This window comes from Pyxicephalus adspersus, chromosome 6 (assembly GCF_032062135.1).
Source record: "Pyxicephalus adspersus chromosome 6, UCB_Pads_2.0, whole genome shotgun sequence".
Classification (NCBI taxonomy): domain Eukaryota; kingdom Metazoa; phylum Chordata; class Amphibia; order Anura; family Pyxicephalidae; genus Pyxicephalus; species Pyxicephalus adspersus.
Window position 1 is genome coordinate 54,777,004 of NC_092863.1, and position 72,089 is coordinate 54,849,092.

General features: G+C 37.0%; 3 protein-coding genes and 1 pseudogene across 4 annotated transcripts in view; 3 read left to right on the forward strand and 1 right to left on the reverse strand.

Annotated features, from left to right (window-relative positions):
* NAA25 (N-alpha-acetyltransferase 25, NatB auxiliary subunit) overlaps window positions 1-1,366 on the forward strand; it is a 29,644-nt gene extending 28,278 nt beyond the window's left edge. The window contains exon 23 of the mRNA XM_072413935.1: window positions 1-1,366. This exon is cut by the window's left edge and continues 39 nt beyond it. Within this exon, the coding sequence (XP_072270036.1) occupies window positions 1-84 (84 nt within the window). The 3' untranslated portion in view covers window positions 85-1,366.
* An 8,827-nt stretch (window positions 1,367-10,193) lies between these two features.
* On the reverse strand, window positions 10,194-17,098 carry ERP29 (endoplasmic reticulum protein 29). The gene is made up of 3 exons (XM_072415855.1): window positions 16,922-17,098; window positions 15,027-15,165; window positions 10,194-11,120 (listed from the first exon to the last, which is right to left on the reverse strand). Exons 1-3 carry the CDS (start codon window positions 17,042-17,044, stop codon window positions 10,618-10,620), a joined length of 765 nt encoding a protein of 254 aa, XP_072271956.1. The 5' UTR covers window positions 17,045-17,098; the 3' UTR covers window positions 10,194-10,617.
* TMEM116 (transmembrane protein 116) lies at window positions 17,071-56,888 on the forward strand. Of its 2 annotated transcripts, none has more exons than XM_072415853.1 (9): window positions 17,071-17,220; window positions 41,789-41,835; window positions 46,067-46,130; window positions 46,291-46,419; window positions 51,601-51,693; window positions 53,452-53,501; window positions 53,724-53,801; window positions 54,814-54,946; window positions 55,987-56,888. In XM_072415853.1, the coding sequence occupies exons 1-9, from the start codon at window positions 17,071-17,073 to the stop codon at window positions 56,140-56,142; spliced, it is 900 nt and encodes a 299-aa protein (XP_072271954.1). In that variant the 3' UTR covers window positions 56,143-56,888. The 2 variants fall into 2 exon arrangements, with proteins under 2 accessions (XP_072271954.1, XP_072271955.1); XM_072415854.1 differs by lacking the exon at window positions 17,071-17,220 and adding an exon at window positions 31,889-32,823.
* On the forward strand, window positions 36,951-39,257 carry LOC140332377 (large ribosomal subunit protein uL11 pseudogene; annotated as a pseudogene).
* Window positions 56,889-72,089: the final 15,201 nt, after the last annotated feature.

A 72,089-nucleotide genomic window follows, 5' to 3' on the forward strand; every position in this document is an offset into this window, starting at 1 on the left:
CAGAACAGCTACCTGCACTCTTTGCAAGAGGTTGGGGATCTCTTGAGAAAAAAACTCGAAACCATTAAAAAACTCAAGCTCTAGAATGTAAATAGAAACTGTATGACTATAGATACATTGATGGGCACCTGGCAGACATCTTAATCCAGAACTTCCCAAGAGGATGCATGAATGACTTAAAAACTGGTTTCCTTTTTTTTCTCCTTTTGTTTTTTAAAGGTGTTGAGAATGGAATTTATACAGCTGATTTAAATTATTGTACATAAACTAAAAGCAGGAGCCGTCACCTGCAATAGACCACTTTTTATACATGTCCATGAACTTGCAGCAATGAAGTTTTCATGCCTTTTTTGACCTTCATGAATCCCTGAAAACTCTGTACCTGCAGCAATAGAAATTGGCTTAAAACCAGCAGCTCTTCTTTCTTTTCTTGCTGTTTAGGTAAATTTTATTTGTTTTTCTATTGGCTCATTATGAAATCTATTTTTTAAGCCAGTTCTTTCTTTAATCCTCTGCTGTATTAGCTTTGCAGTTTGTTCTTTGTGATCTCCCCCCTTTCCCTCCTAGCAGCTGTTTTAATTTATAAGAACTGAAATATATGTTTGAACATAACACATAATTGGATGGTTTTAAAGCCGATGTTCGAATCATGATGTGGAGAATACAATCTATTTTATGACGGCTGACTTTGAACAGAGACTTGTAGTGCTGTTGCTGTACTATCAAATCGCTGGCAAAGAAAGACCTTTTCTAGCCCCCCATAGTTAACATCTAGCCACTGTAACTTGCACTGCATTATTAGACAAACACGGCTGTGTATACACTGTTATAAAGAACAAATGGCTAGTGCTGCTTGGTTATTCTACCAGTCTAAGCATAAGGCAGTTTTGACCATTTTTAAGTCACCAGATGCTGTTACTTTGCTTTCTACTGCATAAAAAATATTCTGAAGTAACTGGTTCCACTGTGCTAAAATGACAAATTTACACCATTTTGTATGCTTATTTATGCAGCCTTGTCACCCAATACTGGTGTATATTTATATAAATATAGATGTATGTATATTTGTATAGTATATAATAATGTACATACATATATGCATACAATCAGATACACATGTAATTAAATGGCTAACGTCGGCCATACATGCAGAAGAACAAGCCAGCATGGAAGGAAAACTGTTCAACTTGGCTTGCCAGGTGAATGTGAGATTTTCACAAATCTTCTATTTGCTCTGACATTTTCAAAAGCTAAATGTAAAATGAGACCCTGACAGTCAGGGCATTGTCATATATTACAGACATGTTTTGTTAGTGATGCTAGGTGGTTGATGAGAGTATTTTTAAAATAAATCCCTATGTAATAAGCAATGCGTATGTTTGCTTTTTTTGTGGGGTGTAAAAATGAATGCATACATTAAATGCAAGTTAAGTTGGAAGCCTGGTTTGTATAGCTGTGTGAAAATGCACTTTTACAAATATGTAATATGGATAAAGTTGATGATTGTGGATCACAAAACTGACTACATAAAAGCTGGTAAAACAATACGGTTAAATGTATTTCATGTGCGTAATTTAGCAGTTTGCTTTAAGGTTCACTTTAAATGTGAAAAATCTGTCTAAGGTTTATTTCAGACCAAAAAATTATTTTGTTGGGATGGGGGGTCAGTATTAGCAGAGCAGAAATCTTCCTTTTATTGCTCCCCAGAGCTCCTGATAACAATTAAAACCTGACACAGATTCATCCCTTTACCAGCTTTATTTATAACAAAGTGAAACATTTTGACTGTATTTTAACACACTTATCTAGCTACCTGGATGTCTTAAAAGCACGACTTGTCACTAGCCAAAAGCTAAAATCACATCTGTACATTGAAAGGTATGCAACTAACGGACATTATTACCATTTCTGGCTTTAATGTAGAATTTTCATCTGCTACAGCAAACAGTGTAAAAAAAAAAACCCTGCCCTATCACCTGCCTTTGTCCTAAGTAATGTGAGATGTGTTAAAAAACAAAACAAAAAACTTTGCTTACTGGCAGGCATGGGTAGGTCACATTCCTTTTACAGAGAGAGCATTCTGTTGCTTGCTTTTTTGATGGCATCTTCCTAAATTCTCTACTCTTCAGGTAGAAGATTATCTATTGCTTTCTATACATCAAAGCGAGTTTTTATTCTCACCTAAATTAGTTGCTATTTTAAGTTTTACCACAGGCACTACAATCTCCTATTTTAATTGAAGTTATTGGTTAAGATTTTACCTTAATAAAGGTATTCTGTGATAAGAAAAGCGCACTGATGTTTTAGCTTAATTATATTTTCCTGCTGCTTGTCTAGTGATGGTGCAAGAACTGTTATGGTGTAATATTTAAGTGATTCGTTGGTTATGGCAAAACTGTAATTACCAAAATGAGCTATAACGTTTCTTACATTTTTGAAGATTGCTGAAACTCATTTAAGTAGCTGCAGATCTCTATAATCCTGGTGAATATGTCACCATAACCTTTCAGTTTATGGTAAAAATTACAACACTAGCAACATGTTTTGTGGCAGACAGTCTTACTTTTTTTTAGGCAAAGTGCATCAAAACTGAACTAAAAACCTATAATACGCTGTGCATTGTATTTTCCTGTCACTGCTACCAGATTTACACCAAGACCAAACAATGATGGCCAACCCTTAGAGACATAAACCGCCTTGCCTATTTTAGTGTCATCCAAGAAGATGAAGGTTCTTTGACACTTCTGAGTCACAACTTAACTTAGATTCTTCTTCTTCAGTCACAAATGGCTGGTAAATTTAAGCTAGAGCTCGATATTCTGGAAGTTTCTTTATTCAGTCATTAAGTGCAATGTTTCCAAATTCATAAATTAAAATTACGATAAATGTCAGTACGGAAGCTTGCCTAGTGTCAAGTCTAGCATTAGATTCTTGTTGTCCCCGAAACTGTTTTTTGGCTTTGTCTGATCCCTCTTCCTTGTTCAATGCACTGTTTAATGCAATCCTGAAGCTCTGTGTGCAGCAAGTTTGGCAAGCATGTGCAAAAAGTTGAGAGTCCTTCCACCATTGCCAAAGAGAGTCTTTATTTTGCACACATTTTGTTTCACAGCTCCTGTTGCATTCTGGCTGTGAGGGCCGTGCAGGCACTTTACCTGTCTACCTCATGCAGTCATATACTCCCTGAACTCTACTGAGGTGCACATAAGGTCTTGAGTGATACGTGACTATTCAACCACAACATTCTTACATAACAATAAAGACTTTGTCTTTATGACCATTACAAAATGCCTAGTTTTCCTGAATTGTCAGGCCATGCATCAGAAATAGGTAAATATTTAGGCATAATGCAGCCTACCTTCCTATTTTATTTTTGAAGGGTTGTAATGCACATATCCCTGCATTTTATTTCAGTAAATAATTAAACTAAGGCATAGGCAAGTTTATTTAAAAAAAATATTGTTTTGGAAAGTTATTTTTCAATTCCCAGTTTTTAAACAATGTAGCAATCACCACCTTCAATTTTACCTGTCTCTAGGAAAAACACTTGAACCTATTTTGAGCTTGTTGGTATGGTTCTGAGCAGTCCTATGTCTTCAGGGTAATTGACCTGTAGTATGTACTATCAGACTAAGTTAAATAAATCTATTTCAGCACCTTGTAAACAATATACATATTTGCCTCTTTGGTCAATACCTAGACTGAATACATGGATGCACGACTTGTCACTAGCCAAAAGCTAAAATCACATCTGTACATTGAAAGGTATGCAACTAACGGACATTATTACCATTTCTGGCTTTAATGTAGAATTTTCATCTGCTACAGCAAACAGTGTAAAAAAAAAAACCCTGCCCTATCACCTGCCTTTGTCCTAAGTAATGTTAGATGTGTTAAAAAACAAAACAAAAAACTTTGCTTACTGGCAGGCATGGGTAGGTCACATTCCTTTTACAGAGAGAGCATTCTGTTGCTTGCTTTTTTGATGGCATCTTCCTAAATTCTCTACTCTTCAGGTAGAAGATTATCTATTGCTTTCTATACATCAAAGCGAGTTTTTATTCTCACCTAAATTAGTTGCTATTTTAAGTTTTACCACAGGCACTACAATCTCCTATTTTAATTGAAGTTATTGGTTAAGATTTTACCTTAATAAAGGTATTCTGTGATAAGAAAAGCGCACTGATGTTTTAGCTTAATTATATTTTCCTGCTGCTTGTCTAGTGATGGTGCAAGAACTGTTATGGTGTAATATTTAAGTGATTCGTTGGTTATGGCAAAACTGTAATTACCAAAATGAGCTATAACGTTTCTTACATTTTTGAAGATTGCTGAAACTCATTTAAGTAGCTGCAGATCTCTATAATCCTGGTGAATATGTCACCATAACCTTTCAGTTTATGGTAAAAATTACAACACTAGCAACATGTTTTGTGGCAGACAGTCTTACTTTTTTTTAGGCAAAGTGCATCAAAACTGAACTAAAAACCTATAATACGCTGTGCATTGTATTTTCCTGTCACTGCTACCAGATTTACACCAAGACCAAACAATGATGGCCAACCCTTAGAGACATAAACCGCCTTGCCTATTTTAGTGTCATCCAAGAAGATGAAGGTTCTTTGACACTTCTGAGTCACAACTTAACTTAGATTCTTCTTCTTCAGTCACAAATGGCTGGTAAATTTAAGCTAGAGCTCGATATTCTGGAAGTTTCTTTATTCAGTCATTAAGTGCAATGTTTCCAAATTCATAAATTAAAATTACGATAAATGTCAGTACGGAAGCTTGCCTAGTGTCAAGTCTAGCATTAGATTCTTGTTGTCCCCGAAACTGTTTTTTGGCTTTGTCTGATCCCTCTTCCTTGTTCAATGCACTGTTTAATGCAATCCTGAAGCTCTGTGTGCAGCAAGTTTGGCAAGCATGTGCAAAAAGTTGAGAGTCCTTCCACCATTGCCAAAGAGAGTCTTTATTTTGCACACATTTTGTTTCACAGCTCCTGTTGCATTCTGGCTGTGAGGGCCGTGCAGGCACTTTACCTGTCTACCTCATGCAGTCATATACTCCCTGAACTCTACTGAGGTGCACATAAGGTCTTGAGTGATACGTGACTATTCAACCACAACATTCTTACATAACAATAAAGACTTTGTCTTTATGACCATTACAAAATGCCTAGTTTTCCTGAATTGTCAGGCCATGCATCAGAAATAGGTAAATATTTAGGCATAATGCAGCCTACCTTCCTATTTTATTTTTGAAGGGTTGTAATGCACATATCCCTGCATTTTATTTCAGTAAATAATTAAACTAAGGCATAGGCAAGTTTATTTAAAAAAAATATTGTTTTGGAAAGTTATTTTTCAATTCCCAGTTTTTATACAATGTAGCAATCACCACCTTCAATTTTACCTGTCTCTAGGAAAAACACTTGAACCTATTTTGAGCTTGTTGGTATGGTTCTGAGCAGTCCTATGTCTTCAGGGTAATTGACCTGTAGTATGTACTATCAGACTAAGTTAAATAAATCTATTTCAGCACCTTGTAAACAATATACATATTTGCCTCTTTGGTCAATACCTAGACTGAATACATGGATGCTATGTTTGCAAAACTGTTTTCTCTGGTTAAATATTATCTAGTTTCAAAGCATAAAAGGGGTTCCTTTTTGAAAGTCACAAAAATATTAACTTAATGAAGGCGACAAATGTACAATATAAGTATTTGTTTTACAATATCTACCGGACAGGATGTGATTAATGGCAGGTTTAGGAAATGAACTACACATCTACCCTATGGTGTTTTACCCCTTGTAGTGAATCTGAATGTTAAATACTTAACAAATGCTAGGAAATCATGCCCATGATCAGGATTCATTGCAGCTATTCGATGTTTAACATAGTGGTGTAATATCAGGGCAAGAGAATGGTATGGAAAAGCTGGCCAGCAGCAGAACCACTTTTAGGCCGTGGAAAGATTCTTTTCATCTCTCCTGTAGCCTATGTTCCTGAAATGATATAATGGACCCTGTTAACATAGCATCTACATTATATAATATGCCAAGTAAATCTGTTTTGTGACTGTGGTATTTGCTTTCTAGTAATTCCTATTTTAAAATATTCAACCAAGTGTAAAATGTATCTGGTGTGAATTTAAATCACCAATTGTATTGGTCACATATAACAAAAATGGGATTGCCCACATATTTGTGAGAATAAAATTCAGAGGCACATTGGCCTTTGATGTGATCATCTCCAAAATCAATTTTCTGGTTGCTAGGGATCATCTAGGATTAGGTTGGTCAGTGCTGAGAAGACATTCAGCACCAACTAGTCAGATTATAGGATCAAAGACCTGAAAGCTCAATGGACATCTGGATGACAAGTGTGTTATAGAAGGGCAAAAGCCAGATTCCACGGTTATTGGAAACATCCCGCATATTAACCAATAACTGAAACGTCTCAATCAAAATGACCAGCAGAACAAATCTAGAGTTTTATCTGCTATCCATATAGGCAAATAATGTGATTTCAGTGTAAATATTACTGCTGTGAAATTCATGCAAACTGTTAGGATGGTCAGTAGCTGCTTTGCTATGTTTTTTTTTCTGAAATGTTGCCAATCAAGAAAAGCAATATTTATGTCTGTGACCCAACAAAATAATTCACATTCTTGTAGTTTGCTTCTTTCAGATGTCTGATAGAGGAAATTACCTTCTAACACATCACATCTGAAAGAAATTCAATGTCTGTTATTGTAGTGGAATCTTTTATTCGGATATTTGGCCTGAGGTTATCATCTCAGAAATATTACCTAAATTGCATACCTTCTGTTCAATGTTCAGATCTGTATTCTTCAAGTGCGTTTAGGGTAACCGATAAGAATCCTGGTCCCATTTTAACTCATACCATAAATAGTTTCACACAAGTTAATAAAATTGAGTATATATATATATATATATGTATATATATATCTCCACATACACACACTGAAAAGTTTGCACTTGACACGTCATTACTTTTCCAAAAGTTTTTAAAGAAATCAATTTAAAATTTTCTGGTCCTTGAAATATTGCAATAAAACCATTACCATTTTTGAAAGTAGCTTTGCAATGAATTAGAAAAGAAAAAGATCACATGCTTCTCCCTATGGATGGGATTCACTGATCACTAAAATCTGGTCCTGAACCAAATCAACAGTTTTATTCAGTCTCATAATCTGTACACTAAAATTTGGTACACCCCTACTTCCCAAGTATGATAAGCATCATACACTCATAGATGTTCTATGACGTTTTCTTCTGCAGGAACCTCTTGTTCAAAGTTCAACACTTAAATTCCTCATTTGTTGACATGGTTTTGTTACTGATCAAAGAGAAATGAGTAAAACATGCATTCCTTCAAACTGGCACTTTACAATATTAAATAACATTGTGAGAAGTGCGTTAAGTTGAGAACGTTTAAGCACCTTTTCCTATATACAATGAGCACCCAGAATATTACACCCACTGACAAGTAAGCTGAATATCTCAGTACAATGTCACCTGTCAAAGGCTGGGATATTTTGGTGATTATTCACTTGGGCCCTTGTTACAGAGAGCAGCTGAATACCTGCCAGAGGCCCATACTACCCTATCCTTATGGGATATCCAGGGGGAATTGATGGCTGCAGAATGCACTATAGGTAGTAGGCAGTCCTAAGGAGACACTGAAACATCATGAGGTATTGTGCCATGTCCATGCCTGAAAATATCTGAGCAGTTTGGCAGAAGCTTCACAATTTTAAACAGGCATTTATATTTACAACACTAAAAGTAGTTGTAATGGCCTCTGACTACCTTTCCTGCCTATACGATGCCAGTATATCAGGCATATTGTCTGGCCAAAAAGAAAACAAATTCCCAAGCCTGTTGGGGCAGTGGTATGATATGGGGTGGCTTCAGTTGGTCAGGTCTGGTTCAGCAATGTGCCCAAAAAAATGAGGTCATCTGACTATCTGGATGACCAGGTTTTTCTTCCAATGTCTTTTTCCTCCCATAATATTCCGTTATATTCCAAGATGACAATGCCAGGGTTTATTGGGGTCAAGTTGTGAAAGAGTGGTTCAGGGAGCAGGATACATTTCACACAAGGATTGGCCACCACCTTAGTCCATTTATAGTCCAGACCTTAGTCCCATTTAGAATCTTTGGGATGTGCCGGAGCAGTCTTTTCATAGCAGTCCGGCTCTTCCATCAATACAAGATTTTGGCAAAAAATGAATGTCACTCTGAATAGAAATAAATGTTGTGACATTGCCTAAGATTATCAAAAATATACCATGGCAAAAGCATGCTGCAATCAAAGCTAAAGGCAGCCTAATGAATATTACATGTCCAGACAGGCTATTTATACATTTATTTATTTATGCAGAATCAAGAGTTCTCTTTGCTGCCTTTATTAGATCTGTACATCAGAAACAACAGCAATCTTACGTCAATCAGGACATGACATACATCCCACTGAACAAGAAGGATTTCCAAAGCTCAGCAGGAGACCACATGTTTTAGTTTATATTGCAATTTGGTCTTTACAAACATTTCTCAATAAACAATCACAGGTCATTCTGAAACTGCCAGGATTACCACATTAACAATACAAGTAACAACAGTGCCATGGGGTGTTTGAACAGTTTCGGGGATAAAGAACACATAGCATGTTTTCTAGCATTATACTTTTCTGTCACTGTCATGACCTGTGAGTAAACCCCATTTGTCCATTCAAATTAAGTGACCCATAGATAGACCATCAGACCTAAGTATTAGATAGTTTATGCTATTCTAATTGGATTAGCTAGTGTTTGTGGCCTAGGGGTCTGCACAAAGATGTTGCTAGTCATAGGGAAAATACAAAAAAGCCTCACTCCAACCAATACCATACTCATATAGGACACATATGAAAGACAATAGTTTTTTTTTTTACCCTTTTCAGCAGTTCCCTCCACTTGGAATACATTGATGTATTTGGAAAGAGTAATGGTGTTATTTTACTATTGCCACTGCTGTGTTGTATTTTACCAGATTTATTGCAGCACGATGGAACTTGGAAACTGTCATTTTATAGCTAGACATAGATGGAGTTCTGTAGACTGTCTCAGATGTCTCGTTTGGGTGATCCTTTGGCTAAGATATTGCATGTCATATGGAGAAAACTTACGAAATGAAACAATTATTGAATTGCAATACTAGATTTGCCATTTGTCACATTTGGGTTATATGATTGATGTCACCAATAACTAAAGCTGTTTTATTAAAAGACCAATGTCTCTAGATATTGAACCCATTAGTACATTGGACTCAAGTGTACAATTTAAGCACAAGTTACTGTGAGGGTTATAGACCCTAGAGAGGTTTTTACACTGGACACAAGGATACCTAAGGAACCTAACTAGGAAGTTGTCTCATTAATATCAAATATATTTTATATTTTCTCTTCCCCCCATCTTTTTCCTCTTTTGTTCTATTCCTTCTCCCTCCTTTTCTGCCCTCCCTCTCTTTAAATTTTTAATGACGTGGGAGGAAATTATTATATATGTAGAAATTTTTTTACCAGTATTATTGTATCTTAGTGGTTTGCATCGTTAACAATGAACCAGTCTTAACATTCAGACCTGATAGATAACATTCATTCAGTCATATACTAATAATGTCAGCAGATATGCTTTATACTGGGTATGGTCAGGTCATAGTATGAGCCATTATGTACAACTAGCTGGAATTGTAACTTAGGATTGTGTCATATAAGCAGTGTGCACTCCAATGCTTTGGACACTACTTGGGACAATACATGGAAGTAAAAGTGTGACTGTTGTACCTTCCCATGAAACTGGATTGAAGTGAACCAGTGTTAAGGGATCTGTAAGTACTGCAACCATCAGTTTGCAGTCACAGTATATTTGGGGTTCTAAAACACAACATGTATTTCTCTGAAGTTGTATTAATAGGAGCTGCTCTCTTTTAATAAACACACATGTTCCCTCTCACGTGAATGCAGCAAGTAGTTTGGTTCAGTTATATTGTCAGCAACTGAACAGATGTCCAATGGGAAAAAATCCAGCAAGCCAGTAAGCTTTATACCATGTCAACAAAGAAAATGATAGAAACTCTGGTTTTAGGAACAAGGAGAGTATTTTTCTACAAAAGACAAGGATGCAACATATGTATTTAAATATCCATTATTATTGGATTATAATAATACTATAAATTAAATATCAGACAATTGCCAAAGGCTCAAAGTTTTCAAATATATAGATCAGAAGTGCACAACCTGTGTCATTTCAGCCTAGAAATCAGAATATGCAAGGCATAGTATAAGAAATACAGTTTTCTGTGTTATAGAACAACCTCATGCTTGAGATTCCAAACCAATGGCACATTAATAAACATCAGATGAAGAAGCAAAGGTTGAGCACAACTGCTATAGTTTCACATTGAACATTTTAAAAACTGGGTGGTAAATTACACAAATACTGAGCATTAACCGTTTTCATAACAATAGTAGTAGTCAAAGTAATATTTGTACCATTGCCGAATCACATTGAAGGAATACTGTTTGAATGGAAGTGTGTGGCATTAGTCTATGATTAAAGCTCCTCCTTGTTTTGACTTTTAGTTTGGAAGCTACTTATAATGTTAAGTCTTTTCTGGAGATCCTCCTTCTTAGATTCGCTCATTTTGTTCTTTTCAATCAGTTTTGTAATACGTTCAAACTCGCTGCTGGCAAAGTCTTCTCCCTGATCAATGATTTTACTCATTATCTTAAGATATTGCTCTGCAGACTTTTTTTCCACCTCTCCAACATCTGTCAGCATGGTCTGACCTTTCTTTAGTACTTCACCTCTCTCTTTAATACTAGATGACTTGATGAATTCTCCTGCCAGTTTATCATATTCCTCCAGGCATCCTGGCATTCCCAAGTATACCCCATGAGTCTTTAACCAATGCTGAATGGCACTAGCTTTAACCACTCCAGTGTAGGGTATCGGATTGTCAATGTCACCATCCACAAACAGATAGAAATAAGGATAGTTTTCTTTATCCAGCTTGTATTTCTCACCCAACTCCATGTTCATCTTATCTCCATAATCTGTAAAATAATACAAACACAAAACTGAAGCAAAAGAACTAAATGATTTTTATATAAATGTTTAACACATATATTGCCAAGTAAAGAGCAGAAAAAATGTAACTCACGTTTTGTTAACCTCGTTTAATGACAATTGTGGACATCCAATTTATTAAAATATTCAAATTTATAGGTAGATTGACTGATAAAAAATTTGATATATGGATACCTTAACACTAAGGCAGCCTTAACATTTAACTCCTAAAGCAGTGTTTCTTGACATGTGGGGTTATCAGGGAACGCCTGCTATAATTACTTTATCCTATATTTACTATGCCTCCTATGTTGCTGCCCATTGGGGAGAATGTCAACCTGACAAATGGCCAAAAACATCATTGGTGTCAGTTATAGTGACCTCGGAGTCACATATTGTTCATTGTTCTATGAACCCCTAGCAAGCTCTGGAGGAACCCTAGAATTCCACAGAACCCTGGCTGAGAAACACTGGTGTAAGGTGTTGTAATTCTTAGTCCCAAACTTGTGCTGTAAAACATACCTTGAGCCTAATGCCAAATGTTACCATAACCTACCATCTAGCGCCTAAACACTTTACCCTAATAACACCTAAACATAACCTAATGTGAAATCCCGAATCCTAACATTACCCTAACTTACCCAAAAATGCAGCCCTAAAACTAAATGTACCCCTTGTTCTATAGTTATATTTAGTTCTGTTCCAGGAACTGCTTCAGTAAATGATCAGAGCTTTGAACTGAATTATTTTTCACCTTGCTGATAACAACCATAACTAATCCATCTGGGAAAGATATGTACAGACCAATGATGTTAGCTTCAGAAATGTTTACAGGCACAGTAATAGTTGCAAGAAACTGTCCAGGTTTTCATTTCTGCATTGCTGACCTGTTCTCCAGACTAATACTCTTGGAATACTGATGTTCTTCTACGTACATACTGCTGATGATGTTGGCTGTTACTGTTATTATTTTATGAATTAATTAAAAGTTTTATGTATTACTTAGGAACCGTTTCAATATTGGATTAACCTACCATGAAGGAAGCTGGTATTCTGTTCACAACAACCTGCAGGCAAATTATAACATCTTAGCCCTGACTAGATAAGTACAAGATTCCATATTATGATTGTGTTTAGTATTCTAGCCATAAAATCTACTCATCACACCATAAAAACTTTTGACTCAGCGGACCCACTATCCAATGCCAAATGTAACATGTTCTCTATGTAATCAGCCAGTGTAATGCTTTTATAAATCAAAGGTACAACTTCTCCCCAACCTTAACTTTGCCATTTATGTTTCTGTTATTTATTACTTGCTTGGTAAAACTCTATGTACATTAACAGAAAGCCAAAGCATGCATAGAAACAGATTTGTCCTTGTCTTTTCTGATATGCAGAATTGCTCCAGGTAAGAGAGATGAAATGTTAAAGCTTAACTGCCAGTTAAGTAATCTATACAGTGATCCCCCCATCCCCAGTCTGCAAAAGTAACATATTCATTTTATCTGGGATTAGAGAAAAAAAAGCAGCTATACTTACCTTTTCTGTGCCTTCACCAGGCTTCCTTGGTCTCCATGAGTGGCCCAACCATGGCACTTCCATTCTTTGTTTAACCAGTTGCAGAAATGATAACAATATACTGCACATAGCACAGCAGCAGTATCATATTGTACATGAGGGGGTGTTGATTACATCCTGGATTGTAGGTAAGCACTGGTAAGATAGGTACAACTACACTTAGCGTTTACCGTTAGAGAAGCACCAGGAGTCTTGGTTACTTGGTCCCTATGGAGAACTATTGTTGTTTTTACCACTTAGTCACTAACCCAGAACAAACAAGGAAATGTCAGCTGTTCTGACACGGTTATACACACACTTATTTCAAGACATTAGCAGCCCTGCAGAACACATCTTTAAAAACTTTTAAAAATTTTTAAAAAAGTAATTAAAGCTCAAATATTTGCGCGTAGCACTTTATTATGATAATAGGTGCATTTTATTTAATAATATGGCATTATTTTACTGCACAGGGTAATAGCCAGTTGAATTTTAGTCTTATGAGAAATGTAAACCAATCATATTAAAGGAAATGTTTTTATCTCTGGGACGGGTATGTTTGAAAACATTTTTTGGATACAGTGGATGCTGGCTAGGCAATAAGAACACCTTCCGACAGGAAACACCTGCAAGGCTTTGACTGTTTTTGAGAGAAGTGCTATGGATGTGTACACACTTATTCTGTGATCAATAGCATTACTATAAGACAGCTTCAACCGTTATATTTATAGGAAGCCTCGGTCTCAGCTACTTATAGGCCAGAGCATCTGTCAATCAATCACCATAGGTCACTGACTGCAGCAGATTGGATAGAAGTGCAGGGAGACCGAAGTCTTTTGGTCAATTCTATTAAAAAAACAGTAGGAAAAAAGAAACTAGCAAGATCAACAGGCAACCAATATAAAAACCTTGTACTGCTATATTTACAGGTGTAAATGATAACTACTTATACAACTAGTGATTCTGGTTTATGTGCAATTTAATTATTTAAACAATAGAACGGAAGTGAAACATGACCTTTGTAAAAGTACAAAGGTAAATCCACCGTCACATGTTAAATAGCTGGTTTTATTTTGTACACAGATCACAGGATTTTTTCCTTCTAAAGCCTGTGCCTGGTCACATTATGTTAGAAACATAACATAATGTGACCAGTGTCTGCTGTTTCCAATTTCAGGATAAGCAGACAAACCAATCTGTCCATTAGAATAATGTTTTTTCTTTTTGTTATTTTTTAAACATGTCTTTATTCTGATTTTTTTAGGTATTAAGGGGAAACTTCCCCCTATAAACTAAAAAATATGAAACCACTGAGAGTAATGTTTACATAAAACATATGTTAAATACTTCTTGTATTCCTCCTATGTCTACTTACCTTTTTCTTCTCTCCCATGCCACCATCTTCAGTACTGGCAGAGCTTCTTCCTCCTTTTCTGATGGTGAACAGAGCACCAAGTATCATTCCCATCCCTGACACCTATTAGACTATGGGAATGCTCCCCATTGTGTACCTGAATAATTCTTCTAAACAATGAGCCCTGTTGTTAAAGTACAAGTCAGGAAATATTCTTATTGGTTAATGGTTGTCAGGGGCAGGAGTGGTGTGTAACAGTAAGTGGTGATAACAAGAAAAAGTTTATTTTTGCTTTAAAGAAAATAAGGTCTTTGTCTTTAAATAAGGATTATAAAAACTCTCTTTATCTAAACTCTCCCCTACTAAAAGGCGGCTGCAATTTCTGACCAACAACCATGTCTGCAGAAAAACATTTCCTGTTTATACTGGTGACCAGTTACATGTCTCCACTTCATAAATATTAAGGTCACATCCTCATAACCTGAATGGCTGCAGGTTCATACATAGAAAACACCACGCTATCATTTAAAGTTTAACGTAGCCATCACTCAATGCTTCACCTGTTCAATAATCAATATTTTACCTGTTCATCAACCAAGGTTTTACCTATCAATAAAAGTTTCATATATCCATCAATGAGTGTCTTGCGTGTTTATCATAACCTTAAAACATTATCAATTAATGTTTAATTTGATTATCAATCAAGGTTTCAACTATCCATAAATCAAAGTTTTACCTATTCATCAATAAATGTTTCCCCAATCAATCAATGTTTTACCTATCAGTGAATGTTTCACCTTTCCATCAATCAATGTTTTGCATGTTTATCATAACCCTATAACAATATCAATTATGTTTAATTTGTTAAGCATTTTAATGACAAATGACAGATCTAGTAGGACTTAACTTTCATCGTCTTCATAGTGGATGCCTAATGCGTGCCTAGTGTTTCACAGCCATAGACATTGCATATATTTACCTGAAATCCCAACATCGGCCACTAAAAGTTCTTTACTGGAAGATGAACTTTCAGCCATTTGTTTGAACTCATCATGTTTTTCTCCATAAGGGTACTGAGTGTCAAATTTTACCAGCACAAATTTACTTCTTGGTATAACCTATGGAGCAAAGCAAATAAAGAATGCATTATACTAAAATAAAAAAAATGATAGGTTATGAAATCATTATCACTGATATCTCTCTAGTGAATGGGTATAGCACAGGCACAGGGTATTTACCCTTCTGATATAATGTCTGAACACCACAAAGAGACCCTGTTGCCAAACTTTGCGCCATCACCAAGCCCTTTCATAGGATTATTTTACATGGTAAAAAAGCCCCTATATTTCCATGGTACTCCTTAGTACAGTGTAGACATTCAAAACCTTTGAAACTGCTGCATGGAGTGGTCACTTTTAACAAATTCAACAGTACGTGCTAAGTCAATAAAGAAAAATGCTGCAATTAAACATTTATATTACTGAGGGCTCCAAAGATCCCCTTTTCCTGAACCTAAGTCTCTCTGTGACTTTCTAGTTATTTCTCACCTATTCATCTTTTACTTACCTCTGACACTTCTGCTCCTCTCTTTCTGCTGCTTCTTTTAAGTAAGACTTATCCTGACTTCCCTGTCAGTGGAAACCTCGCTATATTATTTTCTGACCTTTTTGGATCTCAACAATATGAAAAAAGGGATTTTAAGACGTTTATTTTTGGGCACTATTTAACTTTAGACAGATCAGCTTCCTATAATGAAGAGCCATACAGTACACAATAATGGGAATACTCACTGTAACTTTCTATGTTGGTCTATTGGCCCCTTCTATTTTTTTAAAAAAAGATTAAAAAAAAGAAACATTTTTCTGGTATTTATACCTATTAAAGAGAACTAAATATTAAAATAAAAAAAATTACAAGCAGGCAGGTCCTTTATTGTAGAAGGTACGGGTGATGTTCCTTCTGGAATAACCTTACTTGTCTGATTGCAATGTTTTATTTTCACTCACCCATCCTCACTCCGGCATCGGTGCTGCCACCCATCTTGGATCCTGTTCCAGGAGTTGTGTCTTTGGCCATCTTGATTGCCCAGGCAGTGATAATGTAACCCCTGCGCCTGCAGGCAGAAAAGTCATTCAGCAGCCCATGCGGGCATATCCTGGCATTAGGTATGGACATCACCTCTCCCTTCTCTCACCTGCTTGTAATTTTGTTCTTTAGTTCTGCTTTAGGTTGGAGACCGGTTCTCTTTAAACGTATATTTTTTTCTATATGATCCAAGCATTGTGATGTGTTATTGTATTTCTACATATAATTTGTATAAACATAAAATCATTGCATAGCTGTAGATCTGTGTTATTGTCTAAATTTGTCTACTATGAGATACAAAGTCACATTTATTTCTAGGCTTATAATAAACCTGAACTCTGATTGGCTGGAGCTCCCCCTATAGACAATTCTACATTCCCACTCATTCAGCCAGTCTTAGGACACGGCCAGGCACGTGGGCTCACATCATTGGCCAGACAGAGGGGTTGGGCTGCCCAGAGCGTCTCCTATTGGCTGCTGCTTAGCTATGGGAACGCCGCACATTGACAGCTCCTATAGTCAATGAACAATAATAATCGGTGTCATCAGACTGATCATCGATCTGTCAGCAATAATCACTTCCAGAACACTGGAACAAACCTGAAATATGAGCGATCTAATGGGCGCGCAGATTTCCTTTGAATATAAAATGGTCAGATCAGACAATCATATCGTTCCTTTTAAATACACTTATCGTTGATTATGATTATGAGGTGCAGCTGGTGTAATATCTGTGTGTGTGCTATAGGCCGATCAGCATGCACAGTGATCCCGGAGGAGACGTCTTACCTTATAGAAGGTGATGTGGTCCAGTGACACGGAGCCCTTGGTGTGCAGGCCGGTGCAATGTCGGAGGATGGCGGCAGCCAGCAGCACAATCACCGCACACACAGCTGGCACACCTCCCGCCATCCTTTCTGGAGACCGATCAAAGCCCGATGAGCGGAGGAGGGGGTCACGTGACGTGCCTGACACCCCACTTCCGGTGTGCCTTGTCACAGGTCAGATCCAGAAGAATCCATGGAGCATCTGCTGCACACTGTGCACACACACAGGCTGGATGGAGGAGCAGATACAGCTGTGCCTGGGTGACTATATAACCCCCTATAAAATGCATTATTGGTATGATTTCCTCCCTCTCTGTCTTTATGAACCATTTCCCCCCAGAAGAAGCCTGGAAATATTTCCTTGCAGCCATGGTTGGTGGGGATCTCATGGTTTATGTACACTGCGCACAGGTTGTGGTTTATCTCTCTATATAAATGCTGCTATATGTATCCTCTTCCTGCCCAGTTGTACCAATCACTGCCGCCAGCTCTCACATGTGCACATGCTGGGTTCTCTTTAATCCCCCTGGCAAGATTCCTAGTGTGGCTCAGGGTAAATTTTAAGTATCAAAAAGCTGTAACGCTGAGCCACACTGGGGGTAGCAGTGTAAAGATCCTGCCTGCTCCCCACAATCCAGCGGCATCCCTCAGCGATCCCCGGCCAGCTTCTGTGTGCCCTGACATCGCATTCCCGGTGTGATCGATGGGATGCGTGAAGCATCGGTACGCTGGGAAGGCGGGGCCTGGCAGGAAATTTAAAAGAAGATTACATTAAATCTCTTAGTTCACAGTAATAAAGTGATAAAAAATAAATTCAAATAATTAATAATACTTATTTAAAAATAATATTGCACCCTTGTTTGGACAGATTTCAGTTTTTTTTTTATTTGATTAAATTTCATTTTAATGTTATTATTTTATTTTTTTTTATATTTATTATTTATAATTATTTGTTATATTATAATTTATGATTTGTGTTTCAAACTTTATCATACCCGGAAGTTATTCCTAACAATTACAGGCCTGCAATAATAAACAACAAATTTCCATGCAATGTACAATGTACCGCTTTCGACTTTAAAAATACTGACATAATCAGACCGCCAGGGAGGTAAACCAACCGGCTCTGTGATTAGCTGTTGAGGAGCCGCACAAAAATTAAGCAAGCGGCAGGTGTGAGCCATCCCTTACCATGGTGGTCACAATACCATCTGTACACTCAGCTAAAATGATCACTCATATCATGCCAATGACTCTATGAAGACACATTGACCCCAGAAATATGCAGACGCCATCAACCCTGTGCTCAGGGCTTTCTCCCTCCAACCTGCAGTCACTTCTCTAAGGAAGTCACATAGAGAATCCACTTCAGCCACCTCAAATTCCTGGAAGTTACAATAGTAGTTATCGGTAGTGGTTTCACCTTGTTTATTTAGAGTTTGCTAAACCCCTAATAATATAAAATGAAAAAAAAAAGCGAGAAATTGAGGGATTTTTCTTGGGCAAATGTGTAGTATGTGCTATTGTGCTAGAATTTGCACAATAATCTAGACAGAGTTCATCCAGACAGTTTTATATATATACAAAAAGACATTGACAAAGTCCACTGAAACGAAAAAATGGATTACAAATTGTGTTTTTCGGGCAGAGACATCAAAAGATTGTTCTGATGCCCCAGCACTATACACAATTTACCTGGCATACAAGGTATTATTATCATTATTATTATTATTATTATTAATAATAAACAGGATTTGCATAGTGCCAATATGTTACACAGCGCTGTACATTAAATAGGGGTTGCAAATGACAGATACAGATAATATAGATACAGACAACAGACAGGAGGAGAGGACCCTGTCCCAAAGAGTTTACAATCTAAGAGGTGTGGAAGCAGCACACACTAGTAAAGGGGATATAGTATGGTGGGGAGTAGTGAGGATTTAGGCGACAGAAGAAGACACAAGTTTGAAAAGATGGGTTTGGAGTACTCTTAAATGAGCAAAAAGTAGAAGCAAACTGAATAGGACGAGGAAGACCATTCCAGAGAATTGGAAGTTATGAAATGTGGAAATGTTAATTTCTAACCTCAACCATTTCTACTTAATGAGGCAGCATTTGGCTGCTTGGGCAGTAATATTTTTTCCCCCATAGGCAATCATTTTATTAACAAGTCTCTATAAACAGAATCACATTCATGTGAAAATAAACTCACAAAGTATTAAGAATTTAGAAAATTTAAATTTTCCCGAACAATAGACTGAAAGTGCATACAGACTCATATCTGTATATCTGCAGTGACAGATCTAAGGCATTGCTGTCTATGATTGCAAGGTTTGGAATGAGATTTAGTGGTGGGCACCACTGGTCTGCCCACTATTGTTCTTGCTGGAGTCTCTGACATCCTCCCTCTTCCAAGTGCAGAACAAGACATTGTAAATCAGAAAAAGGAGAGAGAGGTCAGCTGCAGAGACCACAGGCAATGTCAGAGGCTAAACCTTCAACCTCTGTCAGCCTTTTTTTGAGGATAGGGTATTAGTCCCTCTTATGGTATATTGGTACTTTGAGTGCTCACTTAGCTCTTTCTTGCAAAGGTATTTGCACATCTGGTTTTGTTTTTGGACCTCAAGTTGGCACTTTTTCCACATTTATTCCTGACCATTCATCCTCATATAACCCCTGATGTTGCATACAAAATGTTAATACCTTGTGCCTCTTTAATGGTTAGGTCATTTTTACATAATTGGTAAACTAAAGCAAAATTCTTTAGGTGCCCAGTTCTTAAGAACAGTTTATACCCATTTCTGAAGCCGTATTCTTATCCTGGGGTGTTAAAGGGGTCGGACATATCATGGTGCTGTGTGTGCCTCGGCATCAGGGCCCCCTCCGCTCTCAGTTGACAGTTCGCGGCAACGACTGTACACTAAGGGCAATTGCTGCGAGCTGTCCTCTGAGGTCAGGCCAGGTCAGAGTCTTGAACCCGTAAATTGGGTGGGGTGGTGGGCAAAAGAGAGAAAAAAGATAGAGAGGAAGAAAGAGAAGAATGACAATAAAAGAGAGAAGGAAAGATAAAGGCAGAGATTGGTGAAGGGGATTTGTGTGTGGGGCACTAGTCAATATTACACAAGGGCCGGCTGTTGTCTTTGTCTGCTACTGGGAGTCGAGGCTTAATAAAGTTTATTAGCAGCAACAAAGCAGTCATATCCCCTGCAATGGTGTGATTAGAAGCTGAGAGTAAGCATATGGATGAAATATATTTGCAGGTTCAGGGAAGCATTATAAAAAAATCCACCTCTCACTTTTAAATATGTTAAATCATTTATAATCCCAATCCAACAACTAAATCCACCTTTATTTTTTGTTTTAATGAAAGGCTTCTGCACATCAATAACTGCACAGCTAACATATTGGATAGGTCTGTAACCTCTACAATTTTGTTTCTGAACTAGGATGGCTTGTTGAACCACACAGCTTACATCAACAACTGACTGGATTGGTGAAAATGGAGTAAAATATGTTAGGGTTGGCACAAGGAAGTTGTCTCCAACGGACACTAAAAACATAATGTTGAGTGACACCTCCCCCTAATGTAACTCATGTGAGTACATTGTCTCAGATGTTTTTTTTTCAGTCCCTATACCTGGAATAAATTGCCTAAATCACTCTTTGCAACATGTTTCCACTTTAACCAAAGACTGTAATACTGCCAAAATCTGCAGAAATCTCAACTAACCCAACCGCAGAAGGTTTCAGCGTCTTAATTGCCAGTCTAGGGTATGACACAAGTGAATTACCCATAGACATCAGGTTTAGCCAGTCCAGAATCTAACCAAACCACAATGAATGAATCAAGTAAATGTGCTGTTCACAGTTTAACACATTGCTAACTGAGAAATACTACAGTTTCCAGAAAACAATTAGGATCTTAGGCATGATTTCTTAGTAAATTGGATGCATCTCAGCGTCTCTGGAATGTCAGTTATGTTTCAGGATACCTAACATTGTGTTTTAACAATATTGTGTCCAGAATGTACATCAATCTGCATCATCCCATGACAATAGCACCTATCAAGGTTTGGGAAATATGTCAGGAAGTGGACAGTCAGTTCCTAATGGTGATGTTTTGGAAGCTAGAAAAATTGGCAACCTTGTAGATCTGTTTGACTTTTATAGGAGCAAAAGGGGTCAAAAAATCACAATAATGAAAGGTGTTTACCATGTGCAGAGGTTAGTCCCTGCCAAAAAATGGACCTAAGAACAACAGAATCATGAGCAACCAAGCCGCACTGATACATGCGTCACAGATTTCTGCTGGCAATAGGAGAATGTTAGAACACTCAGCATATCATAGTTTCCAGCATATAGGACTGTAGCCACAGACTATGACTAAGGAAGCAAGAAGCTATTTTTTTTTTTTTTTGGGGGGGGGGTAATATAGGATAGTGATAGATTAGACCAATGTTTCCCAACCAGGGTTCTGTGAAACACTAGGGGTTCCTTAAAAAATGATTTTAATTATTGTTTCAATAAATAGGGGTTCATTTTATTATTACCACGTTTTAAAATTTTTGGGTAAAGTACTAAGAATAAAAAGACCTGTCAAATTATATGAGTGGATAGGGGCCTAGAAAATAAATATTGCATTGTTCCAAATTTTAATATGTTTTCCTAATGTGTTATAAATTCTAGCAGTGAGAGGCTCCATTACTTGTATCCACTTCACAAGATTAGTTAATAGGGGTGGTGGGGGGAGCTGTCTTCTTCTGTTTTATGGCTATTAAACAGTGAGCTAATGTGGTGAGTAAGAAGCAACTCAGTTTTAAAGTACACATTTCATTCATTTTTTTCTTTAACACAACAATACCGGTCTAGTCTATTGTTTTTACAGACTTGACATGAGAACAATGGCCAGTAAATGAGCCATCAAAAACTATTAGTTATAATGAATGGCATAAGCCAAAAACATGCCTTCACCCTAACAGAGTGTGACAGCTCCAATGAGTCGATGAAAGTGGGTCAAGTGTTGGCCTGCTGTCATTCATAGGACACAACATCATCTATTGTCCTCTCTCCTTCCTGGCCATCTGGAAAGATTAACCACATAATGCTGACTAATGATCAGAAACTGCCAATGAACAGGATGTGTTGAACAAGACAGCTGATCTGTGAAAATTATATTATCATTCGTATTAGCACAATACATTTCAGAGTTCTTCCAGTATTTTCCCCTCGCATCACTTGGCATTCAGAATGTCAGCTGAAACACATGAGAGCCACACCAGAAGTTGATGCTATATGAGATCCCTATGCCAGGCATTGTGATGGTAGGTCTAATCTGTTGGTTGTATGCCATCCAACAGCGGGTCATGCTCTTATCAAAGTCTGATTAGTGAAGTATATCTACTCTACATCTACCAGTGATATATATTTTATTTGTACCAGCATGGGAAACCAGTGCCTTCCAGCCCAGTCCTCCCTGTGTCCAAAATATTGAAAAAAATTAAAATCTCAAAGAAAAATACATTTTTGCTATTAGAATGATAATGAAAACCTTGCTCTGTTTGCCTAGCTAATTCTGACCAAAGCACACTGGTTTAAGCACTTCAAATACCCAGTTCAATCCTGTTAGGTTATTTGTGAACATCAGCTGTCATTTCTGGATATGCACGCATCAGATCAGTCTCAGCTCAGGTGTAGGGTAATGCACTTTGACATCTATTCCTTGGCTAGCTTTATGCAGGTTATAACTGTAAAGTTTTATGGAGTATCTATTACGATGAGAAGAAAAGTGCAATTTGGGTGGAGTTAAAGTATCGGTTTTAACTTGATTGGATCGGTATCTAACTAGACTGTAAAAGAACAGCAACAGACTGATGATTTCATTATTCTGTTCACTCTCTTATTATTCTTATTATTATTATTAATATTAATAATAATAATAATAATAATAATAATAAACAGGATTTATATATCGCCAACATATTACGCAGCACTGTACATTAAATAGGGGTTGCAAATGGCGGACAGATACAGACAGTGACACAGGAGGAGGAGAGGACCCTGCCCCAAAGAGCTTATCAACACATTTGATTTGGCCACCAATCCTGCCCCTTCATCTCCTCCGGAGGAAAAAGTGGGTGAAAGTTTTATTCCTTAGCAGTCTAAAGGGACATACATACTGTTATATTTTTGGTGCATGTTATTTTTATGTAACATAATCATGACCATTGTTGTCTATGTGCTATGCTGAATGTTACATACTCAGTACAATATACCCATTCTCTTTACTACAGTGTCCACTACATGTCACCTTGACTACTTTATCGCATTTCCGGGGGGGTTCTACGTTTGGTAAGAGTGCTTTAAGTTGGTAATACTCATGTGACAGGTCCTCTTTTTATAACTTTTTTTTTATTTAAATGTAATAAAAATATACATACCAAAGGAGAAAGGACTGACACAAAGTTCAAAGTAAAGGGGCAAAAAATACAGTAGTCCACATAGAAGGGATGTGGGGAACACAAACAAAAAAAACAAGCATAGCAGGTAACATCACATGACAGGTCCTCTTGGTTATTGTTATACAGATTAGAGAATAGCCAACAGATGGAAATTTCTAACCCTACAACCGAATTTCCTTCTTGTGGTGACAGTGACTAGTGTTGCATATCAATACAAGCATGAGATTTTTTTTTCGGTTCTTTCAGGTAATGGATTCTCCAGATCAGGACTTTCCAAGCTCAAAAATTGCTGATAAACAAGTTGTCACTATATACTTGTCAAATAACATTTTGTCCACATTATGTAACTTCTTTGCAAGAGATTTTTCCTGGTTTGACTTAAAGAAAAGAATGACAAGTAGGAAGTAAATATACAGAATTCTGCTTTCCCTAAACATTGGTTTTCTAGGTCTTCTTTTATTCATAGTTTTTACCCTTTGTTCCTGCCAGTGTTTGCAGTAATCCTTATACCCTACAGAGAGCCCAGAATTGGTAAAGCAGCAGTGCTGAATTGTGAACCATATTGTTGGCAGCCATTTTTTCTAAGTATAGTAGATGATCAGCTCTCTTGCTTTAGTATTTTTGACAAACATGTAGGTTAGAAAGTCACAGTAATGTCACAACACCAGGTTTGCATTATTGTTTCAGGTCAGTGAATGTCAGTAATAAAAAATTATTGAAATATTTAGCGTACATATGTCAATTTGTATTAGCACATGCATTTTTGGTGTGAACGTAGCCTTAGGGAGCAGTAGACGGCACAGTCAACAAGCCATGTATAAGCTGTGTAAGACAAGTGGCCCTTCAGGCCACCAGTACAACACTGAGGGTTTTTTTAGCTTCTCAGGGGTCAAATATAACACCGAGGGTGATTGCAGTGTAGGGAAGAGTGAAAAGTTCATCTAACATTTGCCATGCACTAGGGTTATCTTATTCCAGGAAGTACCCACTTTTTTACCCTTCTGCTAAAAACCTTTTTCATGGCTGTGGACATCACTGAGATGCAGAGATGAGGTGGTGTGAAATCTGTTTGTGGTGGCTGACTTATATTGGTAACAAGCTCTATATTTCTACTAACAAGAGCACTTAAATTTGAGTTACTAAACCATTGTTTCTCAACCAGGTTCCTCCAGAGGTTGATAGAGGTTTCTAGTGCAAAAAGCAAATCTGTGCCTCTCAGGTCAGTTTAAGTGGCACCAATGATCTTTTTGGCTATCTGTAAGGATGACATTCTTCCCACATTTAAGAGGGTTTCTTCCCAATGACCACTATGCTTATATACTGTAAGCTGTGATATAGTATTTATAGCGGGGGAAAAGTTATTGCAAGGGCTCCCCTATGTTACCAACAAGGTCAAAAAAGATTGCACTAAGCTATAGTAAACGATATTTACTATAATATTCAGAGCCAATGAGAGCTGGAATTGCTATACTGAAAGGTACAAACATTTCAAACTATGGTTGTTTGCTAAGTAATATTTTATTTTAAAGGCTTTTTACTTTGGGTAGGAAAGCTAAACCCATACAAATAATGTTTAGAAAAAAAATCGCACTCAGCATTCTTTAGCGTGACAGCTTTCATAATCTCCTAGTGAAAGGTCCACTTTAGGAACTGATTTTTTTTCTGCAAACAGCTGACTGTCCCAGGTTCCATGTTTCTGCTACCCTTAGTCTTCACTGGGGTGCACAGAGGCCTTCTCTGATTTTTTTATATGATGAAAGAGAAAAACAAAAGGATAAACCAATAGCATGTTATGCGTAAAGACTAAAACTGTGTGCATTAGAAAGTCAAAGAATATATTATTAAGTAAGCAATGCGTCATCCAGTGGGATTGGATGTGCCCATTGTATTGTGTAATGCATTACACATCGGTCAGTACAAAGAAAGTGTACAGGTTACTAGTTAACCAGCACTGTGGTTGTTATGGTGGGCTGTGTTTTCTCACTATAACTTTGGCTTTTGGAAAAAAAAAATATGGAAAATTTGGCTAAGGCTGACTCACAGTGGTTTTAATTCAGTTTTCTGTAAAAGATGATTAATCAAAGATTTCATGTGTACTAATTCGAAATCTATTTATGCATTCAGTAAATTTATAAAGAAGTTACTAGATGCCAATGTCAACTTTCAACTTTTTAAAAAAGTTAAACAATACTCACACGCAAGGAGTTATCAGCAGTATGCTATGTTTAGGAAGTTCCTTGTTAACATCCCAGCACAGGTAATTTAAAAGAACTTAATAATTTACAGTATACAGCAGGACTGTATACATCTAAATATGCTTACTTAAAAGTTATCCTTCATTTGGGCAATAAAAGGGACTGCCATTACTGACTTTCTTAAAAAATGAAGGTTCCCTGCATATTTTGCTGACCCACACTGATCTGCATCAAATAGGCAGATCAGTAAAGTCTGAAGTTTTCACTTACATGCCAAGTATCAGTATGACAGCCAATACCCTTTGCAGTAGGGGAATGCACTGTTGTCTTTCACATTACAGATATCTCTAAAGCATATAAACCCTGATGAGGGACTTTCCACAGTGTTTTTGCAGTTCTAAATGTGTGCAGCCATACATTCATAAAATCCAATCATTAACACAAGAGGTAAAATAGTACAAAGGGTTTTTATATTGTTCACACTAGAATACTTGGCCAAACTCAAAACATGTCGGGTGCTTCCAGGATCACTGGGGATTTCTATTGTTTTTTTCACTCCCTTTGCCCTCCATTAAATATTTTATTAATGTATACATAGCTCAGGTAACTAAAAAACAGTGATGTGCAAAGCAATGAGAATGCTGGTTGTTATGGGATATTGTGTGTTTTGTGAATTGCTCATATTTATGGTTCAGTCCACCATAAACTGGTATGTTTCCAGGTATTCTCCATCATGTAACAGCTGTGTTTTCCTTTCATGTAGCAAGTGGGGTTTAACGATTCTTCTATGTTACCGCTCTGTGACCTATTTTATTTTCAAAGATTTTATTGCTTTTTCAGTTTATGGGGTATAACAGAAAAAAGAAAAGGGGAGAGGGGATTTACATTTCACATACATATTTTGATCTCCTTCAGAACAATTACAACAGTGTAGATCATTTACAATGGTTAAGAACAAAGCAATTCCAAACAAATGGGGAAACAGGGAGTGGGGAGATCATTTGGTGACCGTAATGTATAACAGAAGTCAAACCGTTAAACTTCTGCTTCTAAAACCATTAAAACGTACGTTATTGTATTGGGTATTAACTGTGTTTTGCAAATATGTGACCATGTAGGGTTGCTCATGGCTAGGCCCTACTACAGGTATTTCCAGGGTTACATACGAGATAGGGACTGTAGGTTTGTTCTTAAGTTGAATTTGTATGTAAGTCAGAAGATCACCCACAACCTCAGCTGTGTTTAGAGTACAAATTTCTTCTGCAAGTCCTGCAAACCACCCCCTCCCCCATCAAGCCTCCATCCTGCACACTAGTGAGCAGGGAAGCCTTGTTTGTATCTAGAAGTCGTCTGTATGTTGGGGACTATCTGTATAGGGCACCACCAATAGCTGCAAATAAAAAGTACAGAGCTAACACCATGATAGTCCAGACAGCCTCCTATACCTGCTCTCACACAACAGAAAAAGTGAACCATATAGTGAACAAGTCTATTCCCAGTGACATTTTGGGGTGGTTCTTGAATTCTTGCTGCTATGGGTTACACATACCTCAAATTATGGTAAATAGGGCTGCTTCATAATTTAGCAAAATTAAGCATTTGCCAGAAAGCATTAGTATTTATTTCTTTATAATCTATATACCATATTTCCTCTTTACATTTGCAGACTCTGCCTCCTGTTCAGTAGTGCTGTCAAGCAGAGATGGATAAGGCAGCATGAGGTTCTTTGCAAGATAGTATTTTGGGCTCTCATCTCTTGATGACATTGATAGGGATTGCAATAGGCAAACATAAAGGTTTCCTATTTGCATTTTCTTCCAAGTATGACCCCATAGGACACCAATATGAAGTCTGTGTTCTCTTGTGAAGAGACAGGGAGTACACACTTCTAAACCAGTGTTTCTCAACCCTAGGGTACCTGCCGAGATTGCCAGGGGTTCCTTGAACAATGAGCAATTTGTAGCTCTAAGGTCAGTTTAGGTGACACCAATAATTCTCACTGGCTAGATATGTAGGATGCATTATTCCCACTGCCCGCCACACTGTATGTAAGCTGTGAAGACCTAACCTGGGAATGCCTTGAAGATATTTCAAGGCATTCCCAGGTTGTTAAAACGATGAGAAACACAGCTCTAAACAATGGTGCTATTTCTCTGATTTAACACAGTTGTATGCAGATTGTAGCTAGGTCCCCAGGAGATCCCTTAAACTCTAGACTTCTTCCTGGGGTTGCCCTATGAATAATCCAGTTTTATGCCCAAAGCTATTCCTTGCTGATCCCATTATCACATTGCATGTCTGCCAGACATAGACTGATTGCCAAAAATCGATTGTTTGTAGAATGTAATGATGTAAAATCTTCCACAATATACCTGGTTGCCAGAGAACAAGCCCTGAATTACCTTTTAGCAATGCCAAGACATGGCAAAGAGACACAGAACAAATTTAAACCTAGTTATTAGTTAATAAACACTGTTGATTCATAAAAATGTATCTGTAATAGGTCAATTTTAAAGATAACCCTTTTTAGTGGAATTTACTGCAATTTGTTAACTTTTACTTACTTTAGCATAAAAATAATAATTTGATAAAATAACAATAAATTCATCCCATTGACAAATAAACCTGTCCAATGCAATGAAACACTTTATTAAGAGAAATGATCATTTCAAAAATTGGAACCATGAAGCCATGTGAAGTAAAAGGAACACACTTGTTTGTGCCTCCCTCTGATTATAGCAGTTGCTTGTTCTTGGCATATCACAGTTTGAGGAAGTTCTGTGCAGAATACAGGTGACTGTAAACGTGTTATATTTACAGTAAGTGGTTACAGGTATGTGATAACTGCAGAAGCAGTTCTTTTATGAGAGCCAATGACTCATTTATTTCATCAGTCAGTTTTTAGAGTTGTAAGCCTGATCTCTGGGAAATGTACATTTATTTGCATACATATCTCAATAAGAAGTTCCTTGAAGACAAGCAATCATAAAAAAGCCTATTATTCTATCTTGGTTATCATAACAGGATCAGTTATGAAAAGTTTTATGCATAATTGATCCACCTGATGTCTGAAAGCTGTTGCCCTGCCTGAAATAACTTACCTGGGTTGACCTACTAAAGCATTTAAAACTTTTCTCCTACGGTAGCTAAGTGAATGCTTGTTCTTGTGCAGGGGAATATGCAACCGCAGCATACTGTCTGACACATGATTTGATTATTAGAGTGAGCATTTATTTTGATTGATTAGGATAGTAAATAAATCCCCTTATCTGCAATTACAAATATCAAACAGTATGGAACAACATGGTCCTGTAGTTTTTTAAACCTATTAACTGAAGGTGTTTTTTGTATGTTATGTACATTTAGAAACATGGAGGCAGTGCGTGCAGTCTGACAGGAATGCCAAACTTGATGTGTAAACTAAAGCTATGTACACACGTCCAATGGTTCTGGCCTGATAATCGGTTCATGGCCGTTATAGGGCAAGAATCTGGCGTGTGTACAGCACCAGTCATCCATCGCGTGAACGACCGTCCTGGCAGATCCATGGACGACTAACGATCCAAATGCAAAGGAAGGGGGTGAGCGTGCAGCAGGGTGCAGCTCTGTCGCTCTCCGCCTCCCCTCTCCATAGAGCAGAACGGTGCTGTATGTACAGCATCGTTCATGCATTGTGCAGTGCTAGTCGTTGGAAAGGATCGTGAAAGATCCTTTCCAACGACTATTATTGTGTGTGTGTATGCGGCTTTAGCCATAATGTCCATAATGCCATAATATCTAAACTATAATATTTACAATATTTAGATTCTTGTGCCACCTATTTGTATTTCATACTTCATTTATACCACTTCCATGAAGCTTTGCATGATGGCCAATCCCATGTAGATCTGGCATAGGCATTGTGCAACCTACAGCTTGCTGGTAATTTCAGCAAAGGCCTATGGTATTATTAAAATCTTCAAGAGGGAGACACTTGTTCTGTTCTAAACACTGAGTTGCTTTAGACCCATTTACGTTTCCCATTAAAGCATATGAACAGTAAGCCCTTTCAGGTTTTTTTTCAATACATTTTTATTAAAGTTTCACAAAGAAAAGTGTACATAACAAACTTTCACATTCAACGTTACAACAACACAACAAACCAACATTTACCAGGATGAGACTTATGGGGTAGTGCAGAAAATACATTGCTTGAAAATACAAAAGTCCAATGTCCAACCATGACAAAAACGATGACTGCTTAGGGCCACCCTCACAGAGTGGTCCCTTTAAGCGTTCAAAAACCAAAGTTCATAGATTCTTCTTTAATTAAGGCTATAGTCTTTGGAAAATAAACACTAGCAATGGGGGAAGTGAGGGGTCCCCCCAGGTTGAAGCAGCCGCCTGCCCCCCCTGCTGATGGGACAACCACCTGAAGACACCCTGAAATAACAATGTAGTGCAACCTATTACAACTAACTATACCAAGAGGAGAAGGGAAAAAGTAGGAAAAAGAAGAAAAAGAGAAAGAGAAGGGAGGACCCAAAAGGGTTGGGGGGTTAGGAGAGTGTACAGACTGGGGAACTGGTCATTACATAATTGAAAACTATTGTGCCAATGAACTCGGTGTGACACAGAACAAGAACATGCCCTTTCAGGTTTTTATTGCTGTCAGTGTCCCCACTTGTTAAATGATTCTCCCTTATTTTTCCTAAAGACAATAATGAGCAAAGTGACGCGAAATTCAACATTTTATATTTGTCTCCAGGTCATGCATGAGAGGAAACCTTCCAATGGGGACAATTCTGTCTATGCAGAGTACCCCTCATTTTGTAGAGATTTCTTTGCATTTTCTGCTACAGTTGTGGCATAGCAATTGAAGGGAAAATCAGCAAACATAAATAAAAATTGTGTATTCACTCTATTCAGAACTAAATCTTTATAAAAAAAAAGCATATTGATTTTGCGTGCACATAAAACAGTTAATATATTCAGTGTCACAGCATTGCCAACATTGCACATACTTACACAGGCTAAATGGCAATGCAAATAAAGGAAACCTGTTAAAGCAGAATTAATGCTTAGTTAGTCTGGTATATCATACCATTTAAACCTGTCTCCCAACTCTATATTGCCCCTATAGTCACCCTACCTGCTTCTGTCTGTAAGTAATGTCATCTGTGTAAAAATGAAGAACCTTTGAGGTTTATTGGTTTAGTGATTAGAAGTTAATCCCTTGCTCTCTGTACATGCTACGTACACACTTGCAATGGTTCTCGTCCGATAATCGGCTCAGGGACGATATCGGACAAGAATCTGGCGTGTGTACAGCGCCTGTTGTCCATCGTCCGGATGACCGTCCTGGCGGATCCACGGATGATTGACGATGAAGGATTGTAATAGAAACAAAGAGGGAGAGCGCAGAACAGGGTGTTCTTCTGTTGTTTCCCCCTCTCCTCTCTATAGAGCAGAACGGTGCTGTATGTATAGCATCACTCATGCATCGTGCAGTCCTTAAGGTGCGTACACACTTCCAATTTTTATCGTTCAAAACGAACGATCGATTGGGCAAAAAATCGTTCGTAAAAAAGTAACCAACGACGCCGACGAACGAGGAAAGTCGTTGGAAACGAACGACCGGACCGGCGGATTGGACGACGATCGTTGAACATCGTTCGTGTGTACGGTCGTTCGTTGATCGTCCATGGTCTGAGCATGCGTAATGAACGAACGTTAGTTCACTTTCCTGTCGTGCACATAGTTCCTCTATCGCTCAAACGATCGTATCTATTGTGTGTACAATATCTACGAACGATCGTGTCGTTATCTCTATGTGCAGGATCGGTGCTATACGATCGTTCGTCGTTCGTTTTCCAACGATAATAATTGGAAGTGTGTACGTAGCTTTAGTCATTGGAAAGGATCGTGAAAGATCCTTTCCAACGATAATTATTGCACGCTTGTACCCAGCTTGAAACATTCAGGTCTCAGCATGGATTGGTTTTATGGTCCATGAAAAAGTGAAGCCAAGTTAGTTTTATTATTTCACATGAATTTTTTATTCTAACAAGAATCTGTTCCAATAAGCAATATTTGTGTTGCAAATCTAAAAAGCCATCATTTTAATATTAGTTCTGCTTAAAGCATTACATCCACAAGGGTCCAAAATAAAGTTTACATCACTTTTCTGAGTTATGTCTCCCCTCAATCTTTTTTTTTTTTTTTTTCCACTTTTCCTTTTTTTATTTTGCTAGCCTTGTAACAAGAATTGATTTTACATTCATTGATATACAGAATGTTTGAATCACAAGAGACAAGGATTCTGTATGGTTTTGTACTAGAGGTAGTCCATGTGGTGGTGATGGGGCACTATAAGTGTTACTGAAGCCACCAAATTATTTGCCAGGAGCAGTGTGCCAGAACACAGAGTAAATAAAGGGAATAGAATGACTCGTGATGATCCTTGCTGTGGGCACATAGGGTGTGATGTGTTACACTGCAGACAAAGAGTAGAAAAAATATATAGTTCAGATTGCACATCTGATCACAAGTTTCATTACGTCTGCACTTCTCCTGGATACACAAACCTGCCAGAGTTTCTTCCTTCAACCACTCCCATCACAACAAAAGCTGCTGCTTCTTAATGCATGAACTCATACAACTAACAGTCATCCTCACTGCTAAGACTGACACAGCTGCAGTCCTTATCACTGCAGGGACTGATTCCACTGACTGTATTTGTCCCTGGATGGAGTGCACTTCTCCCTGCATAGACTGATACAACATTTCCTACTGCAAGGACTTATACCACTTACTGTACTTGTCCCTGGATGGACTGATTCCACTGATAGTATATGTCCCTGGATGGACTGATAGCAGTGCCTGCACGTCTCCCTGCATAGACTGATACAACTAACTGTTCTTTCTGCAAGGGCTGATACCACTTACTGTACTTGTCCCTGGATGGACTGATACCACTACTGCTCCCTGTACTATCCCTGATATCACTGACAGTGTTTCTCCCTGCACAAACTGCTTCCAAAGACTGTATGCAAATAGCTATGTGCTCCATCAGGATGGATAATACTTCCAGCTAGAGTTCATAGAGGACAGCTGGGACCAGCAGGACTTACTCAGCACTGAACATACAATTTGCACCAATGGATTATACTATGGTAGAAGAATACCCTCTATTGATAAATGATACACTAGAAGAACAAATTCATGGGGTGAGTACATCCAGAGATATATTTCTTCCATTACAGAATAGTGACTCCTACATTACATTCTTCAATGTTATTCAAAATTGTTTATTTCACCACTACTTATAAAATAATGTGGTACAAACTATATGTGTATATATATTTTATTCTTTTATTTTATGTATTGATTTGTTGTTTGTATATATTTTGTTTTCCTCTATAATATGGAAATAGGGTGAAGCTGTGTTTACTTTTGCAAGCAAAAAACAAAAACTGTTTTGTTTTGCACACGATGGGCACTAAGGGCTAATTCACACTGGCAGTGCAGTTGCAGTGCGTTCACTGCTTCTTCACGCCCTGCTGCCTGTGGTAGCCCCATAGAGGCAGTTTAGGGGCTGCAGTGAGGTTAATCTGCCCCAGTAATATCAGTCTAAATTTTAAAACTTTTCAGATCGGTTATATAGGTGATTTGATTCTGCATAGATGTCAAAGTGTGGTTAATTTGGGGTAGAGGGTTGTTATCCTAATAAATGTAGTAAATGTAAATGTTCTCTGAGCTTAATAAAAATATAAAGCTTCAATTACTTCAATAAACGATCATATCCTAGCAAAAATCCTGTATGTGAATTTCCTGCACTGAGCCCCTGTGTGAACATAAATCAGTTAAATTGAACATTGTTTTGTTTAGTGAATGGCTTTGATTCCTAAAGATAATTTGTCCCAGTGACTTCATAGTCACCCCACTTTCTGGTCATATTGATCACATCTGTTGTTAACAATCATCTAATGAGAATGATTTTCTGTCTTGTTGGAGAATCAGTTTATTAGACCTATGCAAGTTTAATAGAAAGTTTGTGAACATTTGTAGAATCTTCTTGCTATTTGGTGAAATGTCATTTTTTCTATTTCCGACATTACTGGTGCTCTTTTATCAATAATTGTATCAAAAGCATACAAGTGCTTCCATGAGGCTACTATACATTGGAAGCAGCTGAATATTAAATTATGAAGACAACTTTGTAATTGATGCCGTGTCATAAAAGCTCCAAGCAGCACAAACCTAAAACTAAAGGAGCCAGTAACCAGCAATTTTCATTACTGCTGTTTTTACATATATGTATAATATAATATAATTATATAAGTATATATACTTACATTATAGTGCTGGCAGCTATCAATATTTTGTAGCTATGAAGAGTAGAAATACTGCAGTCTTATACTGTTTTTACTAAAAGATGTTAACCTTTGGGATCCCAGAACTAGCAGGGTGCCTGGAATTCAACTGTTTCAGGGACAACTATTGAGGTTGAATGGTTGGTTGCCTTAGTTAGCATTAAAACTGAACTCAAGCCAAACATGTAAATACACAAGAAAAATACATAAGATATAGATGTTGTTTTACCTGCCAAACATTTTGTATTTTTGTCTTTTCACACTTGTGTCACACAGTACAGCCATACTGCTTGTATTACAGCACAATTTATTACCTGCTAGTGCCACTTTTCCCTGTCCTAATCTAAACTCTGCTGTACAGTGACAGCAAGATATGAATAGCAAGTCACATACACTGTTTACATAATAAATATATATATATATATATATATATATATATATATCTATTAATAATTTTTATAATTTTATAACAATATTAAGTTATCAATAGGAAAACAATGAAATATATTTGGCTGCTTGATGAATGGTGTTCTTTCTGTAATGCGTCATCAACACTTTTGCTGGTTCATGGTTGGTATTGACACTGGCACTATTCCTGCCCCTAATACAAGTGATTTCAGCCTCAGTACTAAGTAGTGTGCTCAGAGATACATAGTTCTTTAGGAGTGCACATTTGTATATTGATTTATAGGAGCGCAAATATAAACATAGAAGGTCTATAGACGTGCACATAGGCACATAAGTCTATAAAAGTGTATATTAGAGACTTAGGTCCATAGAAATGCACATAGATCTATAGGAGCGGAACTAGACACATATAGAAGGTCCATTGGAATGCATGTAGACACATATGGCCTGATTTACTAAAGCTCACCAAGACCGAAGAAGATAGACTATCATGGGGGAATCTGTAGGATCTAGCAAACCTGGAATAGATTTTGTCCATGATTGAAGAGCAAATTATTTTTAAGAAATTAATTCCAGGTTTGCTGGATCCCCTAGATTTTTCCATGATAGTCTATCGAAGTCTTGGAGAGTCTTAAGAAATCATATCCATAGTTCTAAAGAAGTGCACACAGACAGACCCAATGGCGTCTACATAGACAAACAGATCTAAAGGAATGCACAAATACATAGATCTATAGGAGTGCACATATTTTTATAGAAGTGATCAAAGACACAAAAGTCTATAAGAGTGCACATAGACACTTAGTTCTATAGCAGTGCACATGGAAACATAGGTCTATAAAAGTGCACATAGGCACATAGATCTATATATTTGGACGTAGACACAAAGGTATATAAGAGAGCTCATCGACACATATATCTGTATAGGTGCACACAGAAACGTAGATCTATAGGAGTGTACATCTACACAGGTCTATTGGAGTGCACAAAAACACAAAGATCTATAAGAGTTCACATAGACACAGAGATCTATAGGAGTTCACATAGACACAGAGATCTATAGGAGTTCACATATACACAGAGATCTATAGGTGTTCACATATACACAGAGATCTATAGGTGTTCACATAGACAGGGAGCTCCATAGGTGTGCACATAAAAGGGATCAGGGACTTCAGGCTTATTTTCAGAGTTGGTCAGAGACTGTAGATATGCATTCAGAAATGGCAGGAGTGCATCAGATAATGATACATGATACATAAGGAAATGATCAGGAACTGGACATATATGAAGAGATGGTCAGGGGCAGTGAACATGTTACAGCAGTGGTCGTGGACTGGTAACAGGCAGAAGGAATAGCCAAAGGTCGATTCATTAAAACTAGAGAAAAGAAAATGAGCCCACAATTGGCTTGGATTGCAATAAAATCAATCAGGTTTTACTTTAATTTTTTTTGAAAATTAACAAAAGAATTCTAATTGGTTGAATCATCATTTTATTTTTTACATTTTCATGAATCAGCCCAAAAATATTTATTCTGGCAGGCCTTTTCTTATTCTTCTATATTTACTGTGTAAATCATTTTCCATTGCATTTGGTTGCCAGAAGAATGTATGCTATTTCATTATATATTATGTAACAGTGACACTGTTTGCATTGCTCAAATTTCATATTATATTATTTTGTCTGATGTTTTTATCAGTTTTTTATTTTGTAAAGATGAAAACACTTGCATATCTGGTCAGCGAGACCCCATAATACAATACTTCATGTAATAACTAGGATATAAAAAGAATATAAAAAGTTTAAAATTAGTTGTTGTCAAAACAACTTGTTTTGCTCATGTTTCTATTTTCCTGATATCTAAAGCCTATGAAATATTAAAGACCAGCAAGGGAAAGATAAGCACACAGGGCGTGCCTTACTCTGCACTGCCTAAGGAAGTAACTGAAATGTCACCCTTCACTTCTCTTACACACAGTACAAACACCTGTGCTCCAGTTTAATGGTTGTTTAATAAAACTTTCATTATTTCTTTCCTGCAAAAAAATGTTCACCTAGCTTAAATGAATACACTTTAAATTTAACTATGCACTTGTGTACAAGGGAAAACAATTACATACATTTTTGCTTGTATGTGAAAAAAAGAGTTTGCTGCTCATGGTACTCCTGAACCCTATTTTGGGTATTATAAATATGTTTATACAACAAACTCATACTATATGTTAAATTGTGCTCTGCAGAGCACTGATAAGGTGGGTTTAGGTGCCATTAAGAATGAATGGCACTACAGCTTATGTAATGCGCATGACCATGCATTGTGGTAATGGTGGTAATGCATACATATGCTTATTTAAGCACACACGCTATCACAATCTTCTTGTGGAAATTAGCCCAAAAATGTCTTCACAATAACATTTTTAGGAAAGGATGTTAGTTCAGCTGCATTACATGCCACTTTATAGTTGGTGGAACTTACAAATTGGCACAATAGAGACTTGAAACTTTCAAGTATTTACATGTTCATAACAAGCAATCAATGAGTCTTCAGTGCTTCTGCTGTGAATTTAAGAATGAATTGCTACACAGAACCTACAACTGCAAAGGTCAGTTAGGGCTTGTCAACTTCTGTGCTTCTGCTGTAAACCATGATTCTGAATTATACCACATTGCTGCAGCTTCAGGCCACCCTGACCCTGTTATAGATACTTTGCCTGTGCGTCTTCACCACTCCTTCATCTGCTCTTAAATCTGTGAAGTCAGATATTTGAGCTAGGGTGATTTTACTTTTTTTACTAGATTATACCACAATGTTTGGCCTTCAAGAACTGTCACACACAAGGCACAAGTTCCTCAAATACCTGGCAGTACTGGTTTATATCACAGGAAACAAACAGGGTTAGGAGTGTTATGGGGAGTACTGGTCAGGTGAAAATGGGGTAAGGGAGGAGGCCCTTTGCAAAAACACTGTCAATTTGTCCTATATAGAAAAGGTGACTGTATCTCCTTAAGCTGATGGGGGAGTTGGCAAATAATTTGGCATAGAAGCATTCCTGAAAAGAACAGTATAAGGCAATTTTCGTGCCACATCATAGATATCAGCATACACTCAGCATAGTGGCTCAGCAGTTAGCACTCTAACAGTTGGCCTTTGCAGCACTAGATCACAAGTTCAGACTTGGCCAGGGCACTATCTGCATAGGGTTTGCAGGTTCTCCCTGTGTATGTGTTGGTTTGCTCTGGGTATTCCGTTTTTTCTAAGATTGAAAAAAGAGTGCAGGGGAGCTAGTGTTTATTTTTGGTTTATAATATTTAATTTTAAGACTTAATAAAAAAATACCAAAAATTCTAAAGGTTTTACAAACTTTGCAAGTGACCTCAAAACAAATTTTTAAACACAGATATTACACGAAAGGGTGCTTTTTACCTGACAAAGGAATGGCATTTCAATACACCCAGTCTTAAGAATTGCACAGATCTTTCACATAACACAGCCATTTTAACCGGAACATATTCTCTGCTGTAGGTAAAAACACTAAGGCCTTGTTGGCTTGGATGGGTAAAAACCATGTTTCCCCACGACTGGCTCTGGTCCTCATTGCTGGCTAGTACATTCTGTAGTAATATAAGAGACAGAGAGAAACCACAGGGACTGGTGGTGGTGGTTGTGGGGAGCTAGTTGTTTACACAGCCAGGTATGGTAATACTTTCACAGGACAGTGATCAGTAAAGGGGCAGTTTAACAGGCTATTGGAGGAATAAGTATATGCAGTCTTTTTTGGCTTTTTTATATATATTACATTACTGGTCACTTTAACCATGCCATATATCCCGAATCTGGGTTCATCTGACACCAGTCCAAGGGAAGTGGAAAACCCTTAGTCCGGCACAGACAAGCCTCCTAAGTTTGACCCCAACAAAGGTAAATTCATCTACCTGTGATACACCAGTGGTGAGGTAGGAGCCACCTCAGCTCTGCCCCCAAAATCAGATCTCTGGTTTTTTATCTCCCAAAAAACTTTGGTAATAACATTGCCAAGGCAACCGGTGACTGGAAGGGCTTGAGGGTCAAACTGATCATCCAGAACAGACAGGTCCAGATTGAGGTTGTGCCATCTGCTTCTGCTCTGTTCATGAAAGGCCTGAAAGAGCCCCCCCATGTGACAGGAAAAAGTAGAAGTACTTTTAGTACAGTGTAAGAATCCTGTTTGATGAATTTGTTTGAATTGCCCACCAGATGACCAATGAACTGTCAGAAACCATAAAGGTGATTCTGGGTACTGCTCAGTCCCTAGACTGGAATATCGATGGCAGACCCCCACATGATATCACTTACGATAATAACAGAGATGCCGTTGAATGCTCAGCAAGTTTAACCTCTCAAGAGCATAAATATTTTTAAAAAATTTGTTCTAAAGTACCGTATAGCTCAATTTTTTGGAATGTTAGACACAGATATTACTGGGTGTACTGGTAGTTTGTGAAGCTTGCAGTCAGTTTGTAAAAAGTCAGGATTCTCTTTAGGATTTGTAGTACACATACTTGAACAGAAACTGAGTTAATTAAAGGCTTCAACAAAGTTGCCAAAACTTTACAACTTTACAAGGGGTTGCTGAGAAGTTCCTGGTTTTGCCCAGAAAGAAAAGAGCCAGAGTTATGAAACAACACATTTATTCAACATATTCCCCCTTAGACTGATGCACTTGGTACAGCGTAGTTGCAGCTCTTCTAGACCGTTCAAATAAAAGTATATTGGTTGGGCCGTTAACAAGCTCTCAGCAGCATCTTTGACGTCAGAAATGTGCTTAAAACGTTGCCCCTTCAGGTTTTTCCTCAAATTAGGGAACAGATAATAGTTCGAAGGGGCCAGGTCAGGTGACTAGAGGGGATGGTGGACCAATTGGAAACCCAGGGTGTTCAATTTTGCAGCCACAATGTTGGACGTGTGCACAGGTGCATTGTCCTGCAAAAAAAGGATCCCTTTGGTCAACTTTCCACTGTGTTTCGTCCTAATTGCCTCCTTGTGACATCTCAGTGTGAATGTCCTTTTCTGACTTTCCCTGGAGAAACAAAATCTTCATGACGGCCCATAACTCCAACGACGTGAAACTTGCTTGAGCCTCTGCCATCACAGCTTCTCACTAAAAGAAAAAACAGATTTAAGAATCGCAAAGACCTGATATTTGCAAAATTACATACTAAGATATTAGGCTGTCATATGCCCCAACACTCATTTTTCATTTCATCCATTCATTTAGCATTTTTTTTGCATTGCATGATTTTTATCAGGCCTGAGGGTACATTTTTAGTAAACCTTTATTCTGTAGATTTACCATATTTTATTTAAGTGTCACACCAATATATAAGGGTGAATACCACCTAGGCTTTGTATGTAATAATAAGTTAGTGTTCCTTTTTTATCCTTCTGTATGGAAGACATACACGGGAATGACTGATTGACATTTACAGACTAGAAGATCACGTTTTGTTTGACACATTTAAACTTAGCACACTTATTTTGAGTAGGGATGAGTAAAAAAAAAAGTTTAACTTAATTCCAAAGCCTCCAAACATGGTATTTTCACCAAAAATTTACAGGAGATTGGGGACCTTTTTTAAAGCCCATGTCTAATACCAAGGTAATTGTATAAAATAGTGTCACCAAAATTGTTGGAGAGTTATGGGGGCTGTTCTTATTTTTATAATAGTCATTTTCATGATAATACATTGTTATAGGCTATAACAAATAACTTGTAAAAAGGGGTTGGCTTTAAAAATTCCTTTAATTTACCTATAGTTTAATAAAATTTACTTTTTATATTTCATAGTCTCATTGGGACATGTTCCGGACATGGTCCTGTTGACCTTTCCAACAATGAGGATACTACGTTCAGAGGCTTTGCTAATAGCTCGCTGGCACACAAAAAATTACAGAATTACAAAAAAACTGTTTTCACTGCCAAAACAAGTTTGGCAATATATTTTGCTCATACCAAGTCACTAGACTGTACATTTAATAAGTTAAGAACATTTATTCATTATACATCGATCTTTACTGCCCCCTTATTGCAATCTAAATGTGCTAAGCATTGGTGGTATTTCTGATTTGGCTACTAAAGGGTTTGCCAGTCAATTACTTAACACCGAAGTCGAAAATAAAAATATAAAAAAAAAACATAAGTGAAGTGTCATATGTACCATCACACGTCCAGAAGCTACAGTTCATATTCCTATGGAGTGGGCATGACACCTCATTGCTGATCATTGGTGTGTATAGAGTCATTCAGCTTAGTGTTCTGGCCCGGGAGTACTTAATGTTCTGACCCTGGAGCAGGAATGCAATATTAAAGCCATATTTTGACTCTTGTGTCTACAGATCGTGTCGTTATCTCTATGTGCAGGATCGGTGCTATACGATCGTTCGTAGATATCGTGCAGGATCGTTCGTCGTTGGTTTTCCAACGATAATATTTGGAAGTGTGTACGTAGCTTTAGTATTTAAAGAGAGCTAATGCAGCACTTGAATAATTTTATGCTCTGGGTGGTCTAAGGCAGAAAAATCTTCTCAGCATGTTGCATTTGATAATAACAGTGCTCACATTTACTTACATGAGCCTTAAAATGTAAGGTATCTAAACCCAAGAACAACAATGAAGTATATTGCACTGTTGTTTTCAGGTATTTCCCCTAATTTTCACATAGTGAACCTGCCAATAGGCAGATAAACCTGTCCTGTCCATAGACACAAAGTGTGTTAGGATTCCAGAACACCTTCCTCTCCCCATAATTTACTGTAAAATGTTCTGTAGTTCACAGTGAAAACTAGGGATCTTGATAAGTGATAAAAGTGCATTAGAGGCAGACACAAAGGAAGTTATCAGTTTATAAGATATTTGGAACAATTAACAGGTATTTTATGCCCTTATCAAACAGGTCAGATTAAAACATACTCAGTTATGTATTTAACAGGAAGGAAATAGGAAAATCAGTGTCATTTGATGAATGGATACAGTGTGATTGACATATGTTAGTAAATATGTTCTTTTCTTTAGAGACTGTAATATCATAATGTCACAAACTTTTACATGGTTCCAAGACATTACTGTGTTGGTATTACCCTATTGGGTGAGTGTGTGCTGTGCACCAAGGATTTTGGATGTACAGTTAGCCATGGGGCATAGAAGAATGATCTGCACAGTGTTCTAATAAGAGGGATAAACCCTTTATTTTTGGGAATGTAAATGGATAAGACTTGTGCACGCATTTCGTTTTAAGAAGGCTCTATTAGATTTGTCTGTAGGGGTGTAGGCTGTAATGTCAAGGTGGCCAGGACTAAGCAACAGTCACCTAGTATCTCTCTATCAGGTAAACCCTTCCTTTTATAATACTAATCTATTTGCCTTTTACACAGGTATATGCTTCAATCAAATGGATACAAGTGATTACAGCTACATTAAGGTATGAAAAAAGTAAACAAGTTAAAAAATCTGAATTGTCATTGCTGAAGGAATTTTGCTGCTTTACCATCATACCTTATGCGAGAGATTAGATATCCTCAGCATGGTTTGCTCTACTAGATATAAAATACATCAGTCTGGGACGTCTTTCTATTTTTTTTAAAAAATCACTTGACATTTGAAGGTTATTTGTCACCTTAAAGGTATGGGGACATTTGGAACTACACAAGTAGAGTTTTCCTGAGTCCATCATTGTCTAAAATTTATGCCAAAAAGCTAACTGTTCTGTTATTAAACTATCAGACGTGATTAATCCCAAAAAAGCACTGAGATCAGTCTATGGCTTGTTATAGCAGGATCATCCAAAAGCTACCCTGGGCAAGAACCAAGGGCCCATTGGATATTAAGCGGGCCGAGCTACAACCTTCATTCTCTTGAGATAAATTGGAGGATAATGCAATTGCTCAAAGCTTCCGTTTGAATGCCTCATCATGGAGGGAGGATGTACTTGTAGGCAGTTAGTGTCTGATAGAGCATGCACACTGCAGTACTTACCCTTATCAAAAGAATGGGGGTCCAAAGCTGCTACCTTGTAAAGTATCCAGTTCTGTGTTAATTAGTCTTGGGACTTGACAGTCACAGTGACATCTGCTTTGGCTTTGGTCAGCTTGAAAAAGGCTTTCTCTTTGCATTGTTCTGGGAACATTTTTCAGATGTTAGAATGCATTGTCTGAAGACAAATTGAAATTAGTACATGCAACTTTTCAGAATCATAATAAATGCCAAAATTGTCAAATCTGGCCTGTATCTGAAATGAATGCTGTGGATGAAATGATTAAAAATTATTGCTCTGGATAACAAGGATAAAAGGCTACAGGAGCAGTTTACACAACATAGAAAGCCATGAAAATGACTCTTATTTTTACCTCTACTTAACTGGAGTGCATTTTATTTACTTTATTACACATAACCTCTCTCAGAAAAAAACATCATTCCTTCTGAGATTTTTTGAGTGTGGACACTCACCCAGCACTCTAACATGCCTAACTTTGCATTGGTATGCTGTTTTTTCAGAATATGTTTACAGAGGAATCTGTTGATCTACCATGGAAAGTACACCCGCAGCAATAATTGGTGTTCAATCAATATATAAGCACCAGCATCTTTTTTTCAAAATGAATCACTACCAAGAACAGAATAACAATATTAAAGAAAGCTTAAAGTGGTGGATTTATAAAGCAGTAATCCTTACATTCAAACATTTTCTGGTGGAGAATCAATTGCTGCCATTGAAACACATGGACCTGGAAGATTCTCCAATGGGGAATGTTTCAGTGAATGACCCCAAAGTGAACTTGAATAGAGTCTGCCTTTGTTGTAAGGAAATTATTATTAAAAATATTACAAAAAAGGATACCAATTTTAATTTAATACCAAGTTATTTCTGTATTTTGAGTCACCAAGACAAGTATGCTGGTCTGGAGCATTGACACTGGACCTACCTTCCTATTGTATGATTGTTTTAGGTCAGAGACTCAGAATGTTTTTGTGCCTGAGAAAGACAGGCAAGCAACCTTTTCAAGAGAATACCAATGGCAGATTTCTTTTTCTGTCAATATAGGTCCACTTTAAAAAACATATTCATGAGGGATGATAAGATAGCAAGTATTGCTAACTGCAGCAATGGCTAATCCGGAGAGACTTCAGATTTTACATGGCATGCAACAGTCTTTAGATGTAACCTACTACTGGAGCACAAACAATCCTGCCTATGCTGGGATACATTCAAAGACAACAAAATTTGTCTGAATTTATTCACTGAGTCTTCCTGGAAACTACAACTGAGTTTTAAATGTAGGATGTGAATAGAAAGACGAAGTAAGGCAATATATCAAAGTTGGCTTCTGTTCATTATTTGCATGTGTATTATTTATTCAATTATCTTTATTGTGTAATTGCTTACCTTGCAGGGTTTACTTTAGATTATTTAAAAATTTAGGGTTTACCTTTTATTTACATATGTATTAAAGCTAATTTTATTATTAGCATCTTGTTTTTTTTTTTTTTTTTAATGGACCAGATGAATTTACACATTTCTACCGTTACCCTTCTAATTGAACAATATTTTATTGAAGTTCATTTCATTTTAGTCATTTTACATTCTTTATATCACAATTGCAGTTAAAACTACAGGAAATCTGGTATTTCTTTCTCGCAGTGTTTGTACAGTTCAGCCATATCACTGTTTCTAAATGATCCCTACTTTGTTGATTCAACATAATCACTGCTTTTATGTAGCCTTCTCGGGAATGGTAAAGGGGGGTAACAGTGTTTCTTAACTAGGGTTCTGTGGAACCATTGGATTTTTCCAGAGGTTTTCATGTGTCTTAGGGAACCCCTGCTATATTTACTATATCCACAGCTAAACAATATATTAGTGTGGTGGTCAGTGGGAAGAACGTCTCTTACATTGTTTGCCACATTGTTAAGAATGTCACCCTTACAGCCAAAAAGATCATTGGTGTAAATAGTAACTGACCTGAGAGGCACAAATTGCTAATTGCTCAAGAAACACATGAAACCTGAAAACTATTTCAAGGGTTCCCTCATGTTAAAAAGGTCGAGAAAGGCTGCTATAGATTGTCACGCTAAGCCTGCTGACATCACAACCAAGATGGCCTCACCCAGCAGCAGTCTCTGGGCTCTTGGATGTCTAAAAAATGGAGACTTTTACAGATAAACAATATGCAGCATGTAAATAAACATATAATCTAATTAGAAAGAATAGCCAGCCTGTCTGTGGTTTTGTCTAAATTGTGATTACCCCCTTTTTCTTATTTTTGAGTACTAGTATGGCAAATTTTTTTTAGGTATTGCAACTTTAATCTGTTCCCACTGCCACACAAGTCTGACTGTTTACTTTGCATACTTTATAGTTTAGAGATCCTGCACATACTAGTATAAATCATATGTCATTAGCGCATGTAACAATGCAGAAAACATCAGTGCATTTCTCATCCTGACGTCCCATAAACACTAAATATAGAAAAACAAATGACATAACAGTGCTGCTAGCCAAACCTGAACTAACACATTGTTTTTTATAAGCTTTAACATATCCATGGCAAATGTAAACTAAAAGCCGGGTTCAGGTCCATGTAAACAAGAAGACTAAACAACAACTACTAAAAGGTGTGTCACCAGAAGGTGGCATTCAGTCAGGGGGCATGATCTGAGAGGGCATAGTCTTTACTAGAATTTCGGGTGGTGGAGTTTTAAGGCATTCGCATTGTAACCTTAGTTAGAAACACAAATAAGACGAAGATGATGACCAAGAACTATTTCAGGGATAGCAAAAGCAAGGAGATCAGAGGCAACTACCCCATCATTGAAGCAACCTAACAAATTGTGGCTACTTGGAGTAGCCACGCATGTGTTGGTATGGACACTGAGCACTAGATTCAAAGATTGCCAGTGTATACAACACAGAGACAGAGGGCACCCAACAGCTTGTGCTAGCACAGAGAAGAGAAGATAATTAAGCCTAATCCCTAAAAAATGACTATTAAATGCAAGCCAAGATACTTGGAAGCTGAGCCCACAGAGAAAGGTCAAGGAACAGACGAGTATGTCAGAGTAACTGGAAAAGTGGAAAATCAATATAAAGCCAGAATTACCAGGTAGCCTAGCTAAATGGATATTTGAGCTTTTGGTGGATACCAGTTAGGTTAAATCATCAATTGAATTCAGAGACTTTTGTGCCGTCATTTCCAAGTCTCGTCCACCACAACCACAATTATGTAGTTAAAGATAAAGTGCATTCTCAGTTGTATCACTTTTTACAGTGTTTTTCCTTACATTTCTTGTTTATATGTTTTTATATTTCTGTATACTTGTACCATAAAATTTCTGTTATTATAACGAATATTGATATTTGTAGATTACCCTCTAAAAGAAGCTGTCATTGGCTCATTGTGCAATCATTGTGCTTTCTGCTCAGCAAATATTGAAATAAGCTAGCAGCAACTTGAGAACGGTTTGCTTCACTTGCAACATTGCTTGTATTATACTTAGATATTGTGACCTGAGTGAATAAAATCAATAAACTAATTTTGACAGAAAACACTCTGTTGAGATTTGTTGACAGCCACTTTTGCCATACATGTATAGGAATGCATAGGAATGTATTATATACTGTAAAAAAGATAGTTATTTACAACTTTTCTTTTTAGTATTTTAGGTCCTGGCTCAATAATTGGGTATGCTGTCTTTCAGAATGTAGTAACATCATCAGAGGTAAGCAAATAGTAAAAATAACAATTTAATGCAAATTCTGTAATACCTTTCTGACTGCATATATATGTATTATACCATTTATATCACATACATGCATTCTTTGCATGTGTGTGTTTTACAGATACGTATTGCAGACAGTAATTCTGTAATTCTCTCTTAGGTTCGTCCTCTCTTCTACCTCAGTCTTTCTGATTTGCTGCTTGCAGCGTGTTGGCTCATTGGAGCCGTTCTGTATAGGAGATCCTGCCAACACGATGTTGCATGCTATAACCTGCAGGCAGTGGGGCAGGTGAGTAACGTACTTCTAATTCTAACATCTGTCAGCTATTTTTATTATTATGGATAAGGATGTCAGTTTGATTAGTGTTTAACCACCTGGGCCTTACACTGATGTCTAGATTTCTGTTCCAAAAGCGTTACACTGTTTTTCATGAAATTCTTTTTTTAAATTGTAGACCTGTAACTTACAGAAATATGTCCGAACAAGGGTTCTAGTAGATATCGTGAATATAAAAAATGTTTGAAACACACAATCATAAAAAAAAAAAAAAACTTTTAATAAAATAAATAAAAGACACAAAAAATCAGCTCAAACAAGAATACATAAATAAATGAAAAATACTGAAAATGCGATAATTCGGTATACTGTATAGTAATATATTTTTCTAAAACACCTCCCTAGTGTCCGTCACATACCTATACACAAAACCACATAAATATATTTTCTATTATTTTGTATTGGATACAGGACTTTGTATTCAATCCAATACAAAATGAGAACAAAATTCAAACTCTCATTATGTATTGGATTGAATACAAACTCCTGTATCCAATCCAATACAAAATGAGAGTTTGAATTTACCAATTACATACTTTGTATTTATTTTGAATTATTTTGTATTGGATTGGATACAGGAGTTTGTATTCAATCCAATACAAAATGTGTTTGAATGAGTTTCAGTTTGAATTTCCCGCACACGCGCCTACGTCATCACGCACGGAGGGAGAAGAAGCCGGCCGGCTTAGAAGAAGAAGCCGGCCGGCTTCTTCTTCCGGGAGAGGACACCCGACGCTGGAGGACGACGCTGGAACACGACCGATGGACGATCGCAGCGGGACCAGGTAAGTGATCGATAAACCCGAAGTTTTCTCACTGTATTTTCATACAGTGAGAAAAGTTCGGGTTTATCGATAATTGTAACTTTTTGAAGCCCGTACCAAGGTCAGGCTTAACGGTCGGGTGGTTAAACATAATCTTACAATGCTGGGTTGAAGCCCAATGGAAACCTAATAACTTAATTCAGTTAGGCTGGATATACAGTAATAAACGTGGTTATCCTTTTGTGATGTATGAAAGATTAAAATACCCTGTGCTAGCCACATGCTAAAGATTAAAAGTCCTACCCAACACCAGGTTCGGGGTCTGGGTTCCCAGTGGTTTAACACAGCGCCTGACCAGTTTCCCTATCAACAACACTGCCCTGTGGCAGTAAAAACAGAATGGGAGCACAGAGACTCCTGGGATACCCATGTCACACATCCCAGGAGGCCTCTTGCTGCTCCTGTGCATTCCCGGAATCGGACATGCGCAAAAACTGCTTTTTTCCTACGTCGAGAAAAAAAATGCTGATCTCACACATGTGCAGTGATTTCAGCACTCTTTTTTCCCATTTACAGCAGACTACATCACCCAGGCTTGGAGTGCCTGTGAGATCTGATGACGTAGCCAGAGGAAAAAAGAATATAGACAAAGATGGCGGCGCTCAGCACTTCCGTCATGCCAGAGCGAAGGAGAATTTACAGGACGGTGGGAGCCAATTATAGACATCTCTGACGAGATTGCAGAATCTGTGGAAGTAAAGGTGAGTTGTTTTTTTTTCAGTTTAGTTCCACTTTAAGGAGCATGAGCACTGCTGATTGGATCACAGGCAGGGGGCATATTCAACCTTTCAAAATCTGGACTGCTGTGCTTTGTGGTAAGTAGTCCGTAGCCTAGGGACTCCTTTACCCTCTATTGGGGTGGGCCACCATCTCGCTGTCATTGTATTTTACTGATTTGTGTCCTTCTAAGCTTTTGCAAATGATCCCTATTCCCCAAGCCCCACCTTTCCCAGCTAACCACCCAGGGGCCATGGGACTCTCCTGCATGATATTTTTAAAGGTCATACCTGAGAATGTAGCTTGCGGTTTTGATCTGCAGGTCTGTAATCACTGCTTTGTAAACATTTCGGATAAGCTACTTTTTGAGGTCCAAGATGTAGACACTGCAGATACCATTGTACTATATTTTTGGCTGTATATTTTGAAAACAGATAAACAAAATGGTTTTGCCAAAATAGATTTTTTTGGCCAAATCATTGATATTGCTGATATTTCATCAAATTTTATGACATCATTCCAAGTCTAACCCTTATATTTACCCATGCCTTTTGTTTCATGTCAGTGCATTTACTCCTTGTGGGTTGAGCTATCCTATAGCTTTTCATGGTTTATATTTGTATCCTAAAAATGTATTTTAGGTGTTTAATAGCTAAAAGATAACATAGTCCTTGTGGAAATTAAGGGGTCCTTCTCACTTCCAGATGACAAGGTCTAAGTTTGTTTGGAAACAGAACAGAAACAATGACAGCAGCATTACCTGATATAAAAGTTCAAGTTTAGTCCCCTGCTTGTTGTGGTGTGTCACAAGTGATGTGTTTGTTTTGTTTCTCAGCCGTCAGTGAGCTAAGAACTCTGGATAAGCAAGTTTCTCTCCTGTTGGATAAAGTTTTAAAACATATTATTTTGTTGATCATCATAGACCCTTTATTTGCTGGGAAGTTTTTTGTAAACCAGTTTCATACAGGCTGTGGTCCTGATTGTATCTATTTGCATGTTTTAAATATTTCTATTCAATAAATGGCTAGTAAAAATAAATATTAGTTGATGAAAATCCCTGGATTGAACTTGATATAAGATATTCACACACCAGTTTATAAATATAATATCTGTAAGTTGGTGTAATGTAATTGGGTATATAAATAGCCCAAATACACTGACACGTAATCTACTAAACGAATATTCCAGATAGATTCTAAACTCTAACTCTAAACTCACTCAGTAGGCTGAAGTTTTCAATAAATAAGCATATTTAGGTGATAACTGTCAAGAGGGAATACCATCCCTCTTTGGAAAGATTTATTCTCTCTTTTGCTGTTTTTCTGGGACAGGAAGTTTCTCCTATAGAACACAGAGACAAATATAAATGTAAACATTCCCCACTCTATACAAAATTCATACAAAAAATAGAAAAATGTTGGCATTCTTAAGGGCTCAATTTATAAATCAGCATTATAACCTTACTCTGGTCATGATAGCACCATGATGCTCTGGCCATGATAAAAACAAAGCAAACAAATGACAGTTTAGCTGATCACAACAATGTTCTTTACAAATGTCCTCACTATTCTCTTGGTTTTAGAGTTTCAAAGAAATAAGTTAGTGTGGGGGAAAAACTGTTAATGGGGTCCAGCCATATGACCTGCCAACACTATGTGACCAACCTCTCATCCAATCCCAAGGAACCACCCCAGGGTCTGCATTTTATAATTGGGATGTAAAGTGCAGGAGGAGGTGTGGAGTATTACTAAGGGACATGATGAAGAGTGACTCCAGCAGTAAATATCAGTAGGCACCTCTAATTCGTTTTTTTTTTTTTTTTGTTCAGACAGCATTAGCCCACACAGCAACTTAAAGTTTCAAAATGTCTATAAGTATCCCTATGTTTGCAGCATTACATTTTCACACACACCTGGCCTCTCTCACTCTTACTACCCAATTTCAGTTTTTTTTTGTGAAGAAAGTGAATTCCATGTACAAGTAAACAAAACATCTGCCATCACAACATCTCTCTCACCAGGCCAACATAGCATGTATCTCTGAAGCATTGAGAGGCACTGAGGTTTATTTACTAGAGGCTAATAACCTAACAAAGTTCACTTAGCTCAGAGAATAAAATGAGGCTGTGGTCGCCAGCAATACTCAGCATACGCAATTGGTTTTGCTAGTACCAGATTGGATAATTGAAGATAAGACAGCTTGACATTATTTACTTAGGTCCCGAAACATGCTTCGTTAACAATTTCTACACTTATAGTAAATTACCTGTACTAGGTAGGCAGTTGCCATGCTCTGAGATGGATTTTCCGCGCTCCAAAGTATTCTAACATGTTATTAAACACACCATTGTGTTTTAAAATATGAAGATGAAAAACAAGAAAAGAAAAAAAAGGGATGGACCGATTGTGACTTCACAAACTCTTATTATGTTTTCACAATGAGAGGTCACAGGCAGTCTGCTGCTATAAATACAAAGAACTCAGATAATAAAACACATGTAATTAACTTTTTTTTAGGATTAAAACGTGTGTATGAAAACACCTTGCCCAAGTGTGCTGTCTATGGCTACTATAATGTAAGGAAACGTTCACAGCGCGGACTGGAAATTAACACAATGGAGTTCAAATAAAAATAATTGTAAACAAGAAGCGCTATCCACATAAAAGTCTTCCTAAATGTTGGGTTAGGCCAGTACAGGGCAGAGTACAGAGCACAGAACGTCCTACATGTGCAGTAAATAACTCATTGGATTGTGACAACGCTTTGTGTAAGTGAGTCAATAAATCTGTATGCCTCGGTTGACAAAAAGTATCCTTTTCAAAGGTGTAATTACCTTTCCTGCCAGCCTGGCCTCCAAACACCACTATGGAAGTATTGATCTCCTAAGTCCTCCACAAATCTCAGTAGCAGCTCCTGCAGATCACCAAAACAAACATACAGGGAAATCAGAAGATCTTCATACTCAAAAGTAACTAAAGTCTTTTGGGCCCAAGTGAACATGGCAAAACCTATTGATTATGGTACTTTTGTGGTACATATGCTTGTTGATTATGGTAGTAACCTACCTTGTTTTAGTGGTCTCCAGCAATGTCAGGTCCAGGATCCTGTCACCGCTACATCCCTCAAAGTCAACATCCACATTTCCAGCTCTGACGGCATTCCTTTCTGGTCACTGGATAACCTCTAATGATGTAATGGCATGAGCACAAGAGTTACATTATCTCTGGCATCCTGGTCTATTGCCAGAAGTGCCAAGAATAGTGCCAGGCATTACAATGCATGGCACATGCACCATGCAGTGTAAACAACAAAGAAAAAACGACCAGGAGCTACGGAAAAGTTTACTTTCTACTTCTTTGCCAAAGCTTTCTACCTCCTGGTGACTTTTTGTTCTAGAGATTACCCTTCTGCTTTAACTACTTTACTACTTTAATGTAGTTTAAGGAATGAGTTTTGATTTTTCTTAATCTTCATTGACCTTCATTATGTTACATTTGTTACTGGAATATCCACTTGGTTTTGTAGGTATTTTGATAGTTGTATTATCAGTTTAGAGTGACTAATTTTTACTTGTTTTTTATTTTTTTTACAGATGTTCTATATTTCCACCTTTTTCTACACATTAAATTACACTTGGCAAACCTTTAGTAACATGAAAAGAAGGTTGGACAGTGACTTACAAAAGGTCAGTTATTGGTTAAGGGTTAGGTTTTTCATAAAACATTTGCAATGTCAGAAGTTTGTAGCTATCATACTACCTTTCCAAAATGTCACTAACCATGCAGCTGTTACTATTAATAATAATTGTATGGAGATACCGTTAAGAAATATAGAGATCCAAGGGTAGAATTTTTTTGTTACCAAGTGAAGTATGGCTAACTGATAAGAATAATGGAACATTTTTCATTGGTAAAATTCTTGTCAAATAGTTGGGCAACACAACCCCTCTTGCTGTAACAACAAATCAATTTCAGTTTTTTTTTCTGCATACAGCCTAGTTTCTTTCCACATTCTAAAAACATACATTTGGATTTTCCACCAAAAAATGACCTGTGATTACTTTAGGGGCATTAGAATATAGTAGAGATATTGGATTGTGAGCTGCTCCAAGGGAACACAAGTGCTATGACTATGGGCATAAAGATCTGTGTAATATATTGTTGTTAGATATAAATACATCATAAAATTATTTGCTTGTTTTTATAAATCTAAAGAGCTTCAGGTGATGAATATTCTTAAATAGTATATGGAAGGGTATTAACAACGAGGTGCACAAATAGACAAAGCAGAATTTATAGCCTAAAACTGAACCCCACTGACCCCCAGACTTGCAGTGTCTTACCATATTTACTTGTATTGTGTGGGGCTGACATCATGTTAAGAACTGAAGCCAGAGATAGCTTTTTCAACTTCAATGTCTGTCTGAACTGTCCTGATACTTTGTAGTAATTTGCAACATTTTAAATGAGCCCTCAAGTGTTTCTTTTAGTTAAGGTGCTTGTTTAATAATGTATTTATACATTTGTATTGTATGTATAAATCTATTATAAATGTATTGTAAGATTTTCACCAGCTAAGTGCCATATTGAATAATCTCCCACACATTTTACCATATGGTGATGATACACTATCCAAGGTTATTTCATAACATGTGCGCCCTATGTAAATGGCTGCTGTTACAAGGAAATCCTTGTTTTGTCTTGTCATTAGTACATTTTCCTAGAAATTGTTAAGTAGGGATATTTTAGATTTTTTGTAGACCATGCATTTGGACTGTAACACATGCATTGGTCCTGATTTATTAAAGTTCTGCAAGGCTGGAGAGGATACACTTTCATCAGTGAAGCTGGGTGATCTACCTGGAATGGATCTGGTCCAGGATTCAAAACAATTGCTAGCAAAAAGCAAATAACTTTGAAGAAATCCAGCCCAGGTTTGCTTGATCACCCAGCTTCACTGACAAAAGTGTATTTTCTCTAGTCTTGGAGAGTTTTAATAAATCAGCTTCATTGTGCGAGGTTGATGTAGAGTGGGTGGCGATTGAAAGACCATATTAACTACATGGCTTGAGGAAAAAATTTGTATTTTACAGCTGCTGTCAGTTTATTATTTTTCTGCGTTTGCTTTTCACCTGACACCTTTCCTGGAGGCATTTCTTCTGGTTCACTGCCGTCCTAAATTTTAGTACTCTTGACTCGTGTTTGTCTATATAAAGAATAACCCAGAGTAACTAATACAAAACATGTGTCTGTGACCTAGATGGTATGCATTCATCAATGTTATTCTTTTGGTGTCAAGGTCAGGTAAAAGTACTATTGAGGTTTTAGATCTAGGTAAACAGAGGAAGGACAAAATTAGCTACAGTCTTTTCCTTGTGATGGTGCATATTCACATTTATTTGAAAACTAATATAGAGTCACATGTTTATATTTTCTCCATGTAGATGCCAGACAAAGAATGTCACTTTAGAAGAATAGCAACAGTTCTTTCCAGGTAAAATAAAATTTACTATGTTGTGACTATTATGTCTTCTTTAAAAGTAAAAAATGCATAAAAAACTGAAATATGGACCCTTACTGGGGATTCAACACTTTAGAGGTCCCTGCTTTACCCCTGATAATCCCCCTAGCAGTAGTTTATGCACATTGTATTTTTACTATACTTTAGATTTTCAAAAATCATTTGCCTTTATTAATACATCATCATTTATTTCAGTGTTGTTCCTGTGTTGTTCACTTTGCCTGTCCTGGTTATTGGGAACAATCATCGATGCTATGAGAACAGCAATCATAGGTCAGTATAACAGGAGAATATTTATATGTGCGAGATGTTAATATTCATTTTAGTTTGGCCTACTATAAGGGGCATAATGTTCCTTGGACATCATAATGCAGATTCAAATACAGACAATAAAGTAAAAGTTGTTTTCAACACATTGCTCAGACACAGCCCCTAAAAAAAAAAAAAAAAAACAGTTCCTCAGCAATAATATGCAACAGATGTAAGGCACATGCAAGTGGACAGCAAGTGGCTGGAAAAGGCTTAAGGAGATCAGCGGCACTGATATGCAATAAGCGATAAAAAAGGTGAAAATAATATTTTCTGGGTGAAAATTTACAATCATTAAGGTTCAGATTGATTTTAAAGTGTACAGGCTAAACTTTTCCTATAGTTTTAGAAAGTGAATAAAGGTGTAAGCCCTATTCAGTTTATTATTTGCTGCATTGTTGCTGCTGTGTTCTGCATTGGGGAGCTTTCTCCATTCCTCCATTATAAGAGTTAACTCGTGTTGTGACTACAAGTCTTAAATCACTTTCAGACCTAGTAAACATGGTTCCTGGGACAAACATGGAGGTAAAATCTTCAGCAGGCACACAGGCGCCAATCAAAACTTGTAATCTATTGCCAGTCTATCATCATCTGCTGATCTCCTGGCCCAACACCAAGTCCTCTGCAGTTTCCATGCCCTACACACCAGGGCATGTATTTGCATGGGAGGCATTGTTATGATACTGGGGAACACATGCACTTTGATGCAGAAAAAGTTTTTTGGCACACATGCAAACTGTTGAATGTAATATTTTGTGGAATTGTAAAACATTTTTTGCAAATATTGATAGCAGAGTGCTTGTTAAAAAATGATTCACTGGCAGATGTATGGCTAGACTTTGGTGGTGCTGACTCTTGGTCACTTTTTCATTTGTTAAAATAAACTAAAAGTTAAAATACAAACAGTATTAATTAGGTGTGCATTTAAAAAAAACAGGAACCTTGTATGATGGGCTTGCCTAATTGTTCTTGACAGCTGCCTGGTGTTGAATGTTGGATCCCAGATTACAGACTTCACCAAAGATGCCAATGTTACCTGTACACACTTGCACTTCTATAGCACAGCTGTCTTCCTGGCTACCTTATGCCTTACAATCATCCCCCTTCTGGTATGTAAAGTCGTATGGAACCTCAGACCACTGTCTGCATGTTGAATTTATTAGTGTATGGTTATACAAGATTTTGCATGTTAATTTAGCATTCTTTTACTGTGGTGGAACAGATAGAATTTACTGTTTTAAATTCAGACTTTGAGAGTTTTTGAATTTATTATAAATTGATGATAAAAGATTGTAAAGCAATAATCTACTGTAAATTTTAAAGGAATTCAGATGCAGGCATGGACAGCAGTACTATTATTTTTTGTTCAGTATACGCTTGGTCCACAGAGGTCTTGTACATAGCAACTCAGCAACTGATACAAACACATCCCAAACCCTTGTGTATGTCTGTATTATGAAAGCCATAATTTTCAGATAAGATTTCAGTGTCCTGAGCTAAAGGTACCCATAGGATGGCTAGATCATTTGACCAATTAGCCCACACACTTTAAAAAGAACTAAAGGATTCAGCACTGTGTGAGGAAGAGGTCAGCCCAGGAGTCAAACTTTAGGCAAACTTTGACAGAGTGGTTCAAAGATTTGTATCCTGACATGTTCCCTTATAAATATATGAAATCACTTGCTCTTCTGATAGGAGGGGATGGAAAATCAGGGTGGCAAAAAAAACCTGACAAGCAGTTCTACCCAAAGTTTTTGATTGGAATTGAGCTTTAATAATTTTTTGTCTAGACATACAAAATCCATTTGAAACTCTCCAAAATATTTTTTAAAACATTTTAAATGCATACACAAATGAGAACAGATTTTGTCCTTTGATGATGAAGATTTTAAAAGTAATTAATGCCTGTCACCATTTTATAAATATGCCGGATAGTTTTAAAAGTGCTAGTGAATAGTAAGCCAGTTTAATGTTAAAATGGTTATCATGCGTAAAATTTATGATCATGTCAACTGATTATCACTATTACGAATAAAGCAAACTCAAATGTGCAATATCTTAGAAATAAGAACACTTTTCTGGGATTCCACCAGATCACCTATTTTTTAATAGGTTTTAAAGACTAAGCCAGCATTGTTTCTATTTCTAGGTGATTGCAGCTTCTGCACTGATTTTTGTCCAAAGGCATCTTGCAACAGCAAGCTTCATCCAAGACCAACAGTGGGCAGTGATCAAAGTCATGAGCTGGAGCCTTCTGCTGTTCCCCATTATCTTCCTTCTTTGCTGCTTGCCAGGTAAGCCTTAAGTGTAGACTTTTCATAGCCAATGACCTGTTTCTTCATATAGCAAGGATGTCTACTAGGGTAGAAAGCAGTATATTTTTTGTGAGTGTGAATGCAAGGAACAGTGCTCTTCTATCCTCAGGCAGCTTGCCAAACTAATGATCTCAGGTATGATAACAATGTGGTGAATGTTTCCTGAACATTGTACCTTATACACAGTTAAAGTAGATACTCGGGATTACAGGCCAGGATCCTGCTCCCTTCAGTAGTCAGTACATGTCATTTTAGCAAATGTATTCTGTATTTTCATATTGAGCTGGATGCATAATGAGAATAATAAGCCTAGGGCCTAGATTTCAAAAAAAAAAAAAAAAACAAAAAAAAACATTTCCTTTTAGATTAGGGAATTAACACAAATCTCAAAAGTTTAAAAATAAAAAAGCGTTAAAAACTTTAACTTATGTTACTGTTGTTATACCGATCAGTTGTCAATATTATAGACTAAGAATAAACTTCCATTAGAAACTAATCTATACAGTAGGTAACTTGGGTCCACTGTTAATGGAAACTCATAAAGTATCCACAACAGACCTTAACTTCCTGTTGAAATTAACATTCTTTACATTCTATAAATAAAATAAAGGACAATATTCTATTAGACAGTTACCATTTTTATAGTAATGTATTAAATTGTCCATTTTATTACTGTTTATTAAGACAAATGCCAGATGGTTTTCTTTCCCCAACAGGGAAAATTTGCATGGGTTTTAAAGGTTTGTTGCAATTTATTTGTGAGTATTAGGGCATGGTGCAATGTAAACCATTCTACCAGGGTATCCATTTAAACCTTTATTAAGACAATACTGTTCATTGTGCATTGTGAAACAACATAGGATGAAAATTTGGGTTAAGTATACAGTCAGATCTATCAGTAAACCAAATGGGATGGGGTCTAGACTACAGCATTTATAAAAATAATTGGAACAATCTGATTGCATGTTAAATACTTTGCATGTACAGTACCTGTGAAGGCAGACTGAAATAGGAATAAAAAAAAACCTTAGTTACCATTATCTTGACCTTTAAACACTCATTTTATTTTTTGGATGTAAAGCATTGAATATTAAGCAAAATTTAACACCAATATTTATAAAATAATTTAAATTAACAAGTTTTCTTTTATACTAAATGCATTTTATGTGCAGAATCAATTCTACTAAAACTAATATTTAATAAATGGTAGAGTTTTTTTTGGGCAGAATTATATGTTCTGTTGAGGGTTTGAGCTGCTGCCTGCAGCCATTGACCCATGCAGTCTCACTTTACCTGTGACCTCTTCTATCTAAAATAACTGGAAATCAGTGGTGACAAATGATTTCTCAAACTTGTTTATGATTGGAGATAATAGTTTAAGAAAAAGCTGTATTGCTTGCTACCTGTATTTCTATCGCTAAGTAATTGCAAGTAACCATAGACTGTCAATAGGTTCCCCGCATGCCAATACTTATATGCCATATGCTTGTAGATTTTGACCTGATATGCTCCTGACATTTCTACATAACACTCACATTAATGTCTTAATATGTGTATCAGTTATTCATATTGGTTCCATGAATACTATAGCTTGGCACTGTACTGTAATTAGCTACATACAATTACCTGTTTAATAAACAAGACTGGAATCCTTTGGAACCATTAGTAATTGCCCTGTGACTATAGCCTAAGCAAATTTTTGGGGTGCAATAAAGCCCAAAGGAAATTGCAGAAATATTTAGTCAGACATATAACGAGCTCCGCTTTTCATTGCCTTACACTCTCTTTCCAATAATAGCACCTGCAACGTGTGACTGAATATAATAGGTGCAGGCCAGTAGATACTAATGTTTGACAAAGCTGTCAGCAAACTCACTAATCTAAGAGCTGGTACACATGAACAGATCTTCTGCCTTTTCTGGTCAATTCTTAAATCAGTAATTGATCTGTTGGCAACCCCAGCTGGCAATATTTGAAGGTAAATGTTACATCTGATACAAATGATACTTTGTCCTCTGTAAACTCATATACATGATTCTCTATGCTGTGTATCATCATTGTTGTTAAATTTGGGCATGGGGCATGACACTTCAAATTTCACTTTGTTGTTTACTTGGTCTTCAACTAAATCTTTTTATTTGTTATAGAAGATTTGGTCTCTCTCCTGGTTACTACCTTAACAACTGCCACATCCCTTGATTGATCCAATTCAGATAAACATACAAAAGAAAATTGGGACTTTTAATGCAGTACCAACAGTTGGTATCATGAGTATATTCAAATTATATCCATTTATTTAAAATCATTTCAAAACATATAAAAAAACATTAAAACAATAACATTTATTAACTTTATTTCTAAAAATCACATAAAATCTTCGCCAAGAAAAGTGTACAGTTTCACATAAATAGAAATATTTGTTTGTTCTAGAGTTCTCTACGTGTTTCGCGACATAATCATCTGCTTCTTCAGGAGATCTAGAAGGTTTACATATTTATCACTATTAGATATTAGTACATTAATCATAATATTTCTTTTTTTTATTTCATTTCAACATGTTAATATTTTTTTATTTACCAACCCATAACAAATTTGATCAGACATACCTCAATCTTCATCAGCAGACTGTTACTGATGAAGTGTACTTGTCATGAGAATGGCAGCTTTAAGGGCAGGGAGTGTATTAGTAGAAAAAGAAAAATGAATTTGAAGGCTCAGATTTACTAAAATTATTACATGGTACTGGACTACAAATATGAAAAAGCTGTGAGTGTTGAGATTGCTGGGGTTTTTACCTAAAAACTTCGCATCAGCAATTGTTAGGAAGTATGGAGGCTGCCACTGGTGAGATTTTTGTCAGTCTCATTATCTCTTTCAAAGTCTTTGAAGTTCTCATTTAAATCAGATTTCAACAATTTTGGCCGAAGCAAATTGTCACCAGCATATATTTACATGCAGAGAATATTCTGTCTTATTTGCTCCAGGGGTCTATTTATAAAGCAGTGAATCCAGCCTAGTAAAAAAAAATTTTCAGGTCTTTGAGTTTAAGTGGCCGTAATTGATTCTTTACAAATTCATTTTTTAGTGAATGTCAGATCTACTGCTTTTTAATATTGACTTTATAATGTTTTAATGTTTTGAAGGATTTATGGAAAAGAGATGCTTTGTTGAAACAAACTCCAGAAGAATGTTTCCATTTTATCTTAAAACTGTTGTCTCGTTCTGTTCGAAAACCAGAATTTAGCTAAACAGAATAAGATGATTGTAATGGAAAGGCGTTTCTCATTAAAAGTTCCTTTCATTCCAGTGAGTCATAGCTTGCCTCTTGTGTGGTCAGACTGGTTAGATACCATATTTGTTGTGTACAGTTCATGAACCATTAGAACCCAAAGGGACATTTAATTCTAAAACGTAAGACAGCTACAAATACATTTACACCAATGGTGACAGACAGATCTGAGAGTCTTCTTTTTCTTATATATAGAAGTCATTTTCTGCTCAGGTACTGCTTTCCTCTGAAGTGTTCCTTCCTGTCTCCAGCCTGCCCTCTTGAATTACAGGAGCAACTAAAAGTAAACCTGGATATTGCTCACTTAGGCCGAAACAATACGTTCCCTATAGCACCCACATCCCCAAAATCAGAGGAGCAAAGAAAAGGCTTCTGGATAGGAAAAGCCAGGACAATGGAGTCAAAAGCCAGAATATAAATTACATGTAGGAAGCAATGAATATGAAGCTTTGCACCAGATACTTGGCAATGTCATGTTGTTATTTTGCCATCTGAATTTCTCATTTTCTGTTTTATGCAATAACACTGCTCTATATTGTTACATAAATTGTTTCCTTGTGTTAAAGTAAAAGTTATTTTTTTCAGGCTATTACAGCAGTCTCTCCCGGATTTATTAACTGCTTGGCATACGGATGGACACAGCGCATGCAACGTAGCTTGATACAAAAGGGATGGCGGGATGTGGACACACAGACCCCTCTCCTGCGCTCACAGAAGAAGCTGTATGCCAGCATGCACACCTCTGCCTGTGATATCAGGCCGAATGCAGTGTCAGCATTATGAGAACTACAGCAGTACTTATAGACAATGTTGGAAAATCATAATGGCAGTCTTTACCTGTCCATAAGAATTACTACCTGACTGTTGAATTTCTGTTGTTTTTTTTGAGAGACTAAAAACAAACTGCACAGAAGCCATGAAGGGATACCAGGACAACTAGATAAATATGCACTGGCAGCGCTGTGGACTTAACATTCATCTTCTTTGTGGTACCCATTGGGAATTTGTGGAAGGCTTTGGTCAATTATAGTTGCTAACTCAGACATGCATTTTGGCTTTTATTTAATAAACAACCAATCAGAAATGAACTTTAATTATTTCACTAAACCTGTGTAACAGAGAGGTTGTTGTATGTTTCTATATATTATAGTTTATGTATATCATAGAACCATTATGTTATGTATATGCCAATTTTATTTTACAATAGGGCTAGGGGATCTGTGAGTTTTGTCCACTAGGTCTTGACACTCACTACAGCATGTTATTTATCTCTTATCTGATAATCTTGGAAAACTTTGGGATGGCAATATTGAATTACTGCACTTAAAGCTACGTACACACGGCAGATTTTTATCGCCCGATAATCGGCATCGGCCAATTATCGGGCGAAAATCTTCCGTGTGTACAGTCGGTGTCGTCCATCGTCCGGACGACCGACCTGCCGGATCCACGGACGATGGACGACAGCCAATCGTAATGAAAGGGAAGGGGAGAGCGTGCAGCAGGGTGCCGCTCCGTCGCTCTCCCCCCTCCCCTCTCCATAGAGCATGAACAGTGCTGTATGTACAGCATCGTTCATGCATCTTGCAGCCCCTTGTTGTTGGAAAGGATCGTGAAAGATCCTTTCCAACGACAAAAATTGCAAGTGTGTACGCAGCTTAACCCTGCAGATCATAAAAGTCTGTCTGAAATTTAAAATAGGTGAGGTTGTTTTGCACAATTATGTTGTTGGACGCCACTATGTCTATTTCTAATGTTGCTACAATAAGAAAACATTGCCAGGATAATTCAGGATGGCTGTCTTAGTCCAGTGCTTACTATGGAGCAGGCGTTGGGCCTAATTTACTAAAGCTGAGAATCTTCAAGTGTTTTATAGTACTTGGCCTCCTCATGATTTGTACAAAGCCAGGAATTCTCGTCTTTTAGATGCTTGTGAAATGCATGGGCAGGCAAAATCAATTTGGTGGCCAAAACAATGTTTTCTCCAAGACAAATATTTTCTCACAAATATACTTTAATTCTGCTATGTGGTATCCTTCTGCCAAAGTGCACTTTTCATGTAGAATTGCCCCACTTCCTTCAAGCCATTCTAGGTGACTTTGCAGGCTATGTGAGCACCCAAGGCCAGCCCCAGCAACTATTTAGTAATCATCCAGCCATTTGAAGTAATATAAGGTATTTTCCCTTAATGCTTTAGTACTTGTGGGGTTCTGATTGATCAGAAATAATTTGGGATGTGGAAATATATGTGTTTGGAGTTGTATATAGGTAGAAGAAGGGATAATTGTGATTTTACAGGAACTGTGTGTATAGTTGTGATTAGACATTGCTATGTTGCAGTTATGTTTTGTCTTGTTAATGCTGTGCATTTGTATCTCATTTGCATGTAGTCAGTTATTTATGGTTTAATAATTTTATTAATTGTACATTAATGCTGGGAAGGTATTTTGTAGCTAAAATGAGAAAACATCCCCCGGGAGAATTATGCCCCAGAAAATTACACTTAGCACTGATGTTACCAAGGTCTCTTCACCCTCACTCTCTAGCATTGGTGCGTAAGAATACGTCCAGTACAGTTGCAAAGAAGTTACCTAACTGTTCCAAACCAATTGCATCTCCAAAAAACACTTGCACTCACTCTTCTTATGTTTGCATTTTTATTGAAATTGGATTGTTTTAATTCAGGTTTCACTTTAGGTAAAGGGGAATCGGATAATTTCACTCATAACTTCTAAATAATAAATGTCATAGGAGAATGAGGGGTAATGAAGCTTTTAGGCATTTTGGAATGTAGTAGCTGCCATTTTTTTATTCATTCACATAGGAAAGTTTAGGAACTACAAATTTAGGGCATTAACCATATGGACTTGGGTCCCCAACCAACCAGGGGCCCATGCACCTGCCTTAGTTTATATGTACAGTATGTGGAACACAACTGTGGTAACGTGTGCCCTCCTTCCTGTCCATACCAGGCCTGAAGCTTTCCTTAAAAGTAAAACATATTGCCAGATGCCTTTTATCCCCGTTCCCCAACCCCTAGTAGTTTTGCTAACTTATAGCAAGCTAACTTATAGCTAACTTACAAATAGATTTAGACTTTGATGCAACTTTGCTTGAATATAAAAAGTCTCTGTTTCCTGTTATTCTGGCAAACATTTTTTTATAAAGATATCAGGTATTTTTAGCTGTACATTCATTAATTGAAATGGTATATTTAATAGCTATGGGTGCCTGTGGGCATTGTAGTTCTTTGGGGGAATATTTTGCAACCTGGAAAGATTTGTGAAACAATTTGTGAGCAGCTATACCCTCTGATAAGTTGGTGCTAGCATTGGCATGTCTTCTACTGTCTGATCCTCCCTTGTCTATGTATAAACACATTTATGTAGCACACTAACAGACAGTTTACCCTAAGGGTGATTGGATTACATCTGTGCATCAAATTGTCATTTTTGTCTATGGCCACCTTGAGAAATGTTTGCCTTACATACACTAACACCCTCCATCAGATCCCAAGTTAGTGGCATTAAAATGATGTGCTGTGCTAGGAACTAATAGCAACAGTCTAGCCATTCCTTTTAGCAAGATGTCTTCACTGGAAAGCTGTAAATTCTGAGTGCTGTACTGTTTGTGTTATAACACACATTGTGTTATTCTAGATATATATATGGGATTACATTTTTTATACACTACAATGTTCAGTGTGGTATGAAGTGAGTTGTAAAGGATAATAATGGGACATATTTATTACCTTTGGAATAATTGTTGTGTGTGAGTGTTAACAAAACTGCCTTAGAAAATATTTTAACCTTCTGTTTAGAACATTTGTATATTTCTGCACGTAGCCTGTAGCAGGTTACTAGAGGAAATCATTGCATTCCGTTAAAATATGTGCAATACCAACTGGACTGAATTCTCTACAGTCTGCAATCCTGTCTTTAAATGTCAGGAATCTGAAAGTAATACACTTTTTGTATTGAGATTGTTAGCCAGTACAATTTATCTTTTATCTTAGTTTTTTAACATGTCCAAAGTGCCCAGTTATTATTCACTTATTGGGCCTGATTTTTTTTAGCTCTCAAAGGCTGGAGAAGATGTACTTTCATCAGTGAACCTGGGTGATCTAGTGAACCTGGAATGGGTCTGATCCAGGATTGAAAACATTTGCTAACAAATAGAAAATTACTTTTACAAAATCTATTCCAGCTGGATCACCCAGCCTCACTGATGAAAGTGTATCCTCTCCAGCCATGGAGAGCTTTTATTTCAGTGCAATCAATGTAGTCCCAACTGTACCCTGTTAGCGCCTCAGTCAGGTGCATGGAACACAGTGGAACCATAAAACATTAAAACAAAATTACAAATGAGCCAAACTCTAAGTTACACTATCAGCGCAAAAATTTACTGAAGTTCCATTTCCGTGATTTTTTAGAGCATTGTACCAAATCCTATGTTAGGTTGCTAGAACCAATAATTCTGATTGGTTGGTATAAGTTATTGCTTACTCTATTAAAAAAAATAAAATAAAACCCATGAGCAGAAATATAAAAGTGACCAATGCTAGTTGCACACACACTTAATTTTAGAAGTAGTGGTCAGTAAGGACTATCTCCATATTTCATATTGTACAGAGTCTCTTTAAAAGGTTTTTGTAACCTAATAAAAACACTTTTGGTATAGGCAGATGCTGGTGGATTATTTATTGTATACCATTTATCCTCTTGGCACAAGTGGAATCTCTTCCAGTTGCAATTTCTTTAAAGGGAAACTGTCAGTTTGCACATTCAGATTCACATTCATTAAATCTATATTTTTGAGGCTATGCTTTTGCTAGAAATTTAATCACACATTTGTTTTTGGCCTTCAACAGAACAGCCAGGAGAGGTAAATGGAGATTTTAGCTCAATCTGCCATCATCTATTGAAACCTAAACATTTCAGATTTGTCTGGACAGTCCCTTTAAATATTTTGTACAGTGACTTGCATTTGCATGAAATTACTGTAAATTTCCCTTTCCATAATAATCGATTTTAACATCCCAACATGCATTAAACATTATTTTATTTCATTGTACTGGCTAATACACTAAAGTTACACAAATGTATTGTAATACCAATTTTACTCTTGTATAGAGAATGTTAAGCTCGTTAGTTTAACATATGTTGTCAATTAGGTTGCTGCTTTTTATGTTGCGTGTTTTGTGTCCTGTTTTAACTAAAAAATAATAAATGTTTTGCATTAAAAAAAACATGTTCTTTGATTTTTCAAAGAAATTCTTTTTTTTTTTATTTAACCAGTGCTTAGTGGTAAGTATTACCATTGGAATTGAACTTTTATAATTCATGAGTCCTGTAACTGTGCATACAGATTGTACTTTGTAGGTGTCAATAGTCCTGTAGATAACAGTAATCTGGAATTCAAGACAATGAGTCTCAGTAGTTTAAATATGGATGCCGGGACTCATCCAGTACAATATGGCAATAGGCTTATGGTTAAAATATGGAGATCAAAGATCCTCAATCTCATGGAAAAAAATGATCATATCAGTTTGATCTTCCAGAGTGGGATGAGAGTTCTGCTCAATGCCTAAACATTAATGTCTGGCAGTCCCAATAATGATGGTTATATGTAGCTCCAAGAACAGAAAATAAATGTAAGGTTGTCAGATCACTAATCATTATTAGACCACCATCCTATGTCAGCTTACATTTACATTTTCGGAATGCAGTTGTGTAACAAAAAAATGTTTGCAGATTTCTAAAAATGATCGCAAGTCCCTTCTAGTGTTTGCTAGGTGAGTGATAAGAACAAATATCAGATGGAGGGATGTGACGTTGGATGTGCTGAACAACTCCTTAGTAAATAGAATCAAGCATCATTCATAGTTGGCAGGAATGCTTTAGACACTACAGTGGCATTCTTCCCTCTTTACAATGTGTACACACTTGCTACATTAGTTAGTGCTATAGTGAGCAGGCACCAAAGGAATTCATTTTAAACCTGCGCCAAGTGGCCAACGTAAATGAGTGAATAGTAGTCTGGGCATTAGTACAATATAGACATGACTTTTATGTTGCCACCATTCATCTCACATTACCGTTTCATGTATGGGTCAGACCAAATGGCAGAAATTACATCATTACAAGTAGGTTTAGATTTTCTAAACACTGAAGTGCACAAGATGTCATCATAACACAAGAACACCAATAATGTTCCCGGTACAAGCTTTTAGTAATAACTGGCAAATTTGCCTACCAAAGTCTTTAGCTAACATAGGTAGCTTAGTGTAGAAAGGATCTGGCAAAAACATGACGCCACCGACAAGAGTCATTATGATCCAGAGAGTAAAAGGGGATTCATGGTCACTTAGAATGTGTAGGGCAGTAGCTGACAACTTACTATTTCCTATGGGCATATCTACAATACAATGGAGGAGAAAAGGGAAGATGTGAATTTTTTGTGTGTTTAAGTACTTGTTAGTGTAGACTTTGATATTCTGCCTTTTTCTATGCCAGTATTTGTCTTGGCACTGAATAGTTTATGCATGAATTTGCCTCTAAACCACAATCTGCTTGGATAAAATACAAATATATGAATATGATTATAAGAGGATGGCAGGTAAAACTGTGTACATCCCTTAAAGAGGAACTTAAAAAAAAAAAAAATCACACCTTTACTTCTGCAGAGCCCCTGATCCCTCCGTACTTGTCCTCGATTAGGTCCCACACCGTTATGTAGTTCATCTTCATCCCAGCGCAGAATAGGCCATCTTTGTCCATCCTATTTCTTCTTCTGGCTTTGTAACCCAAAGCTACGCAGGTGCGAGATCAGGTGACGTAGCCTGCTATAAATGTGGGAAGAAAAAAAAAAAAAGTGCAGATCTTACTTTGAGTTGCTGCATATAAGCATTTTTATTTCCCACTGTAGTAAAAAAGCCTCTGGGGGATCAGGCATGCGCAGAGAAAGCAGCCAGAAGCCTCCTGGGATAGGTGACAGATGTATCCCAGGAGGCTCTGGGCTCCCATTTTGTCTTTACTGCCAAGGCGGAAGGAGAGGGGCTTCCCCCTTTTTGTTTAAAAAAACATTTAGTGTACAAATATTTACTGGTATGTCAGTAGCTGGTTTTCATAGAACCTTTTATCACTTGGAGTGTTTTTTCATGGAACGCACATAGTCTGTTGTGTGTTTGTACACAAGATAAATATGGTTTATGGTATGGTTTACACATTTTAAAAATGTTAAATATATGTTACAAATATAATGTAAGATTATAGATAAACCTTCTTATAACTCCTGACAAAACAAGCTGAAATGTGTTGGGAACTACCCTACTCCCACTAAAAAAATCAACTAAACATAAATAGTATTGTGTATAGCCAAAAGCATATCCTAGTAAGTGGAATGGTAGGCTTTTGTTTGTAAAATTGTGTTTTATTAGGTTTTTCCAAAAACAACATACACAACAAAAAATTAGTACAAACACTACAAAACAAATCAAAAGAAAGGGGACCTGAATCAAATATGGGATGGACTGTCAAGTAGCAGTGACAACAGTCAATTAAAAGGACAGTTCCAGAAATATCAATACGAGAAACAAATGTTAATACCAATACCTGCTAAAATCATTGTATGTGTTCCAGCATTAGGAGTACTAAGGACAAGAGAGCAAAACAACAGGTTGAGAATGGGCAGCCCTGTCTGGTGCCATTCTAAAGGTGAATAAGGGGCAAGTTTGCATGAGTCAGTCTAATCTTTGCTGTTGAGGCCGAATAAAGAGTCAAGAGACCCAGGATGCCAGTCAAAAGTAGAGTTTGATTTAGTCATTACCAACTGAGATGGTCAAAAGTCCGATCAGGATCAAGGCTTAGCAACAGCACTCCCCGCTCATTTTTATTCACAGCATCTATGATGTAAATTGTCAATCTCGTGTTGTCTCCAGCCTGGTGATGGGCTAGAAAACCAACCTGATGCTTACCAATTATATCAGGTAAGTAGATTTCTAATCAGGTGTCCAGGATTCTTGTGAATATTTTCAAGGCTGAGTTGAGAAGTGCTACGGGGCAGTAACTAGAAAGGCTTTGTGGGTCCTTTCCTGATTTAGGAAATACAGATTTTTAAGAATGCAGCATGGAGTGAGAAGTAATCGAAAAGAGATGTCAAACGCAGTACTAAGGTGGAGAAAGTCTTTAGATAACCATATGTAAGCCCATTTGGTCCCAGCACTTCTGCAGGGGCAATGTTATATTCGTAGGAGCAACCTCTTCTGCAGTGATAGCCTCATTGAGTGTGTCATGTTGGTTTATACTCAAGTATATAATACTTACATATTCAAACCATTACAGGTCCAGTGTATCTTCCTCCATATTCAGTGTTCTCCTCAGCCCCTTTGAGCCGGGTGTACCACCTGGTACTTTTCAGCAACCAGTCAGCTGTTTTTGGCTAGTTACAGATGAGTTGGGTCACATTACAGGGTCTGCCACCCGCCTAAAATTTCTTCCCACCCAGCTTTAAAAGAATTCTGGGTTGAGCACTGCATATCTATGTAGTTCCATGTTCTGATTGCACAAAAGCACCAATTAGCTTATTAGGAATTCCTTCCTTTTGGCGAAACCAATCATTTAGACACAGACAGATTTCAGTAAAATTATTTTATATACATTAATGTATATTTACATTTTAATACTGGTCTGAAACAAAAACATCATACCATCAATAAACATTGCAAGATAAATTAAAAATGTCTGTTACACTGAAGAAACAAGAATAAGAATGATGAACCACAGAAAGAGATTAGACAGAGATCAACTACCAGACCTCCCTCCTATTCCCAATGTTGCATTTAGCCCGAAATATTTTTTTTTATCAAGCTCAATAAAGTTCCAGTGATAAATACAAGTAATATTTAATTTTTTGCAATAAATTCCAATAAAAGCTCCCATATGTGTAAGGCATATAAATCATTGAAAATAGCTGTTAACCAGACCATGCACAAAGCAGGCTAAAATGATGTTGCACAACTTTTATGCTGGTACAAATTTTGGAGGAAATTTCTAACTCATATCTATAAACGCCACATATACTACGTATTTCCCCCCTTGCCCAATTGCACATACTGGCAATCATAAAAGAAATGTGATTGACTATTAATAGATGAGCTCTGGATAAATTATAATTTATAAAATTGATCAACCCCTGTAGGGTTTTAGAAATTCACTAAGCTTTATTTAGAAAGCTGACGAAAAACTATTTCCAGCTACTTTCGACTGGAAATTACCAGTTACTAGGAATTATTGAAGATAGTTCTTCCATGTGAGACAAATTTAAAAATAAGAATGTATTTTTGTGTTTTTTTTTTCTACATATATCGCTCTTATCAGAAAAATCTATAGCATAATAATACAGTATTTCTCTGTCCACACTAAAGTGTACATGTGCTGAAAATTCAGGACATGAATAAAAAGCTTCCAGTGGGCACCTCAACAACAGGGAACCTAGCTACACAGATATTTCAACCCCATGGATCACTACGAAGGGCGATGATGGTCCCTTAAAGTTACTGTGACGGATTTGTTGCACAAAAGATTGTCACATGACTATGCCAGAAGGGTTGCCATATGATACATGAAATAATTTTGAATTGTGAAATATTATAAAATTATTTTTGTATATATGCACACAGACACACTTTAGCACCTGGTGAGTTTCTGAAGAAAAGAGGCATCCAGAATGATATCCTATTACTTTGAAAGTCTGCTGCTGTTACAGTGTGCACAAAGTTTAGGACCAAGATATGTCCACATCAGTGCCAGTTTTAAAGTAATAGAATACAGTCTGAGTTGAACACAGGACATAGTGAATGCATAGGGCAACAGTATTTATGAACCTAAATGAAGAATAACAGCAGATCACAGAGCTTGTTTGAGTTCTTCTTTGAGAACAGACTCCAGTAAACTAAATCTTTAAACATTATGTTTGAGGGAGACTTAAAAAGTTCTTTGGTTGCAGATCTGTTAAAGATATGTATACACAAGTATTTTTTCATTCCTAGCAAATAATAAATGTTGACTCACTCACTAAAATAAATTAGTAAGTGTACGAAAACACTGCTGCAGGTGAAGTTTAGAAATCACTCTGCGCCCACATAAAATGACATACATAAAATTAATTATTTCAGGGGGTAAAAATGTTTACACATGTTCCATTTTATATTTTATAAAATGAATATAATTGTTATAATAATTCAGACCTGTCCTATTAGCATAATCAAGTGACCTTTCATAATAGGACCATGCAATGTAAAGACTTAACATCCACTAAGACCAAACAAGAACATCATACACAAGTGTCAACTTCACAAACGACCTCAGGACAAAACCAACATATCCCTAATTTAACTTTCTGCGATTTAAATAATCTAACTCTGTACCAAGTATTATGCCAGCTGTAAAGACAGGAGAAATGGCTGCTGGTCTTCATAATGAACAGCATCACAACATCACAAAGGGTGCTGGAGAAGCCACATAACTTCAGAGATTTCTTTTAGAAGGCCTGATCTCTGCAAGCAATGTAAGATTCAGTATATCCATTGAAAAATAATTTGTCAGTGTAAGGGGCTCCATATTTACATGTTGTGAACATATTAAAAATAATTTGTGGGGATGGCACCAGCTATTTCCTTTTCTATCCAGCATGTTGTCACTGTGTATAGGTCACGTTTATTCTTTTGTCACCGTAGAACTTTCCCAGACAGGATTTAAAGTTTGAGATTCTCCAAAAAATGTCTCAGTCTCCAACTAGCCTTGCTTTACCAAAACTAAAAAAAACACACATCACATTTTTACTAAAAGTATGTGAAACTCTCCACCAATTATATTTGGAGCTAAAAAAATATGCACTTATAAAAATGGATTATTTTTGTTCCCACAAAATCCAATTGTTTCTATGCTGCTCTGTAGTTTTTATATTGTTTTATTAAAAAGAAAGAAACATAAAACTATTTCCCTAATCTATTAGGAGGCCTTGGGAAATGATGCTGTGCACAATATAGGTAGGGTTTCTTTTACAAGGACTTGCATGGTTAAGTAAATATATTTAAATACTGGTATTTAGTCTGCCAAGGGAACAGACTTTTATAAAGTTCATCAAATATTTACTGCAAGAAACAAACTGTTAGAAATAAATACAAAAATATGGCTTAGATTAGCAAGGCAGCCACATACATGGCTGGCCAGCTACTGCTGGACAACATCTCTCATGAACCTTGACGCTTGAAAGCAAGCAGATATAATTTATATACCCCAGACTTTCCCCCTAAACACTCATGATAACTTAAGGAACTTTCTAGCTCAAACAAAATTAAGCCAACCTGAATTTTATTTTCCATAGTATCTCTATTGTGAGCACTATTCCACTTTATATTTAAGTGATACACACACACACACACACACACACACACACACACACACGTTTTACATTCTCTGATATGAATGGAGAAAGAATGACACTAAGGTAGAGAAAACACAAATAAGATTATATCCCAGATATAAGTCTGAATAGTAATGCATATTTGTGATAAGTGGCTATTAGTTCTTTACATTAACTGCTTGCAGGATTATTTGCCATAGATGTCTTTTTACTACAAACAATAACCAGTGTTTACCGTTTGCTCATGCACAGACTCATATGAAGTGTGCCATCAACACTACACTTTGTGAAATCACAATATGAAACGTGTATCTATTATTAGAACAGATACATCAGTACCAAATGTTCCTCATAATCATTAGAGATTACAGATGTCAGTGCTTCAAACTTACAGAATTTCCTGAAGTTCCAGGAATGAAATATCAAACAGCCTTCAGTCAACATGGGAAAAAAGTAATCCTTTCACAGTTAAAACAGCTCAAGACATTTCTGCTCCTTGGTTTAGTTCTACTTTAAGCAAGTGTGGGACTATAAAATGGATTTCCCCTTGCATGGTCCCCTGTTCGTTTATGCCATGTGCACATATGGCATTGTAGATATGACTTAGGACAAGGTAACTTTATTTTCCTCTATAATAAACAAGTCTGTACTGTACAAAACATGCCTGCAACTACAAGCTTTTTTTTGGATGTTATAACATCCAGGCTGTTGGGTTCATTCTATGATTTAATTATACAGTGAGTAACTCACCTTAATGTTAGGTGTTGGTATGGATCACTAACTTGATAAATGGAAAGGCAGCATAGTGACCATGACAGCCAGAAAACTAGCAACTTCAAATATAGCAATTGATTATAGTATATTTCAGTTCTAATGGGTTTACATACTCATTCAAAAGTGATATGACCTTTAACCAATCACACATTACTGAAGAATATTCAGCTTAAACTGAAATATGATTGGCTGCTATAGGTTTCTAAAGCTTGTAGCATTACTAAATAAAACAGTAGTGTAAACCTTTATGCTGCAAGAGATACTTTTAGGCCATGTTGTTCTCCCAGGGCCACAATGAATTGGTATATTGGGAGAAAATTCACAGATACAGATTATAGCAATGATGAACTGCAAAAACCTTGCAAACTCTGGAAACAAAGCCATTGCTGTTCATGTTTCTAACATTCTAATGAATGCATACCTTATAGTAAAAAAAAAATGTCCAACTAT

Excerpts from the sequence above, each read along its gene's own strand:
- ERP29 (XM_072415855.1), bottom strand. The coding sequence starts at position 17,044 with ATGGCGGGAGGTGTGCCAGCTGTGTGTGCGGTGATTGTGCTGCTGGCT. Across the intron at positions 15,166-16,921 it reads ACCACATCACCTTCTATAAG|GTTATACCAAGAAGTAAATT; the intron begins GTAAGACGTCTC and ends TTTGCTCCATAG. Across the intron at positions 11,121-15,026 it reads GGCCGATGTTGGGATTTCAG|ATTATGGAGATAAGATGAAC; the intron begins GTAAATATATGC and ends ATTATTTTACAG.
- TMEM116 (XM_072415853.1), top strand. The coding sequence starts at position 17,071 with ATGAGCGGAGGAGGGGGTCACGTGACGTGCCTGACACCCCACTTCCGG. Across the intron at positions 41,836-46,066 it reads GTGATTACAGCTACATTAAG|TATTTTAGGTCCTGGCTCAA; the intron begins GTATGAAAAAAG and ends TTTTCTTTTTAG. Across the intron at positions 51,694-53,451 it reads TGGACAGTGACTTACAAAAG|ATGCCAGACAAAGAATGTCA; the intron begins GTCAGTTATTGG and ends TTCTCCATGTAG.